The sequence below is a fragment of the Urtica dioica genome, chromosome 5 (genome assembly GCF_054948205.1).
Source record: "Urtica dioica subsp. dioica isolate 48M chromosome 5, U.dioica_male_clone48M_v1_H2, whole genome shotgun sequence".
Classification (NCBI taxonomy): Eukaryota; Viridiplantae; Streptophyta; class Magnoliopsida; order Rosales; family Urticaceae; genus Urtica; species Urtica dioica.
The window spans coordinates 6998076-7070164 of record NC_142760.1 but is presented as its reverse complement, the minus strand read 5'-3'; the positions used below and the strand labels follow the sequence as shown (position 1 = coordinate 7070164).

Genomic DNA, 72089 nt, shown 5'->3' with positions numbered 1-72089 from the left:
TTCGGGTCGATCAACCCCGAATCACAATTCACACAATCATATATTGAATTGCATGAAAAACATAATCTAAACACTTTTTGTTAGATCCGAATATCACGGGTGAAATCCATCACCTAATTCCATGACCGAATCATGTTGAATAAATAAGAAAGCATAGAACCAATAGCGGAAGCGTACCTGATGAATCCATGACGGTTGGTCTTCCAGATCAACACGTATTTCTCTGAGAGTCCGTTTAGTTCTCTCTGGCTCACTCTGACGACGGGATATCAGGAATGACAAGAATGTTACGTGTGACCTGGGGACCAGCCGTATTTATAGAGAAACCCTAGGTTACCCTAGTGGGCTTCCTATTTCAACCCATCACTGAAATAGAAGCCCATAATGAGTCTACACATTAAAGGCCCACAACCTGTTAGATACATTAAAGCCCAATAATCGTACACCAAATTAGATCACTTTTAACGGGCCATCTTTATTGACAGTTCACAACACATAATTATTTAACATATAAGCCCAACGTTGGATTAAGGATCCAACATATTGGATTAAAGATCCAACAATCTCCCACTTGGGCTATATGTTTAACCTTATAATTATGTATCGCAAAAATAACCGAAAGAGCTCAACTTTACTGTCATTACCAAAATGTATCTCATAACCAATCCGGTCCATCAACAATATCAACATAGGATCAAAGCGGCATTCGCCACATCTATCGTAGTTATACCCATCAATGGTCACGTATATCGATACAACTGAACGACATGGATCATGAAATGGATGTGCAGTATGGAAATTTCATGTTATGTGACCTCAACATACCTATTTTCATTTGGTCCTCCTTAAACCTTAGTGAGATCAAACCATATACTAGAAAAACAAAGTCTAAATAAACCAACATTTAATTTCTGCAGAAAACCTCAATAATCATAAATAAAACAAAAATTTCTATAACATAAAAGCACTAAAAATAGCAAAACAACAAACTCCCACTAGAATTGAATATCCTGAGCTGAAATAACACCCATATGAGCAGTGTGCTCGTGAAACACTTTGGGTGGTAGTCCCTTAGTAAGTGGATCCGCAATCATGGAGTTTGTTCCGATGTGCTCGATAGACAACTGTCTACTCTGAATTCTTTCTTTCACAACTAAGAACTTGATGTCGATGTGTTTCGACTTCGTGGAGCTCCGGATTTGTTGTCACAATATAACTTGAGTGGTCTATCAACACCATCTACTATGCGCAGCCCAGTGACAAAATTCCGCAACCATATCCCCTGATTGGACGCCTCATAACAAGCTACGAATTTCGCTGCCATATTGGAAGATGCTATAAGTGACTGTTTAGCACTCTTCCAGGAGATAGTGCCTCCAGCTAGCAAGTAAATGTAGTCCGATGTAGATTTCATACTGTCTTGGCATCCGGCAAAATCAAAGTCAGTATACCTGATGATCTCGATCTGATCTGACCTCCGATATGTGAGCATGTACTCTTTTGTTCTTTGTAAGTACCGCAAGACCTGTTTAGCTGCTTTCCAATGGTCCATCCCTGGGTTGCTTAAATATTTGCCTAACATCCCTGTAATGTACGCAATATCTAGACGCGTACAAACCTGAGCATTACCGCTGAACCATAGGGAATCGTCTATATTGGATATGAACACAACTGATAAGGCAAACTATAAATAACCAAGTAACGGAAATAGGTCAATAGAAGTTCTAAACAAACATGATTCAATAATTCACACTATGGTTAGTGGTGAAAGAGTAATACATGCTTAGGTGCAACTTGTTTTGGCACCAAAAGGGTCATACACCGAGAATAGGTAGACTTATGATCTTTAAAAGATATAAGGTCTGGTGTATGATACTCGAAGTGTTAACATATTCGAAAGTAAATTATTTACTATGAACAATTTGACTTTACCTTGATTTGGTAAGTCAAAAGATCACTTGCTAAAGAGCATGAACTAGAAGAAAACTAAATGAGACGTACGACGAAAGACATAATTGATAGAGATATAAATTAATGTGAGAATCCATAAGATGTGAGTCTCAACCCTGATCAGAAATCTGAGCCTTCTGTTGTACGATGGCGAAGCATTAATGACGTGAGGGAGTTGCCTTATCTTCTCTAGTCAAAGTGGGAGATTGTTAGGAATATTGCCCACTGAAGATAAATGATTATTGAATTCGATAAGAAGAACACTGTAGCATTTATGATTAGTGGGTTGAATTTTGATATTAATATATAGAATCAATAACTATCCCCATAGCCTATGCATTAAACTGAATTACATGCTGGGCATCTAAGATCGGCGGTATGCTAAAACATGGTCGATGATTGATACACGCCTGGGAAGTTGTATCTAAAATCATATATGTGGAACACTAAGTGAAGGCTGATCACTTAGTGGGAGCATTCTACACTTTTGGTAAGTGTACGACCTGGATAGACCTTGCCTGAGATGTGTAGTTTAAGCACCGTTACGACACACTAGCCGAGGTCACTATGATGGTCATAGTGAGACTTGATCTAAATCCTGAAGTGATCATGGACTTCTAGGTCATGTTGCCGGGTTCTTTGATTCGTCACGTTAAAGGCCAATGAAGGTTGAATAAATAGATGTTTTGGGAACTCGGGACATGATCGAAGAAGGGAAGTGTTTCATGGATACGGAATCCAGCCTTCCTGAAAGAAGGTAAATATTCTCTCACCTAAGGGTTGTTTCCAGAACCGATAGATTGCCGACACTCTTGAAGTAAGTAACGTTCGAGAGAATCTTTCGCTGGGGAAGCAACAATGCTTAGGGCTTATATGTAAGAAAGGTATAACGGAATAATTGACATTTTCTCGATACGGGTTGAACCTGGAGGATATGGATCACGTACTATTCGGAGGATATCGAGACTTCTCTCACAAAGGACGGGGGACTCCCCGCCGTGTTTGAAGCCGGTCCTTCGAACCCTTTACCCAAGACAGGTGATGCGCCTACGGCTTCCCAAGAGGGGAACTCCCGACGTTCAGCCCTTGACCGACTTGGTCAAAGGGAGAATGTTGCGGAAAGTCTGGGCACGCGGAGAGCGCGCCGTCGTAGACAAAGTCTGCGCCTCCGTACGACAAGCCCTGATCTCAGGGACCATCTCACTGCTCAACGCATCGGACGTGGCAATGATCTGAGAGAGCGACTGAGCTCCAGACCCAACATTCCGCTGGCAGCCCCAACTAACGGGAACTGCCGCACGGGTCAAGGGTCTAATGAAAGGCGACAGGTGACTCCTCCCGAACAGGGAGTTACTCCGAAAACCGGTCTCGATGTGGTCACTATGATCCACAATCTTTGACATGAGGTACGAGATCTCTGGGAATACAGAATAGGCGGAAGCGCCCATGGAGTCGTTGAGGAGAATTCCTCGCCTTTCACGACTCAGATATTGGCTGAGGTTTGTACGGGGAATTTCAAACTCCCGAACCTCGCTCCATATGATGGAAAAGCAGATCCTGCTTACCACATCCAGCACTATGAAACCTGGATGATGATGCAGGGTGTCTCTCACGGTGCCATGTGCCAAGCCTTTAGTCTTACCCTCGCCAGACCCGGTTTCGAGTGGTTCAAGAACTTAAGGCCGGGAAGCATCCACTCGTTCAAAGACCTGAAGGACATGTTCCTAGCACGGTTCGTCACATCTATGGTCCAAAAGAAGACCAAGATGTACCTGTGGTCAATCAGGCAAGAGAGTGGCGAGTCTCTTAGGCGATATCTCGCCCGATTCACCGAAGGGTCGAACAAGGTCGACCGCTTTGATGACGGTGACGCAATTGCTGCTATCATTGAATGCTTGCGCACAAGTGACTTCCTCAAGTCAGTCGTTGGCCGTGTCCCTTCTACCATGGCCGAGTTGATGACTCGAGCTAAGATCTTCATGGGAGTCGAAGATTACCTCGATGGATGCAAGAGCAACAATCAAAGCTCTCGTCGTTGAGAAGAACCTAGCCACGAGCAAGGCGAATCTCGTAAAAGACGAAATAAGGAAAATCAGGTTTCCAATAACCAGACCCCTGCACCCCAGAAGCCGCGACTTGCGGAAGACTTTAAAGGGTATTCGTCGTTCACACCGTTGAACACGACGCCAAAACTGATCCTGGCCTTGGCACGTGACAAGTTCACTCCTCCGGCTCCAATGAAAAAAGATCCCGCGACTCGCGATCGATCTAGATATTGTGAGTTCCATCAAGAATACGGCCACTTGACCTCCAAATGCTACAATCTTAAAAGGCAAATCGAGGCTTTGATCCAACGGGGTGAGCTGAAAGAGTTCGTGTTACGTATGATCAGCGCTGCGGGCCCCACCACAGACAAGCCACAGTCTAGCAAGGGATGAGGAATAGCCTCTTCTGCCGACCGAACCGCGGTTACTGCCAACGCCAATCCCCAACTCCACATTGTGACCACCATACTGGGAGGTCCGCAAGATGGAGATTCGGCCCGACAAGGGAAGAAATTCCTTAGGGCCGTGGCTTAGGAAGACGCTGCTATGCACGTCAACTTTACGTATGAAGAACCTCCGTCCATACCGCACGAGATGATGTATTTCACCGACGAAGAGGCCAAGCGAGTTGTGCATCCGCACAATGACGCGATTGTGCTCAAAGCCCAAGTGGCCAATAACTTGGTGAAAAGGGTTCTCCTCCACAATGGCAGTGCTGCCGACATAATTTTCAAGTCCACCCTAAAGCGCATGAAGCTCGGGGGGCTACTCCCGACTCCGACCCAAACGCCATTGTTTGGGTTCACCGGGGAGAGGGTCATGACCGAAGGCATCATCGATCTACCGGAGGCATTGAAGTCGTTCACATGGTCCCATTCCTAGTGGTTGATCAGGAGTCACCCTACTGTTGGAATTGATCTAGGGTTTAAGAAAAAGTTTAACGCTTCGTTAAGCGGCGGAATTTAAAAATTTTCTTTTTCAAGTAAAACAGTTTTTACTAACCTAGACAAAGTGCAAGCACATGTAAATAAAACTAATATGAGCATAATAAATTTACTAACCTCTTTAGAAGCTTAAACGTTGATGAGCCTTCGGAAGGTTGAAAACGTTCGTCTCCCTCGCAGCACGTCTCTCTTTCTTTCCTCGGAAACTCGAGCAACCACGAAAGTTTCTATCACTAAATCACTCGAAATAAAAGGAATTAGTGTGTGGGCACTTTTAAACACTACGACTTAAGAACGAGTCTTGAAGTCGCAGAGCTAAACTCTAGGTCAAATGAGGACCTAGGTGCCAAAACAATAAAACGAAATTGACTAGAGAGAGAGAGGAGAGGGGCGGCCAAGTCTAGAGAGAGAAGCTCTCAATCTCTAAAACTTTGGATGAATGAAATGTGAAGAATGAGGCTCCTATTTATAGGAGAGGTCTCACCTTCAATAAGGTAGTTTCCTCTTCTATAGAATATCACATATTCATGAGCAAATATTGTCCATTTCCCCTTTGATTCACTCGGCCAAGGCTGCCTTCTAGAAGGCTTGGATTTGTTTCCTTTTTTGTTCAATGCCTTGCCTTGACTCTACTTGGCCGACTACCCTCTTTCCTCTTTGAGGAAATTTGTTTCCTCTTTTTCTTTTGGCAAGTATCTTGATACATTCATGCACAAAATATTCTCTCTTTCTTTGGGTATGTTAGGCGCCTATGGCCTTCTAGAAAGGGCTTCTAGAAGCTTTTCCATTTGTTCATGATAACATGAAAAAGGCCCATTAAGAATTTTCAATAAAATTCTTATGAAATGAAATTAATCCACAAGGCCCAATAAATCTAATTTTGGCCGAGTGTTACTTGTCATCAAATGACCATGTCAAAAAATTTATTGACATTCATTTCATCCTATGTCTCAAAAGACAAAAATACCCTTTTGACAATTTTCGTTCTTGTTTTGACTTAGTTTCCAGTTTAACTATTCCTACTCGATGTGATTCGTGACAGTGACCTCATGGATCCAAATGAACAAAGCTTGAGCTAAATACTTGGACTCAAAAGTTCACAAACCTTTTCCAAGTTTAGCTTAATGTCAACTGACTCCACTAAAGAGTTGACACTGAAAATCTCTCGGTTCAAATGAATTTATTTTCTACTCAAGAATTCAACCTAATTGTAATGAGTTGATCCACAGAATATTATCAGTGTTTACCCTTCATGAATGTCATCAGCTAGTCGAGATTTACAAAATTACCATTTTACCCTTCTAGCTGTTATTTCCTCAACTCCTTTGTCGCTTGTGAATAAGTTAGAAACAATGTATTGACGAGGAGCTAAAAAGTCACATTGTTTCATCCAAAAGAGTCAGTACTCAATTTGGACACTGGCCAGTTCATTTATTCACACTCCAAGGAACAAAGCATGAGGTGACATACATTGCATTTCGGTAATCTTGTACATGAATTCCATATCTATGAGAACTTCACAAAGTTACTCATGACATTCTCACAACTTAGTACTTCACCAATAGGCCCTGTTCGGAATCACATAGTGAGTCCGAACTCTGACTTTCTCAAATGAGAATACGTAAGGTGTGAAATGGCATGTCTCATTTCAGGATTAAGGTAAGGACGATGCAATTCATACGTAGTGACTTCGAGACATAAGAGGTTAAATGGTTTGTTCTTATTTTGTCTCTAGAAGTGCACTGGTCAATTCAGTACCTTCGGAAGATATGTAGAAGAACTATAGAGTCTCCAACTCTCAATGCCCCATAACCAGACATCATAGATTCTTCTAACAATCATACTGAGGTCAATAGTCCTTTGACCCTTAGATTGCGAATATATCGTTTTAAGCAAACTACGAAGAGTTTGTTCATGCAAATCTACATTTGTCTCTTCGTAAGTTGTTTAGTTTGTTTATGGACTAAAGACTAAGGTTTTATAATAAAGCTTCAAACAGACAAGGAAGAATGAATGAACGTTTCAATTTTTTTATTAATGAATAAGCAATTACAAGCAAGAGTCTTCGTGAGACTTTATTACATCAAATGTACAAAATAAAGACTACAACTCTTCTTGTGGGCACCATTGACAACACCGCGTCCCAAGAAGAGGCCGTTGTGCACATCAACCTTACCTATAAGGAACTTCCATCCGTGCCCCACGAGACGATGTACTTCACCAACAAACTACGAAGAGTTTGTTCATGCAAATCTACATTTGTCTCTTCGTAAGTTGTTTAGTTTGTTTATGGACTAAAAGACTAAGGTTTTATCATAAAGCTTCAAACAAAGAAAGAATGAATGAACGTTTCAACTTTATTATTAAATGAATAGGCAATTACAAGCAAGAGTCTTCATGAGACTTTATTACATCAAATGTACAATATAAAGATTACAACTCTTCTTGTGGGCACCATTGACAACACCTACAACTTAATCATCGGGCGACCCACGTTGAACCGGCTAAGAGCTATTACTTCTATGTATCACCTACTGGTGAAATTCCCCACTGAAGAGGGAATTGGCATCATGGCCGGAGACCAATCCCAGGCCAAGATATGCTACGTGCAAGGAGTCGATGGTAAGTCCGCGGGAAAAATGGTCAACACAATCTTCCAACTGGAAGACGATTACCCATGCGACCTAAGGGACGCAAGGAAGTTCGGAGAACTTGATCCTCGGGACGAAGTCGAGAGACTCAAAGTGGAAACTTCCGATGATCTTGTCCCGGTCGTGCTAGACGAATCTATGCCCGACCAGGTTGTAAAGATCGGTACTCAACTTCCACTCGCCATCAGGACTCAGCTCATTGCCTTCCTTTGGGAATTCAAGGATGTGTTTTCATGGACACATACGGACATGCCCGGAATTGATCCCGAGATAATAGTGCATCATTTAAACGAAGAACGTTCAATCCCGAGCGATACCTGGCTATAAATGAAGAGGTCGAGAAACTTCTCACCGCAAACTTCATCCGAGAGGCTAAGTACCCCAAGTGGTTCGCCAACGTGGTAATGGTGAAAAAGCCTAATGGGAAGTGGCGTATTTGCATAGATTACAAAGATCTTAACAAAGCTTGCCCTAAGGATTGCTTCCCACTCCCGCGCATCGAACAACTGGTCGATGCCACGGCTGGCCATGAACTCCTCAGCTTCATGAACGCCTATTCGGGTTATAACCAGATTCGAATGCATGAGCCCGATCAAATTAAGACAACCTTTGTCACCGATCGAGATCTCTACTGTTATAAGGTCATGCCTTTCGGCCTTAAAAACGCGGTAGCAACTTACCAGCGTTTGGTTAATCGGATCTTCGCCAATAAAATCGGCAAGACCATGGAAGTGTACGTGGATGACATGCTCGTCAAAAGCCTACTGGCAACTAATCACGTATACGACCTGAAGGAGATGTTCACGATCCTCCGCCGATATAAAATGAAACTCAACCCCAACAAGTGCGTGTTCGGGGTTGAATCCGGAAAATTCCTTGGGTACATCGTCAGCCGACGAAGGATAGAGGCGAATATTGAAAAAATCAAGGCACTCCTTGAGATGAAGTCTCCAAGACGAGTCAAAGAGGTGCAGAGCCTGACCGATCGGATTGCTGCTCTGACACGCTTCGTGTCAAAAACCACTGACAAGTGTCAACCGTTCTTCAAAGCTCTGAAGAAGACGGACGGCTTTGAATGCACCAACGAATGCGAAGAAGCCTTTCAATAAATGAAGGCTTACTTCAGGTCCCCTCCATTCCTCTCCAAACCAAAAGAGGGCGAGATGCTATACGTATATCTCGCCGTCTCTGAAAGAGCCATAAGCGCTGTTCTTGTCCGCGAAGAAGATAGGGTCCAATGGCCGGTCTACTACGTGAGCAAAGCCTTACTTGACGCGGAAACGCGCTACAACGAGATAGAGAAACATTCTCTGGCTCTCGTAACAACAGCCAAAAAGCTGCGCCCATATTTCCAAGCTCACCCAATCGCGATGTGAACTGAGCATCCGATTGGTAAGGCTCTTCAAAAGGGAACATTGACTCGCATGGCGATCTGGTCCCAAGAATTGAGCGAGTACGGGATTGAGTTCCACCCAAGAGCGGCTATAAAAGGTCAGGCCTTAGCCGTCTTTGTGGCAGAATTCTCCTATACTCCCGATATGGGAAGAGCAGAAAATGACTTAACCGATAACGCAATGACTCGAAAAAGAAAGGTTGACCCAACGGGTCCCATCTGGGAGTTATACGTAGACGGAGCATCTAATGCCCGGGGGGCTGGAGCCGGAGTAATTTTGACTAACCCCGACGGGGAAAAATTGCGATACGCCCTCCACTACGGCTTCCAAGCCTCCAATAATGAGGGCGAGTATGAAGCTCTCATTGTAGGGATAGAGCTAGCGCAAAAGAGATGCTTGTGAGTGGGCGAGGCGCTGCGACAAGTGCCAACGCTTCTCCGAGATCCCGTGGCAGCCGCCGACCCCACTAAGCAGTATCATTACCCTGCGGCCCTTTGCTAAATGGGGCGTGGACATTATTGGCAAGCTCCCTAGAGCGCCAAGGCAATATTAGTACGCCATAGTGCCCATAGACTACTTCACCAAGTGGGTAGAGGCCGAGCCGCTCGCCAGAATAACTGAAGCGAATACAACGAACTTCATCTGGAAAAACATCATATGTAGGCACGGTATCCCCGTCTCAATTGTGACCGACAATGGAACACAATTCGATAACGCATGAGTAAGAGATATCTGCGATCAACTAAAAATCAGCAAGACATTCTCCTCGCCGCGTCATCCTCAGGCCAACGGCCAGGTCGAAGCAGTCAACAAAACTATCAAGAGCAATCTTAAAAAGAAGCTCGAAGACAAAAAAAGGCGCTTAGGCCGAAGAGCTACCATTCATCCTGTGGACTTACCGCACGACCGAGCGAAACGCCACTGGTGAGACACCATTTTCCCTCGCATACGGGATCGAAGCCGTGGTGCCAATCGAAACCGAGATCCCCACATTCCGAGTTAAGACATTCAACGAAGAAAACAACGACAAGGCCATACGCCTGGAGTTGGACTTAATCGACGAAAAGAGGTCACAAGCGCTCAACCGCCTCGCTGTATAGAAGCGGAAGGTCGAAACATTTGCTGTTGGAAGCCTCGTACTCAGACGGGTGTTTCAGAATACACAAGTGCAAGGCGCCGGCGTCCTAGGCCCAAACTGGGAAGGCCCCTACATAGTCCGCAAGGTCATTCACGACGGGACATGCTACATCGAACACATGGACAGAACTCCGATCCGCCACCCGTGGAATGCGGAACACTTGAGGCAGTACTACCAGTAGCTAGCGTTTCCCACATTTTATTGCTTTAATTTCCCATTTTCAATAAGGCCTACGCGCTAATGTTTTAGGATTTTAAATTTTTTGCAATCGTAATAAAGTTCGATATTTCCCTTTCAAAATCGCTTTATACAAGTTTTCCGATTATCATAAGTAAAACTTATAACCCAAAAACTCGGGGGGCTAACAACAGTAAGGAAACCCTCAAGAAAACACGCTCCACCAAAAAATTTTAAGACGCCTACATGGCGCAACCAAGCCGTCCCTTGGGACGCACCTAAGACGCCTACATGGCGCAATTAAGACGCCTACATGGTGCACGTAAGACGCCTACATGGCACAACCAAGCCGTCCCTCGGTACGCAACTAAGACGCTTACATGGCGCACGTGAGACGCCTACATGGTGCAACCAAGCCGTCCCTCGGGACGCACCTAAGACGCCTACATGGCGCACTTAAGACGCCTACATGGCGCAACTAAGACGCCTACATGGCGCAACAAAGACGCCTACATGGCGCACTTAAGACGCCTACATGGCGCACCTAAGATGCCTATATGGTGCACTTAAGACGCCTACATGGCGAAACTAAGATGCCTACATGGCGCAACAAAGACGCCTACATGGCGCAATTAAGACGCCGACATGGCGCACCTAAGATGCCTACATGGCGCGCATAAGATACCTACATAGCATGACAAATTCGCAGTTGAAACGCTTATATAACGCAAACCGTTCAAACGGTCGGTGTATCTGAGGCAAAACCCTGCTAAGACAAAAGAACTGCCGAGACCATTGGTAGAAGATGCATGACCATCAAAGCACGCCATAACAAAAAATGAGCAAACACGTTCATAAAAGAAAATATGTTTTATAAAAAAGAGGGCAACTGCCCCGAAAATCCTAGAAAGCAAGTGCTAAAGCAAGTGCGCTGAAAGGAAATTCCTAAAAGAAAGCATGCGCTAAACACTTTCGCGAAAAAAGAAAAGAATAAAAAATATTTTCACTCGGCAGGATTGTCACCAAAGGGTTCGACCCCGTCGAACGGTGGGAACAGCGAGTCGAAGAAGTGGAAGCTGACACTCCGAGAAACATTCTCGATAGCAGTAGCGTCCCGACACTCTACCGCCGCCGCATGCCTCGCCTCTTCGATCCCGACATCGAAGTCGTCTTGTAGGTCAGACGCGAGCTGTTCCGCCGCAGCCTTCTCCGCGGTGACCCGAGCCACTTCCTCCGCCAAGGAGTCACGCTCGCGCTCTGCTCGGACACGGGCAGCCTCGCTCGATTAAAGCTGACCCTGAAGAATGCCCACTTCTTCTGTACGCGACTCCAACTGGTGTCGAAGGTCCCGCACCTCGCTCCGGATAACTTCCGTCGATCGAGTCGCAACTTCCCGAGCTTGACGTTCCGTCGCTAACTCCTCGGCCATTTTCGCCACTGCTGACTGAGCGCAGTCGCACTTGCCTCGGGTGACTCCCAGTTCCACGCGAGCCTCTTGGAGCTGCTCGCGGAGACTCGCAAACTCTGCCTTTGAGTGAGAACCTCGCTCGGCACGGGTTAGCTGAGATTCGCTTACGTCGAATGAGATCGTGAAGAATCTTCTCGCCCCGGGTCGCACGCGCAAGTACCTGAGAGGGAAAACAGACAAGTCAGCAAAAGACAAGATCCTAGCAAAGCGAAAGGATAAAACAGAGGGAACTTACTCTATGTGCGTCGGAGACGCCATGACGGAAGAACTCCACATCACTGCTGGCCACGATGCCCTTCCACATCTTCATCGAAGATTACGCAAGCCCTTGGGAACATTCCCCTCTGACCTCCACAGCCTCCAGCTCGATCATCGAGTTCGTGCGCTTCGAATTCGAAGACATGTCCGGAAGAGCTGAGGACGAGGGTCGCTTCAAGGAAGCGCGGGGACCGCTTTCCGTCGAATGACCGGCGTCAGACTTCTCCCGGACGTTCCACGCCGTGATCCGAGAATGGATTGCCGCCAACGACTTTGGGTCTCGAGAAGGCTTCGCCAGGCGCGCCCGAGCCCTCGCCCTAGCCGAGGAAGCTACAAAAACAACAAAGTCAAAACTCTAAACTAAAACAAAAACAGAGAGAGCAAACGCCAAAAGTACCTGGAAGACCGCCGCTCAAGGGAGATGACACGGCGCTAGGGGCACTCTCCGCCCACTGATTATCATCACGGTCTAGAGGAAAAGGCGGGAACAACCCAGTAGACGCCATCAGCTCAGGCAAGCGGAATCGTTCACCAGCTTTCTGAGCCTCCGACATTCCCCGGATCTCCTTCACAAAGTCGAGATCGTCAGCTCCTGCAAAGGCCCAAACCGAAGCGGCGCATCCCCAAAGGCCTCTGCTGAGACCCACACCCACGCTCTCCAGTTATGCTTCTCTGAGTCATGATCATCTTAGTGTTCCGGCGATCGCGGGCCATGAAGAAACTGGGTCGCCTGGGCGCAGGGAAGACCGCGACAAGGTTGCGAAAGTCACTTACGGTCATCGATCGCTCAGTCTGGCAATGCCACTCCATGTGACACATCGCCACCATGCGGTAAAACGCCGGGCTCATCTGACAAGCATGCACCCCCAATCGCGCGAGGAGCTGCTGGACGATGGGCTGAAACGGAAACCGCAACCCGCAGTTGAGACTTACAACTGACACTGCGGCAAACCCACGATGTGGACGAAAAGGGCGATCATCCGACAAGGGACGGAGAAGCGCCACGGACGACGGAATGGTGTATGCCTCCCTGAGATTGATGAATGTTCGGTAAGCATCGACCCCAGAACAATCGAAGCCCTCGGGAGCAGCAAAGCCTTCCTCGGGATACCACTCCGTCCTGGCAAGTGACCTCGCCGACACTATCATCTCCGCGTCAGGGGTCTCGGGCTGAGCACCTCCTAGCCCCAAAGGAGGGCCCCCATCCTCCAAAACGGCTGCGGCAGTCGCCAGCGGCCCTTCGGGACACTCCGGTGCAGGGCCTTCGGCTCCCGGGCATGTCTCTGAGTCGCCTCCGGAATCTTCTGACTCTGGCCCAAAGTCGTCCACGCAGTCAATCTCGTCGAGGACCAATTCTAGCAGGGTCATCCTGGCCGCTCTAACAACCCCTCCCGGCACGTAGCGAGCGTCCAAGTTGGACTTTGCCGCGTCAGGCCGGGGTATGTCGCGCGCCCTCTCACCAACCAGGTTGATCACAAGGCGAGGCACGGCTTCCCCGGACTCGGGATGACCAACACCCCCGTTCGCGCCATGCTCGTTTGGCGCGCCCTCCTCCCGATGCTAAGGAGCGGGCGCAGTCGCACCCAGCTCGCCTTCTTCAAACCACTGCTCCACTCCACTTGGATTCTCCTCCACGTGCAAAGGAATCTCCCTTAATCTTGCGAAGAGGTCATCCTCTACATGCACAGAGTCCCGAAACAAGAGAGAGAAATCAATCTCGGGATCCTCAGCTGAGAAGGGGGAGGGAATATCCATAATGCAAAAGTGTAGAGAAAGACAAAAAAGTGTAGAGAAAGAGAGAAAAAATAAAGTGGGAGAATGAGAAAGGGAAACCACTATTTATAGACTCCTGGGGGGTAGGAGTCCAAATCCTACTCCCACAAGGAGAGAAAAAGGGGAAAACCTAAAAAACGTCAGGTTTTCCCCGTGCAAACGCGTCAGCCCCGCGCACGGGGTGCGCGCCGCGGAACCTCTCTGCGCGCCCCGCCGTCCGGGGCGCGCGCCGCGCGGTCCCGCCAAAAAAAAGAGAGAAAAAAGAGAAGAAAAAAATATGGGCGGCAACGAGGACTTTAAAATGATGTTTCCTCAAACACCCTACCGAAAGAACTTAAAGTTCATCGCCAGGATCCTCCCGAGCGACGAACTTGGGGGGCTAATATTGTCGGTCGTTTTTGGAAAACCTGGAACGCCGAAAAGACGCGCCACTCAAATGGCCAATGGTCAAGCCGGAGGTCTTGAAAAGCGGCAAGCCTTCCCTCACAAGTCGCCGGCAAGCCTTTGAGTCGAGCTTCGCTCCTCGAGTCGAGCCTTGTTCCTCAGACAAAACCGAGGGATATTCTCTTCGAGTCGAGCCTCGGGTCATTCTCCTCAAGTCGAGCCTCGAGTCACATTCCTCGAATCAAATCCCACTCGTCGAATAGATACTTTCATATTTCGCGCGACAAACGCAATATCCGAAGCCCAAAACTGGCTGAGGTCGCGTTGTGCCTGGCTGAGGGGGAAGCAACCTAATTTAATTCCAATCGATACGCTCGAATTCTCACTCTCCTTTGCTTCTTTTGATGCCATCTCTGGCCTGAAGCGCACTCCACAAGTCTCTCTCTCGTTCTCAGAGGTTCCGAAGCACTCTCGAGGACTCTCGGAAGTCGCTCCCTCTGATTGAACATCGAGATTAGTGCCAAGGCACGCTCCCAGGGTTTTCTATCGAAAATCCCCTACGCGTCTAACACACTAGACGCGTCCGCGATTTTTAAAGTTCTGAGACGTCTCTTAGGACTCCTCCGCGCCCCGTCTCCTTCGTTGAGAACGCCCACTCCCAGGCTCCGCGCCTCATTCCGCGGTACATACACCATGAACTACGTTCAAACCTGATCCCACACACGGGTACGTAGGCAGCCTATACACAAAAGGCACAGTCACTCGTCCTCTTCACCCCTTCCCTCCTATGAGAGGTAGGTAGATCGGAGAAAACCTAGCTCGAGACTTTCGAGTTCACACTTTTGGCCCGAGTGCGATCACTTGGTCCGGCCTTGGATCAAACCGCCCGAGGTAGATAATCGTTGTTCATTTTCGTGCAACAATAACAACAAACTCCCACTTGACTCAAAGAAGATGTGAGTAGTCCTTCACGCCTAATCCCTCCCAATGTTGGTCGAAGACCTTGTTGGATAGGGCCTTGGTGAATGGATCTGCCAGGTTGTCCACCGTTGAGATCTTCCTCACCACGTCTCCGCGTTGCATGATCTCTCGGATCAAATGGTATTTCCTCTCAATATGTTTAGAGCGCTTATGGCTTCGAGGTTTCTTTGAGTTAGCGACAGCCCCACTGTTATCACAATAGAGGGTTATGAGCTCGTCAACGTTTGGAACGACTTCCAAATACTTAAGGAATTTTCTAAGCCATACAGCCTCCTTGGATGCTTCATAAGCAACCACATATTCTGCTTCCATTGTGGAGTCAGCAATGCAAGATTGCTTAATACTCCTACACACAACAGCTCCACCATTAAGGATGAACACAGATCCTAAAGTGGATTTCCTGGAATCCTTATCCACTTGAAAATCGGAGTCGGTATATCCCGTCATAGTCAGATTAGTACCTGAATATGTAAGCATCAAGTTCCTAGTTCTCCGACGATACTTAAGAACATGCTTAGCAATAATCCAGTGTTCGGGTCCAGGGTTGGATTGAAAACGGCTAACTACGCCAATTGCAAAGCAGATATCTGGCCTAGTGCAAAGCATAGCATACATGAGACTTCCTACGACTGAGGTGTAAGGAATTTTTTTCATGTCCTCAATCTCTTATGCAGTCTTGGGAGACTGGTCCTTAGAGAGTGAGACTTCATGCCTAAAGGATGTTTGGCCCTTCATGGAATCTTGCACCAAGAAGCGATCAAAAACCTTATCAATATAAGATCATTGAGAGAGCGACAAAGTCCGGTTCTTATGATCTCAAAAGATTTGGATCCCAAAATGTACGCGGCCTCTCCCAAATCTTTTATATTGAATTGCTTTGCTAGCCAGATCTTAACCCACATCATTGCCTATGAGTAATATATCATCGACATACATTACCAGAAACACAACTTAGCCTTCGTGTATTAACTTGTAAACACATGGCTCAACTATTGACTGCTTGAAACCGAAGCTCTTCACAGTTTCATCGAATCTAATATTCCATGACCTAGATGCTTGCTTTAGTCCATAAATGGACTTAAGCAACTCATGAACCTTGGTCTCTTGACTTTCTTCCCCGAAACCGTCTGGTTGGGCCATATAAATGCACTCGTCAAGATTGCCATTCAGGAAGGCAGTCTTGACATCCGTTTGTCAGATCTCATAGTCGAGAGCTGCAGCTGTGGATAGAAGTATGCAGATGGATTTAAGCATCGCGATTGGCAAGTCAATCCCTTCCTTTTGGGTATAAACCTTAGCCACTAGTCGTGCTTTGAACGTCTCGACGTTCTCATCCAGACCTCTTTTCTTCTTGTATATCCACTTACACCCTACGGGTTTAATCCATTCGGGAAGGTCTACAAGTTTCCAGACTTTGTTGACATACATCGAGTGCATTTCAACTTTCATGGCGTCAAGCCAAAGGTTTAATTCAGAACCAGCCATTACATGGCTGTAGGAAACAGGGTCATCCATGTCAGAGACGGCTACGAGAGTATCTCTATAAGACATATACTTGTCAGGTTTTTGAGAAACCCTCCCACTATGTTGAAGTACTACTTGACGAGATTCTGATGAGTTTGTTTGTGTTTTAGTTAGGGTAAGAACAGTTCTTACATATGAGGTATAAGAATCCTCACCCAAATTTTCTTCAAGCACAATTTTGCTTCTAGGTTTTACATCTTTCATAAAGTCCTCCTCAAGGAAAAGAGCATTCGTGCTAACGAAACTCTTGTCATCCTCGGGACTATAGAATGTGAAACCTTTTGTTTCCTTCGGATATCCAACAAACAGACACAATTCTGACTTACTAGCCAACTTGCTAGTCTTTTGCCTTAACACATATGCAGGGCAACCCCAAATTTGGATGTGGCCTAGATTTACTTTACGGCCAGTCCATCGTTCATAAGGAGTACTAGGAACCGTTTTAGATAGAACTTGGTTCAGAATGTAAGCTGCTGTTTCGATGGCGTATCTCCAAAAGGAAAGAGGGAGTGATGAGTAACTCATCATTGATCTAACCATCTCCATTAGAGTTCGGTTCTTTCTCTCTGACAGTCCGTTTTGTTGAGATGTGCCAGGTGCTGTTAGCTGAGAAGCGATACCTTCTTCTTTAAGAAAGTCATCAAACTCTCTATACATATACTCACCACCTCGGTCGGATCGAAGGGTTTTGATATGTTTTGCAGTCTGCTTTTCCACTAAAGCCCGAAAGACCTTAAATACGTCAAAGGTCTCAGATTTGTGTTTGAGCAAATAGATAAAAACGTATCTAGTGTAATCATCGGTGAAGGTAAAAAATTATTCGTATCCTACCCGTGCCTGGTACTGAGCGGACGACATACATCAGAATGTATGAGTTCCAACAACTCGGGGCTCTTCGACCCTTAGCAGAGAAAGGTCGCTTAGTCATTTTTCCTTCTATACAAGATTCACAAGTAGGTAATAAACCTATCGCAGAGGCTTGGAGTGAACCGTCCCTCACAAGTCTCTTACTCTTGTGTAGACTGATATGACCAAGTCTTAAGTGCCAGAGATATGTTGATTTTATTAGATCAGAGGAATCAGAAAGTTTGATCCTCTTTGGCTCCCTAATTAGATCGTTATCTATTTCAGTGTCTAAAAGCGAAGGTTGCGTGGCATAAATGTAAAAGAGAGCATTCTTCATACATGCATTAGTGACGAAAGAATTATTGGAAAGAGAAATTCTAATTACATTCTTAATAAACTTTAAACAATAATCTTGCTCATAAAGACGAGCAACGGATATCAATTTCTTCCCGAAGGCAGGAACAAAATAAACATTACTCAAATTTAAAGTTCGATCTTCAAAAGATAGGGTAACTGATCCCACAGTCTTTGCTGACAACGAGCTCCCATCACTCCATCTGAAGGATAAGTCACCTTCCTCTAAGATTTTGGTTTACTTGAAACCAGTTAAGGAACAACAAATATGGTTAGTAGCAGCGGAGTCAAAAATCCATGTTGATACATTATCAGCTACTAAGCATGCTTCTGTAATAAGTAAATTATCGATTTTCCTTTGCTTTGAGGTAGGCAGGATAGTTCTTCTTCTCGGCCTTGTGAGATCTCTTCTTAAATCCAGATGCGGAGGCTTTGTGCTCAATAGCATGTACCTCTCCTTGATTCCTCTTTCTCTTAGTGAGACCATTAGCAGTGTGAAGCTCCTTCATAAGCTCGGTAACAGTGTACTCTAGCTTATTCGTGGAGTAGTTCAGCTTGAAGGTATCGAAAGATTCATGGAGAGTTTCCAAGATCATATCTATTTTAGTCTCCCCATCAATCTCGGATCCTAGGATTTCCTTCTCATTCAAGTAACTAATGATCAGCATCATATGGTCCCTGAAAGGAGTCCCAGCCTTTATGCGACAGTTCATAAACTGTCTGACTGCTTGCTCTCTGGCCTGACGCCCTTACCCTCCAAACATCTCATGGAGATTGTCAAGCATGTCGGCGGCCGTCTCTATGTCACGATGTTGCTATTGCAGCACATTGTTCATCGATGCTAAGATATAGCACCTCGCAATCTCATCGGAGCGGAGCCAGGCTGCCAAGGCGTCTTTGTCCTCTTGAGTTGAATCTTCATTCATTTGAGGACACGGGGTGGTGAGCACCCATTTATGCTTGTTAACGGTAAGGACTATGTCGAGGTTACGTTTCTAGTCAACGTAGTTTTCGGTTTCGAGTTTGTTTGAGGAAAGGATGGTTGTGAGAGGGTTGAGAGACATTATGCTGAAAAGTGGAAACAAGTTTATGATTAGTCTTTTGGTTTAGGATTTAAGTTTGTTTAAGTTTTTAGGATGAACAAGATAGGAAAAATCCAAAGGTGTTATGAACGAAATGACATTTTACTCCTTCGAGTGAAGGCCGCAAAGAGTCTCATTTCATAAGTAAATAACTCATCATTAATGCATATCCAAGATGTCAATACATCATATTTGACTAGCCACCTTATAAAAAAGTTTGATCACTCACATCCTTTTGCAGGGCCTCGAGGGAGGATTACTAGGGATTGATTCTAAGTGTGTAACCAACCACTTAGTCCAAAAGATCGACTTTCGAAAAACAATCCACCGAGGGGAGATCTTATCTCATTGTCTCACTCTCGGACGTAGCTCATTAAGCAATGATCAGAGCAAAGCACCGTTGAGTACTCTCATTTAAGAGAGGGCCACGAGGGTAACTCTTAGTCTGGTGACAATTACACTTTTCATTAGTGTTGGGGATCATGGGTTGCAAACAACAAGTATAACCCTTCCACTTAGTGTTTAGAGTTGGCACATCGTCTCTTATAAGTTCGGAAACACATTTCCTAGTTATAGAGCGATAGAGTGGAATTTTAGAAATTTAACCTTAGATCGTCATGTTTCTAGGAAGAGCAGTATTAGTGCATAAAGGCACAAGCTATATACTAGGAGGCGCCTGACTTGTCGGCCTTTTATAGGCCATAGGGGTCTTCATTTATCCGGCCCGTTGGGCCTTCGGGACTTGAGATTTCATGAGTTGCGTGAAACATAAAAGTCCTTACTCGAGGAATCAAGGTCGACATGATGATTTGTTAATCGACTCGTGGACACGTGACTTAACTTGAGGAGTTATCTCGACTCGAGGAGTTATTTCGACACGAGGAGGAAAACGGCTCGACTCGAGGAGTACGACTTGACTCAAGGAGCAAGGCTCGACTCGAGGAGAGTGACTCAACTTGAGGAGTTGAAAGTTTGGCATGAGGACTTGCCAGTCGACTCGTGGCGGAAGGCTTTTTGCTCTTTAGGACCTCCGACCGGACCATCGACCCTTTGAACGGCGTGTCTTCTCGATGTCTCGGGTTTTCCAAAAACGACCGACAACATTAGCCCCCCAAGTTCGTCGCTCGGGAGGCTCCGGGCGGTGAACTTTTAGTTGTTTCAGTCGGGTGTTTGAGGAAAATTTATTTCCCAAAGCTTCGCCGCCGCGAAGCCTTTGTGATTACAAAGAATGTTCTCACAATTGCATGCGCTCTCTCCCATTTTTCCGTCTCTCTCAACACCAGTGTGTGATCAACAAGTGGAGGAGGATCAAAGCGGATAGGAGGCGTAGCTCGACGTGGGCGAGGCGGACGCGATTGCATTCGTCACTCTAGCCTCGGAGCAAGGTAATGTGTGCGCGCAAGCATGCGGGTGCGTGTGCATTGGCGGACAGGTTTGTCGCGGCTTGTTGATCTTTGGGCAAAGTCCCGCCCAAGTCTTTCTTTGATGGCGTTTTGTTTGATGATATCTTCAAGCTGGACATGTTAGGGGAAGATCATGGCGTCCGTCTCGGCCAGCTTGGAAGGTGACTGCACTTTTGCATTTCGCAAAGGCGTTCTCATTCCGAGGTCTCGGAGATGGAGGTTGATGTTGCGGGCCGATGCTTTGAGAAGACGGAGTGGTATCTGGTGGAAGGCTCTGTCGCTCCTAAGGGCTTTGACTGCAGGGGGATCGACGCTAGAAGTTCCATCACACATCGGGCATAAGTCGGTCTCACGGAGGCATTTGCCATTCTGACTTTGGTGGTGCTTCTCTATCTGCGTTCGAAAGATCGACCCTTATTTCCCAGATGTGAGTGCGGGTCTCAGTTGAGGCCTTTGAAGTAGTGTCACTCTGATTCTGGCTGACTTTTCTGCCGATGCGGGGGCAGATAGTCTCCGTTGAAGACATGAAAGGACATTGTAATGAGTAGCGATGTGGACTTCTTCTGTCATGGTGTTTTTGTTTGTCTTTTCACTTTGTTTTGCAAAAATCTTGCTTTGGCTAACCTGCTATTCAAATTGCTTCAGGTGCTTGCTCGTGCAATTCGAGGCAAGAAGATTCTGCACGACCTCATTCGTTGCATGGGACTCTTCTAGGAGGAGCTTGCTCGAGCGAAGTCTCAGCTAGCTCAGGCCGAGCGAGGTTCTTGCTCAAAGGCGGAGTTCGTGAGTCTTCGAGTGCAGCTTCAATTAGCTCGCGTAGAATGGGGAGTTTCCCAAGGCGAGTGTGACCGTGCCCAGTCGGCGGTGGCGAAGATGGCTGGAGAGTTGACTATGGAGCGTCAAGCTCTATACGTAGCGACTTAGTCGTCGAAAGTTTACTGGAGCGAGGTGCGTGACCTTTGTCGCCAGTTGGACACGCGGACGGATGAGGCGTCCTCCTGCAGGGCCAACTTTTGCCAAGCGAGGTAGCTTGCTTCCGAGCGGAGCACGATCGTGACTCTTTGGCGGAGGAAGTAGCTCGGCTTATTGTGGAGAAGGCAGCGGCGGAACAACTTGGATGTGACTTGCATGACCACTTCAATGTCGTGGTCGAGGGGGCGAGGTATGCCGCGGCGGTGGAGTGTCGGGAAGCTACCGCTACCGAGAATGTTTCTCGAGGGATCACTTTCGCGTTCTTCGATTCTCTGTTCTCGCCGCTTAACGGGGTTCAGCTTCTTAGTGATGAACACATTGTGTTCGAGTAATTGTTTCACGCAAGTGTTTAGCGCATTGCTTTCTTTAGGAGTTTCCTTTCAGCGCACTTGTCTCTGCGCTAGCTTTTTAGGATTTTTGAGGCAGTTGCCCTCTTTTTATGAAATATGATCTTTTTTCTTTTATGAACATGTCTGATCATTTTGATCGTGCGTTCTTATTCTGATTAGCTATAGCATGTCTCGGTAGATACGCTTGTTTGTCGATAGTTTCGATAAGTCTTCTGCCTTAGCAAGATTTGGCCTTAGACACGCGAACTGCTATATGGTTCGCGTCCCTGTTCCCGAGCAAATGTGTCGCTTCTTGATATTTGGAAAACTTTGTCGTACTGGGTGCATCGTGTGAAGTGGCCTCGTGCGTCTTATAGAAGTCTTTAGTGCACCACGTAGGTGCCTTTCGTGCGCCACGTATGCGGCTTTGGTGCTTCGCGAGTAACGACTTAGATGCGCCATGTAGGCACCTTAGGTGCGTCATGAGGGATGACTTGGTTGCGCCATGTCAGCGTCTTACGTGCGCCATGTAGGCATCTTAGGTGCATCACGAGGGACGACTTAGTTGCGCCATGTAGGCGTCTTACGTGTGCCATGTAGGCGTCTTAAGTGCGCCATGTAGGTGTCTTAGGTGCATCGCGAGGGACGACTTGGTTGCGCCATGTAGGCGTCTTAAGTGCATCTCGGGGGACGACTTGGCTGCGCATGTAGGCATCTTACGCCCGCATCTCTTAGATGTCTTATGGCGCGCCGTGAAGGTGTCTTTAGCCTGCATCTCTTAGATGTGTTATGGCACACTGCGGAGGCGTCTTAAGCCTGCATCTCTTGGATGTCTTATGGCGCGCCGCGGAGGCGTCTTTAGCCTGCATCTCTTGTTTGTCTTATGGCACACCGTTGAGGCGTCTTTAGCCTACATCTCTTGGATGTCTTATGGCGTGCCAAGGAGGCGTCTTTAGCCTGCATCTCTTGGATGTCTTATGGCGCGCCGTGTAGCCGTCTTTAGCCTACATCTCTTAGATGTCTTATGGCGCGCCGTTGAGGCGTCTTTAGCCTGCATCTCTTGGATGTCTTATGGCGCGCCGCGTAGGCGTCTTTAGCCTGCATCTCTTTGATGTCTTATGGCACACTGCTGAGGCATCTTTAGCCAGCATCTCTTGGATGTCTTATGGTGCGCCGCTAAGGCGTCTTTAGCCTGCATCTCTTGGATGTCTTATGGCGCGCCGCGGAGGCGTCTTTGGCCTGCATCTCTTGGATGTCTTATGGCGGGCCGCGTAGGCGTCTTTAGCCTGCATCTCTTGGATGTCTTTTGGCACGCCACTGAGGCATCTTTAGCCTCTTATGTGCGCGCCGCGTAGGTGTCTTTAGCCTGTATCTCTTGGATGTCTTATGGCGCGCAGCGAAGGCGACTTTAGCCTGCATCTCTTGGATGTCTTATGGCATGCCGCTGAGGTGTCTTTAGCTTGCATCTCTTGGATGTGTTATGGCGTGCCGCTGAGGCGTCTTTAGCCTTCATCTCTTGGATGTCTTATGGCATGCCGCTGAGGCGTCTTTAGCCCGCATCTCTTGGATGTTTTATGGCGCGCCGCGAAGGCGTCTTTGGCCTGCATCTCTTGGATGTCTTATGGCGCGCCGCGAAGGCGTCTTTAGCCTGCATCTCTTGGATGTCTTATGGTTTAGAAGCGTTATCTTGATGGCCGAAAATCTTTGATAAAGCAGATTTTGAAAGAAAAATCTCGAACTTTATTAATATTGCAAAAAATTTGAAATCTTAAAACATTGGCTCGTAGGCCTTATTGAATGTTGGAAAGCAAAGCAATAAAATGGGGGAAGCTCTGGCTACCGGTAGTACTGCCTCAAGTGTTCCGTATTTCATGGGTGACAGATCGGGGTCCCCTCCGTGTATTCGATGTAGTAGGTCCCGTCATGTATGACTTGGCGGACTTTGTAGGGTCCCTCCATATTTGGGATGAGGACGTCGGCACCTTGTACTTGGGTGTCATGCAGATGTCTTCGTGAATTTCGCGGAGGACCTTGGTCGACTCGACGCTATCTAAGTTGGGAGATTGTGTTAACCGTTTTTCTAGCGAGTTTTCCATAAATTCCTTGGATGTAGCATATTTTGGCTTGGGATTGATCTCGAACCATGACGCCGATTCCCTCCTCGGTAGGGAACTTCACTAGTAGGTGGTACGTAGAAGTAATAGCCCTTAGTCGGTTTAGCGTGGATCGCCCAATGATTACATTGTAGGGCGACTCTTGATCAACCACTAGGAATGGGACCATGTGAACTACTTCAATGCCTTCGGGAGTTCCGAAGGTGACCGACAGATCGATGATGCCTTCGGTCATGACTCTCTCCCCAGCGAACCCAAATAAGGGCATTTGGGTCGGAGTTGGGCATAGCCTCCCGAGGTTCATGCGCTCTAGGGTGGTCTTGATAATTATATCGGCAGCACTGCCGTTGTCGATGAGAACCCTTTTCACTAGGTTATTAACCAATTGGGCTTTGAGCACTATCGCGTCATTGTGCGGATGCACAACTGGCTTGGCCTCTTTGTTGGTGAAGTACATCGTCTCGTGGGGCACGGATGGAAGTTCCTTATAGGTAAGGTTGATGTGCACAGCCGCCTCTTCTTGGGACGCGGTGTTGTCAATGGTGCCCACAAGAAGAGTTGTAGTCTTTATTTTGTACATTTGATGTAATAAAGTCTCACGAAGACTCTTGCTTGTAATTGCTTATTCATTAATAAAAAAATTGAAACGTTCATTCATTCTTCCTTGTCTGTTTGAAGCTTTATTATAAAACCTTAGTCTTTAGTCCATAAACAAACTTAACAACTTACGAAGAGACAAATGTAGATTTGCATGAACAAACTCTTCGTAGTTTGCTTAAAACGATATATTCGCAATCTAAGGGTCAAAGGACTATTGACCTCAGTAAGATTGTTAGGAGAATCTATGATGTCTGATTATGGGACATTGAGAGTTGGAGACTCTATAGTTCTTCTAGGTATCTTCCGAAGGTACTGAATTGACCAGTGCACTTCTAGAGACAAGATAAGAACAAACCATTTAACCTCTTATGTCTCGAAGTCACTACGTATGAATTGCATCGTGCTTACCTTAATCTTGAAATGAGACATGCCATTTCACAGCTTACGTATTCTCATTTGAGAAAGTCAGAGTTCGGACTCACTATGTGATTCTGAACATGACCTATTGGTGAAGTACTAAGTTGTGAAGATGTCATGAGTAACTTTGTGAAGTTCTCATAGATATGGAATTCATGTACAAGATTGCTGAAATGAAATATATATCACCTCATGCTTTGTTCCTTGGAACGTGAATAAATGTACTGGCCAGTGTCCAAATTGAGTCTTGACTCTTTTGGATGAAACAATGTGACTTGTTAGCTCCTCGTCAATACATTGTTTCTAACTTATTCACAAGCGACAAATGAGTTTAGGAAATAACAGCTAGAAGGGTAAAATGGTAATTTTGTAAATCCCGACTAGCTGATGATATTCATGAAGGGTAAACATAGATAATATTCAATGGATCCACTCATTACAATTAGGTTGAATTCTTGAGTAGAAAATAAATTCATTTGAGCCGAGAGATTTTCAGTGTCAACTCTTTAGTGGAGTCAGTTGACATTAAGCTAAAATTGGAAAAAGGTTAGTGAAATTTTGAGTCCAAGTATTTAGCTCAAGCTTTGTTCATTTGGATCCATGAGGTCACTGTCACTAATCATATCGAGTAGGAATAGTTAAACTAGAAGATAAGTCAAAACAAGAACGAGACAAGTTTTACGAAAATTGTCAAAAGGGTAATTTTGTCTTTTTGGACATAGCATGAAATGAATGTCAATAAATTTTTTGACATGGCCATATGATGACCTAAGTCACTCGGCCATGATGTGTTCATTGGGCCTTATGGATCAATTTCATTTCAAAGATTTCACATGAAAATTCTTAATGGGCTTTTCCTATGTTGTCATGAACAAGTGCAGAAAATCTAGAAATGCCTTCTAGAAAGCCTTCTTGGCCGCCCAACCCAAAGGAGAAAAAAAGATATTATTTTGTGCATAAATGCATAAAGATACTTGCCAAAAGAAAAAGAGGAAACAAATTTCCTCTATGAGGAAAGTGAATTTCGGCCAAGGTGAGTCAAGGGAGAAGCTAAACAAAAGAGGAAACAAATCCAAGGCTTCTAGAAGCCCCTTCTTGGCCGTGTGGAATAAAGGGAAATAGAGAAAATTTTGCTCATGAATATGTGATATTCTATAGAAGAGGAAACTTCCTTATAGAAGGTAAAACCTCTCCTATATATAGAGCCCTCATTCTTCACATTTCATTCATCCCAAGTTTTAGAGATTGAGAGCTTCTCTCTCTAGCTTGGCCGCCCCTTCCCTCTCTCTCTCTAAGTTTTCTTTCGTTTTTATTTTGGCACCTAGGTCCTCATTTGACCTAGTAATTTTAGGTCTTCGACTTTGAGACTTGTTCTCGAGTCGTCGTGTTTAAAAGTGCCCACTCACTAATTCATTTTCTCTCGAGTGATTATAGTGATAGAAACTTTCGTGGTTGCTCGAGTTGCCGAGGAAAGAAGAGAGACGTGCTGCGATGGGAGACGAACGTTTTCAACCTTCCGAAGGCTCATCAACGTTCAAGCTTCTAAAAAGGTTAGTAAATTTTTAATGTTCATAATAGTTTTTATTTACACGTACTTGCGCTTTGTCTAGGTTATTAAAATCGTTTTACTCGTTTAAAAGAAAATTTTTAAATTCCGCCGCTTGCTCGAAGCGTTAAACTTTTTCTTAACCCTAGATCAATTTCAACAGTGGCCGCACCCGAGCCAAAGGTGTGAACTCGAAAGTCTCGAGCTAGGTTCTCTCCAATCAACGCGCTTCCCTGAGGAGAAAAGGGGTGAATAGGAGGAGTGACCGTGCCTTTTTACTGTAGGCTGCCTATGTACCCGCGTATGGGATCATCAGAACGTAGTTCAAGGCGTATGTAACGCAGTATGAGGCGCGGAGCCTGGAGGGTGTGCTCGACAAAGGAGACGGAGCGCGGAGGAGTCCTTGGTGACGCCTCAGAACTCTGGGATCTAGTGACCCGAGAGAGAATGTGTGTTTTCTCTCTTTTGGAGGCATGAGAGACTCTAAGTCAAGAGTTTCTTGTCGTGGCGGAGCTTCTGGACGCGTAGGCGATTTCCAGTCGGAAATGCAGGACGCGTAGGCGATTTCTTGTCAGAAATGGTGGACGCGTCTAGTGTGCTAGACGCGTAGGTGATTTTCAGTCGAAAACCGCAGGAGCACTCGTGGGCTCGGGATTAGTCGTTCGATCGAGAGAGACGGCGCCCGAGAGTCCCCAAGAGCGCTTCGGAATCTCTGAGAACGAGAAATCGAGGAGAATCCACTTCACGTCAAAGATGGCATTCAGAGAAGCAGAGAGAAGTCTCAAGTTTCTTGAGAAGGAATCAGATGGCTTTCCCCTCAATGAGAGGGGGTATTTATAGTAGTTGGAGGGGCCTATGAGGCTTGTAGCTCGTCCATGAGGGACTAGAGAGCGCGCTCCACCAAGAAGAGGAGCGCAGTCTGCGCGCGGCGTGCAGAGTGCCCCGCACGCGCTCTCTCTCCTTGAGGGGCGCGCGGCACGCGGCATTCTTGGCGCGGCTTGCTGCGCTCGAGTGCTTTCCTTGAGGGGCGCGTACCTGACTTGTCGGCCTTTTGTGGGCCTTAGTGGTTTTCGTTTATCCGGCCCATTGGGCCTTCGGGACTTGAGATTTCATGAGTTGCGTGAAACATAAAAGTCCATACTCGAGGAATCAAGGTCGACACGAGGATTTGTTAATCGACTCGTGGACACGTGACTCAACTTGAGGAGTTATCTCGACTCGAGGAGTTATTTCGACTCGAGGACGAAGACGGCTCGACTCAAGGAGTGAGGCTCGACTCGAGGAGTACCACTTGACTTGAGGAGCAAGGCTCGACTCGAGGAGAGTGACTCAACTTGAGGAGTTGAAAGTTTGGCACGAGGACTTGCCAGTCGACTCGTGACGGAAGGCTTACTGCTCTTTAGGACCTCCGGCCTGACCATCGACCCTTTGAACAACGTGTCTTCTCGATGTCTCGGGTTTTCCGAAAACAACCGACAACACGAAGCATCATTCGGGAATAAAAATAAACAGCGAACCCAGAAAGCAGAAGAAAGAAAGAAACCATACCCGTGAATTTCAAGAGAAGCGGAATCTGAAACAAAATCAACCCAGAAGTCATAAACCCTAGGTTTTCATGTCTGTGACTCGAAGAAGAAGAGGAATATAGTTGTGATTTTTAGCTTGAGCACGAACTTCGAACGAATTATTCTTCTTCTCCTTCTTCTTTTATGGGGCTGTGACGTTGACGGCGTTGACGGCGAGCAGAGGGCTGTGGCGGCGACGGTGAAGAGGACTGCGACGGCAAGAAGAGGCCAACACAAGCGAGAAGAGGGCGGCGACGGGAAGAGAGATGAGAGATATTTTGAGAAGATTTAGATTATCGTGATAGAAAGAAATCTGAAGAATAAAAATTGACATTACACCGCGGTGAAGATTGGGTACACCACGGTGTAACTGACATGGCAGTTACTAAAACCCTAAATCTAAGACATTACACCGCGGTAAATAATGTTAAACCACGGTGTAATGTCCTGGTAAATATATAACAAAATAAAATAAATAAATATATATAATATAAAAATAAAAAAATACAATAAAATTAAATGGATAAATAAAAAATATTTAATTAGATTAAAATAAAATATTAGGTTACACCGTGGTGAAATACAATGTCACCGTGGTGTACTTTCAAAATGATGTACGACAAGTTGATATTAAATGTCGTATATTGTTACCGGTCGTTTTCGGGACACCGGAAATTCAAAAACGATTCAAGACCGGTCGGGCTTTGCCGGCCGGAAGCCCAGCGGGCCCCGGCCCACCAGGCCCGAGCGCCCCGACGCACCCACGGCCCGGCACGGCCGGCGCGCGCGCACCTGCGCCCCCGGCCCTGAGGCCCCCGGCCCAATGGGCCTCAGCGCGCCCTATCGTGTCTGGCTCGCGCGCACCCTGCGCCCCGGCCTCCCGGCCCGCGCGCACATTCCCGCGCACCCCGGCCTCTCGGCCTGCGCGCGCCTCGGCGCCCAGGCCGAGCGCCCCTGCTGCCTCAGCCGGGCATCCCTGCCACCTCGGCCGCCTCGGTCGAGCGCCTCCGCCATCTCGGCCGCCTCGGCCGAGCGTCTTCGCCAGCTCGGCCGCCTCGGCCGAGCGTCTTCGCCAGCTCGGCCACCTCGGTCGAGCGCCTCCGCCAGCTCGGCCACCTCGGCCGAGCGTCTTCGCCAGCTCGGTCACTTCGGCCTAGCGTCTTCGCCAGCTCAGCCACCTCGGTCGAGCGCCTCCGCCACCTCGGCCACCTCGGCCGAGCGTCCTTTCCACCTCGGCCAAGCGTTCTTGCCACCTCAGCCGGGCTCGCACGCTGCCGGGCACGCCGCGCCCGGCCAAGTCCTGCGCCTGACACGCCCCGCGCCCATCCAGGCGACATGTCCCGCGCGCCCTGCGCCCTCTTGGGCGTGAGGCCTCGCGCGCCTCGCTCCCGGCTACCCGGTGGGCCTCAAGGGGCCGGCCCAAGGCTTCCCCTCAAACACTATAAATACCCCCCCCCCCTAGGGGAGGAAAAAGGACACGCTGATTCAGCCCTGAGAATTGATACATTTTCGAAGAATACATACTTCTTCGAGAACAGTACCTCTCTCGTGCTCTTGTGACATTCCAAGAACACGCACTCCTCCTCTCTCGGCTCAGAAACAAGGACCCCCCTCCACGAGAGGGAGCGCGCTCCTCTTCTGCGACCCGAGCTTCTGCAGTACACGCTGCCCTCCAGCTTCTCGGTCCTTGAGCTAGAACTCTTAGCTATGAGGCAAGCGACCCCTCTAAAGTCTTCACTAGAAGCTACGAGCCCGGTCCCCCTCTAAAGTCTCGGATTCACAAAGCCTCCGAGCCCAAGATAACCACCAATACACAAATTGAACTACGTTCTGACCTGATCCCGACTAAAGGGTACGTAGGCAGCCAACCTTTGGCACGGTCACACCCCCCAAAACACACCTCAGGGTTTAGAGGGTGCAGCTCGGTCTACGAGCTCCCGTTTTTGGCCTGGGCGCGATCACTTGGTCCGGCCTTGGATCGAACCGCCCGAGGTATCTAATCGTTGTTCATTTTCATGCGACAACATTTTGGCGCTAGAAGGAGGGGACTTCCCGACTTACACAGCCCGAAATCCCTTCTACAGCTCGACCCCTTTCTTCTCGACTCGAGAAAGACATGAGTGGTCAACCACCCGTTCGTTCGCAACCACGGTGAAGAAATACTTCATGCGCTCCCGAGCGCAAGGCGACGAGGAGTCTCTCAACGACGAGAGCCACACTCCCTCGCCCCCTCCTCTTCAGGACAGTCGGGACGATCGCATCCTTGAAATGGAGGAGAAAATCTGCCAACTAAAGATAGCCAATGCAAGGTACCACCGCCAACTGGCGGGCAAGGCTCCTGCACACGGCGCCCCCCACGGGGAATCTGAGGACCTCATGGACGAGGGACATGATTATGACCCCGACTATGAAGGCTTGGAAATTTCGGCGGACGTCGAGACTTCTCTCACCAAGGACGGGGAACTCCCTGTTGAGATCGAAGCCGGTCCGTCGAAGACGAAAGCAAAACCGGTCTCCTCTCAAGAAGAGACCTCACGACGTTCGGCCCATGACCGACTCGGTCAAAGACGCAATGTCAGGGAAGGTACAACGACTCGGCGAGTAAGGCGCGTGGCTCGAAGCTCACACCCCCATACCGCCGGGCCGGATCTTAGAGATCGACTTACCGCCCAACGGAACAACCGTGGCGAAGACCTCCGAGAGAGGCTGAGCGCTCGTAAGGGTCATAACCCTACGGCCCCAATCAATGGGGACCCTCGCACGGCTCAAGGGTCGAACGAAAGGCGACAGGTGACTCCTCCTGAACAAGGAGCGACCCCCAACACTGGCCTTGACGTCGTCACCATGATTCACAATCTTCGTAACGAGGTGCGTGACCTGCGTGAAGGCGGCTTGGCCGGTGATACATACGGGGTCGTGGAAGAACATTCCTCTCCCTTCACCGCCCAAATCCTTGCTAAGGTGTGCACGGGAAACTTCAAACTCTCGAATCTCCCTCCATACAATGGGAAATCTGATCCCACGTATCACATCCAACATTATGAAACTTGGATGACGATGCAGGGCGTCTCACCTGGGGCTCTATGCCAAGCTTTTAGTCTTACCCTCACCGGACCCGGTTTCGAGTGGTTTAAGAATTTAAGACCGGGGAACGTCCAATCGTTCAAAGACCTGAAGGACATGTTCCTGGCACGATTTGCTACATCCATGGTCCAAAAGAAGACCAAGATGTACTTATGGTCAATCAGGCAAGAGAATAACGAGTCCTTGAGACAGTATCTCACTCGATTCACCACAGAATCGAACAAGGTCGACCGCTTTGACGACTGTGACGCAATTACAGCCATCATCGAGGGCTTGCGCACTGGAGACTTCCTAAAGTCCGTCGTCGGCAGAGTCCCTTCTACGATGGCCGAGTTGATGAACCGAGCCAAAACCTTTATGGGGGTAGAAGATTACCTCGACGGCCGTAGGAGCGGCCACCAAAGTTCCCGCCGTCGAGATGAGTCCGGCAGCGAGCCAAGTAACCCCCGCAAAAGGATGAACAAGGGCGGTCACACTACCGATAGCCGACCCCCCACGTCTCAAAAGCCGCGTCTTGCGAGCAATTTCAGAGACTACTCGGGTTACACTCCCTTGAACGCCCCGGTAGAGCAAATCTACGCTGTGGCGCGTGACAAGTTCGTCGCTCCGGCTCCAATAAGGGGCAACCCCGCGTCTCGCGACCGGTCCCGCTATTGCGAGTTCCACCGGGATTACGGTCGCACGACCGCTCAGTGCTTCAATCTTAGGAAACAAATTGAGACGTTAATCCAGAAGGGAGAGCTCAAAGAGTTTGTCCTTCGCTTGGTAGGAGCGGCAGCCCCCACCGACAACAGGCCGCAGCCTGAAAAAGGGGGAGGGACTAACCCAAACGCCGACCGCACGGCGGTCGCAGCTACGGCTGATGCACAACTCCACGTCGTCACCACCATACTAGGTGGCTTACAAGACGGGGACTCGGCCCGGCAAAGGAAAAAGCTCCTCAGAGCTGCTTCCCATGAAGGCCTTGCCGGGCAGGTTAACCTCACCTACGAGGAACCTCCGTCCGTACCTTACGAGACGATATAATTCACCAATGAAGAGGCCAAGCGAGTTGTGCACCCGCACAATGACGCTATAGTCCTTAAGGCCCAGGTGGCCAACAACTTGGTAAAAAGAGTTCTTATTGATAACGGTAGCGCAGCCGATATAATCTTTAAGACCACCCTCGAGCGCATGAAGCTCGGGGGGCTCCGCCCTGTCCCAACTCAGACACCCCTGTTTGGGTTCACGGGAGAAAAGGTCATGACTGAAGGAATCATTGATTTACCAGTCACCTTCGGAACTACCGGAGGCATCGAAGTCGTTCACATGGTCCCCTTTCTTGTGGTCGACCAGGAGTCGCCCTACAATGTTATCATTAGGCGACCCACGTTGAACAGACTAAGGGCTATCACATCCACTTATCACCTACTAGTGAAATTCCCCACCGAAGAGGGAATTGGCGTCATGGCCGGTGATCAGACCCAGGCGAGGATATGCTACGTCCAAGGCGTGGACGGCAAGCCCGCTGAAAAAAGGGTTAACACGATCTACCAACTGGAAGACGACTACCCGTGTGATCAAAAAGACGCACGGCAACTCGGGGAATTAGACCCCCGCGATGATGTCGAGAGGTTGAAAGTTGACACCCCTGATGATCTCACTTCGATCGTTCTCGACGAAGCTAAACCTGACCAGGTAGTGAAGATCGGTGCACAACTCCCTCTCGCCATCAAAACTCAACTCGCGTCCTTCCTTCGGGAGTTTAAGGATGCCTTTGCATGGACACATGCAGACATGCCCGGCATAGACCCCGATGTGATTGTGCACCGATTGAATGACGATAAAACCATCGCCGAAAAGGTACAAGCTAGACGTGCGTTCAACCCAGAACGGTACCTAGCAATAAACGAGGAAGTCGAAAAACTTCTCTCCGCTGGTTTCATCCGAGAAGCCAAGTACCCAAAGTGGGTGGCCAATGTGGTCATGGTCAAAAAGCCCAACGGGAAGTGGCGCATTTGCATAGATTACAAAGATCTTAACAAAGCCTGCCCGAAAGATTGCTTTCCACTCCCACGCATCGAACAACTGGTCGACGCCACGGCAGGACATGAACTCCTAAGTTTCATGGACGCCTACTCGGGCTATAACCAGATACGAATGCACGAGCCCGATCAGATCAAGACAACCTTTGTCACTGATCGCGGCCTCTACTGCTACAAGGTCATGCCTTTCGGCCTTAAGAATGCAAGAGCTACTTACCAACGATTGGTGAACCGGATCTTTGCCGCCCTAATCGGCAAGACCATGGAAGTGTACGTGGACGACATGCTCGTTAAAAGCCTACTGGCTACCAACCACATAGACAACCTGAGGGAGATGTTCTTAATCCTCCGCCGGTACAAAATGAAGCTCAACCCCAACAAATGTGTGTTCGGGGTCGAGTCCGGGAAGTTCCTAGGCTACATAGTTAGCCGTCGAGGTATCGAAGCGAACCCAGAGAAAATCAAGGCACTCCTTGACATGAAGTCCCCGCGACGTGTCAAGGAAGTCCAAAGTTTGACCAGTCGGATTGCCGCCCTATCGCGTTTTGTGGCCAAAGCAACCGACAAGTGTCAACCGTTCTTCAAAGCAATTAAGAAGACGGACGGCTTTGAATGGACGGACGAGTGCGAAAAGGCCTTCCAAGAAATGAAGGCCTACTTCGGGAAACCTCCGTTCCTTTCCAAGCCAAAAGAAGGCGAGACGCTTTACATCTACCTCGCCGTCTCCGAACGAGCTGTGAGCGCTGTGCTGATCCGTGAAGAAGATAGGGCTCAATGGCCCATCTTCTACATAAGCAAAGCCCTACTTGATGCCGAAACGCGTTATACAGAGATAGAGAAGCTCTCTCTTGCTCTCCTCGTAGCTGCTGAAAAGCTACGCCCATACTTCCAGGCTCACCCAATCGTTGTCCGAACCAGACACCCAATCGGTAAGGCTCTTCAAAAGGGAACATCGGCTTGCATGGCGATCTGGTCCCAAGAATTGAGCGAGTACGGGATTGAGTTTCATCCGAGGCCGGCAATAAAGGCTCAAGCCTTAGCTGATTTCGTGGCAGAATTCTCCTACACTCCCGACATGGGAAGAGCAGAAGACGGCTCGACCGACGACTTGTCGGCTCGACAGAGAAAGGTCGACCCTACGGGTCCCATCTGGGAACTACACGTAGACGGAGCATCTAATGCCCAAGGAGCAAGCGCCGGCGTGATTTTGACAAATCCCGACCGGGAAAAGTTACGCTACGCCCTCCACTACGGCTTCCAGGCCTCAAACAATGAGGCCGAGTACGAAGCCCTCATCGTAGGGCTGGAGCTCGCTCAAAAGCTCAACGTACAGAATTTACGAATACACTGTGACTCGCAGTTAATCGTAAATCAGGTTAAAGGCGACTACGTTGCCAAAGAACCTAACATGATCGCCTACTTGGCAAAGACAAATGCCAAGCTAGATGCCTTCTCCTGGTTCGAGATCATCCAGATCCCACGAGAAGAGAACTCCGAGGCTGATGCCTTAGCTCGCCTCGGATCCGGTATCACCGAAGACGGGTTGGGAACCATCCCAATCGAGTCTCTCTCGCGACCATCCGTCTCACGTGACGAGGTGGGAACGATTGACAGCGCCGCTTATCCGACTTGGATGACCCCGCTTACGGACTTCTTGCGAAGAGGGGTACTTCCCGAAGACCGCAAAGAAGTCGAAAGGCTAAAAGCCCTCGCATCCAAATACGTGTTAAGAGGCGAAGCCTTATACAAGCGCGAGTATTCAACCCCGCTGCTCCGATGTCTCAACAGCGTCGAGTCGACCAAGGTCCTCCGCGAAATCCACGAAGGCCTCTGCGGAAACCACACCGCTGGGAGGTCCCTCGCGTTCAAAGCGCTTCGACAAGGCTATTTCTGGCCAACAATGAAAAAAGACGCCTACGACTGGGCGAGAAAGTGCGACAAGTGTCAACGTTTCTCCAACGTTCCACGGCAGCCGCCATCTCCCCTAAATAGCATCGTTGTTCCATGCCCCTTCGCAAAATGGGGCATAGACATTATCGGCAAGCTTCCCAAAGCTCCGAGGCAATACGAATACGCCATCGTCGCTATCGACTACTTCACCAAGTGGGTCGAAGCCGAGCCTCTGGCCAGGATCACCGAGGCCAACACTACGAACTTCATCTGGAAGTCCATAATCTGCCGCCACGGCATCCCCGCGTCAATCGTGACCGATAACGGCGCCCAGTTCGACAACGCGAGGGTTAGAGAGATCTGCGCCCAACTAGGGATAAGCAAGACATTCTCATCCCCACGACATCCACAGGCTAATGGCCAAGTGGAAGCCGTCAACAAGACGATTAAGAGCAACCTCAAGAAAAAGCTCGAAGCCAAAAAAGGCGCCTGGGCTGAAGAACTGCCTTTCATCCTATAGGCCTATCGAACGACCGTTCGAAACGCCACCGGAGCGACCCCCTTCTCCCTAGCTTTTGGGGTGGAGGCGGTGGTCCCCGTGGAAATGGAAGTCCCCACCTATCGGGTTGACACTTTCGACGAAAAAGAAAATGATGAAGCCATGCGCCTCGAACTCGATCTAATCGACGAGAAAAGATCCGAGGCTCTCACCAGACTCGCTGCACAAAATCGAAAGGTCGAGAGATACTACAACGCCAAGGTCAAAAGGCGGATCTTCGCCGTCGGCAGCCTTGTACTCAGACGCGTATTCCAGAACACCCAAGTGCAAGGCGCCGGAGTCCTAGGCCCAAATTGGGAAGGACCGTATAGAGTCCGACAAGTCGTACACGACGGGACCTACTACATCGAACACACGGACGGAACTCCAATCCGGCACCCGTAGAACGCCGAACACTTGAGGCAGTACCACCAGTGATCAAGTCCCCTCATTATTGCTCTGATTTCCCTTATTCAATAAAGGCCTATGTGCCACTGTTCAAGGATGTTCCCTGTTAGCAAAAATCAATAAAAAATAAAGTTTGCGGTCTTTTTCACCCACTTTACAAAAAAAAGTTTTTAGTCATCACGGCACGGCCTGTAAACTAAAAACTTGGGGGGCTAATGGGTCCTGCGACATACACTCAAGAATTCACGGCCAAAAAAAAAAGAGAAAAGGTCCTCAAGTCGAGCTCGCTCCTTGAGTCCAATTCGCTCCTCGAGTCGAGTTTGCTCCTCGAGTCGAGCTCGCTCCTCAAGTCGAGCTCGCTCCTTGAGTCCAATTCGCTCCTTGAGTCGAGCTCGCTCCTAAAGTCGAGCTCGCTCCTGGAGTCCAATTCGCTCCTCGAGTCGAGTTCGCTCCTCGAGTCGAGCTCACTCCTCAAGTCGAGCTCGCTCCTTGAGTCCAATTCGCTCCTCGAGTCGAGTTCGCTCCTCGGGTCGAGCTCGCTCCACAAGTCGAGCTCGCTCCTCGAGTCGAGCTCGCTCCTCGAGTCGAGCTCGCTCCTCGAGTCGAGCTCGCTCCTCGAGTCGAGCTCGCTCCTCGAGTCGAGTTCGCTCCTCGAGTCGAGTTCGCTCCTCGAGTCGAGCTCGCTCCTCAAGTCGAGCTCGCTCCTTGAGTCCAATTCGCTCCTCGAGTCGAGTTCGCTCCTCGAGTCGAGTTCGCTCCTCAAGTCGAGCTCGCTCCTCAAGCCCAGTCCGCTCCTCAAGTCGAGCTCGCTCCTTGAGTCGAGCTCGCTCCACAAGTCGAGCTCGCTCCTCAAGTCGAGCTCGCTCCTTGAGTCCAATTCGCTCCTCGAGTCGAGTTCGCTCCTCGAGTCGAGCTCGCTCCTCAAGTCGAGCTCGCTCCTCGAGCCCAGTCCGTTCCTCAAGTCGAGCTCGCTCCTTGAGTCGAGCTCGCTCCACAAGTCAAGCTCGCTCCTCAAGTCGAGCTCGCTCCTTGAGTCCAATTCGCTCCTCGAGTCGAGTTCGCTCCTCGAGTCGAGCTCGCTCCTCAAGTCGAGCTCGCTCCTTGAGTCGAGCTCGCTCCTTGAGTCCAATTCGCTCCTCGAGTCGAGTTCGCTCCTCGAGTCGAGCTCGCTCCTCAAGTCGAGCTCGCTCCTTGAGTCGAGCTCGCTCCTTGAGTCCAATTCGCTCCTCGAGTCGAGTTCGCTCCTCGAGTCGAGCCCGCTCCTCAAGTCGAGCTCGCTCCTCAAGTCGAGTTCGCTCCTCAAGTCGAGCTCGCTCCTTGAGTCCAGTTCACTCCTCGAGTCGAGTTCGCTTCTTGAGTCGAGCTCGCTCCTCAAGTCGAGCACGCTCCTCAAGGCGAGCTCGCTCCTTAAGTCCAGTTCTCTCCTTGAGTCGAGCTCGCTCCTCGAGATGAGCTCCGAGTCCGTCAAGCCGACTGATACTCCCCACATCGAATCTACGCCTCCTCGAGACGAGCTCGCTCTTCGAGTCGAGCTCCGAGTCTACGAATAGATTGATACTCCTCGTGCCGACTCTTCAAAAAAAAGAAAAAACCTTAAGCCCCCCATTCATGGGAGATAAAGGCTTAGGAAGCTCGGGCCCCCGATGGCCCATCAGACTTACGGGTCCGAGAAAAGACGTCGGCCTAACCCGACGCACCCGCGTTCGCTCACTCCAGGGTGAGCGGGCCCAAAAGACGTCGGCCTAACCCGACGCACCCGCGTTCGCTCACTCCAGGGTGAGCGGGCCCAAAAGACGTCGGCCTAACCCGACGCACAAGGCCTAAGACCCCCACGGGGGCACAAACTTAGGAAGCTCGGATCCCGACGGCCCTTCGTGCATACGGGTTCGAGTAAAACGTCGGCCTTCCCGGCGTGCCGTAAGACGCGTAAAGGCGCAGGTGAAAGACGTCTTCCGAGACGCATGTAAGTCGCGTAAAGGCGCTGCCTCAAACCCGAAAAAAGGCCAAATTTGAGCCAAATTAAGGTTCGCTAGCCTCAGGGCACGAACACCAAAAGACGCCGGCCTAACCCGGCGCATGTGGTTTGAGTAAAAGACGCCGGCCTAACCCGGCGCAACCGCGTTCGCTCACCCTAGGGTGAGCGAGCCCAAAAGACGTCGGCCTAACCCGACGCACCCGCATTCGCTCACCCCAGGGTGAGCGAGCCCAAAAGACGTCGGCCTAACCCGACGCACCCGCGTTCGCTCACTCCAGGGTGAGCGAGCCCAAAAGACGTCGGCCTAACCCGACGCACCCGCGTTCGCTCACTCCAGGGTGAGCGAGCTCAAAAAGACGTCGGCCTAACCCGACGCACCCGCGTTCGCTCACTCCAAGGTGAGCGGGCCCAAAAAAGACGCCGGCCTAACCCGGCGCACCTATGTTCCGACGCCCAATGGCGCGAACACAAAAAAGACACCGGCCTAACCCGGCGCACCTATGTTCCGACGCCCAATGGCGCGAACACAAAAAAGACGCCGGCCTAACCCGGCGCACCTATGTTCCGACGCCCAATGGCGCGAACACCAAAAAAGACGCCGGCCTAACCCGGCGCACCGATGTTCCGACACGCAATGGCGCGAACACTAAAAAGACGTCGGCCTAGACCTGACGCAAAGCGCGTTCGCTCGCTTCAGGGCACGAACCCAAAGACGCCGGCCTAACCCGGCGAGCTCGGTCGCTCAAGCAGCGCGAGCTCGAAGACGCCGGCCTAACCCGGCGAGCTCGATCGCTCAAGCAGCGCGAGCTCGAAGACGCCGGCCTAACCCGGCGAGCTCGGTCGCTCAAACAGCGCGAGCTCGAAGACACCGGCCTTACCCGGCGAGCTCGGTCGCTCAAGCAGCGCGAGCTCGCAGACGCCGTCCTAACCCGGCGAGCTCGGTCGCTCAAACGGCGCGAGCTCGAAGACGCTGGCCTAACCCGGCGAGCTCGGTCGCTTAAAAAGCACGGGCTCCAAAAGACGCCGGCCCAACCCGGCGTGACTTACACGTCCAGTCGCCAATGGCGCGAATGCAAAGCCCCCGGGGACTACCCGGTACGACCTCTTCGATCGCCGAAAGGCACGAAGCGAAGTCACTGGGCCACGATAGCCCACAAAAAAGGCAATGCGAGTAAAAATTGCTCGGAAAAAGAGGTAGCCTTCAACATGAAAGCAACAAAAATATCTCATAAATAAAAAGAGCCAACGCTCTGATAAACACGTGCTGAACAAAAAGTGCGTGAAAAATAAATAAAATCCTAGAAATAGGAAGAGAAAGCAAAGCGCTAAACATGCGCGCTGTAAAAGAAAGCCACTCGGCTCAAGGAGCACCCTCGTCCAACAGAGGGAACAAGGTGTCGAAGAAGTCAAAAGTGACCCCCCGGGCCTCGTTCTCGGCCGCGGTCGCGTCTCGACATTCCACCGCTCCGGCACGACGGGCTTCCTCGGTCCCTATGTCGTAGTCATCCTGCAAGTCGGACGCTCTCCGCTCCGCTTCAGCAATCTGGGACGAGAGTCGAGCGTTTTCCTCCGCCAGAGAGTCGCGCTCGCGCTCCGCCCTAACTCGCGCCGCCTCGCTCGAAGTAAGCTGGCGGTGCGACGTCTCCAAGGCGTCGGATCGAGAGTCCAGCTGCCTTTGAAGGTCGGTAACCTCAGTGCGAAAAATCTCTGCTGATCGGGTCGCCACCTCGCAAGCTCGCCGCTATTCGGTGAGCTCGCCCGCCATCTTGGCCACTGACAGTTGGGCTCCGTCGCGCTGGCCTTGTGCGATCTGGAGTTCCACCCTGGCCTCACGGAGCTGGTCTCGAAGCGTCTCGGTCTCCGCCCCCGGGTGCGAACCTCGCTCGACCTGAGCCAACCTAGCCTTCGTCCGGGCGAGCTCCTCCTGGGATGCCCCTAAGCGCCGGATGAAGTCATGCAAAATCATGTCGCTTCGCACGGCCCTCGCATACGCCTGCGATGACAAAGAAGCAAAGGTTAAAACTAAAAACCTACGCTTACAATAAAAACAGAAGTACTGACCCTCTGAGCGTCGGTAACACCCGCCTGGAAGAAAGCAATGTCGCCCTTCGACACCACGCCCTTCCACCAGGATAGTGGGGATCCCTCGAGGTGGCGAAAACAATCCCCTCGGGCCTCTATCGCCTCCAGCTCCACCGCCGAGTTCGCCCTCTTGGGTTCGGAACGCTCATCGGGAGGTGCCGATGTCGAAGCCCTCTTCAAAGAAGCCCGAGACTCCGGTTCGACTAGACCGGCAGTCTCGACGTGCTCTCCCTTCGCCTTGCGTTCAGTGACCCTAGAGCGAATCTCCGCCATTGACTCAGGGTCCCGAGAAGCGAGGGCCTGCCTCCTAGCTCGCCAGCCTTGCGGGCTTCCGACATCCCCGATATTTCTCTCACAAAGGGGAGCTCCGCTGCCCCCTCGTCCGTTGGAAAGTCGGCCATACGACCGAAGCGAAGGGGCGCCTCGCCGAAAGCGTCCGAGGTGACCCACACCCACGCCCGGCGACTAGGCGGGTCACAATCTTCGACCAGCCTCACATTGCCCCGAGCACGGGCCATATGAAATCCCGGCTGCCCCGGCGCCGGGAAGACGGCGACTAGGTTACGGAAGTCGTCCACGGTCATGGCACGCTGCGTCTGGCAGTGCCACTCCATGAAACATGTAGCCAACAGGCGATAGAACGCCGGGCTCATCTGACATGCATGGACCCCTAGCTGGGTCAGGATCTGCTGGACGATCGCGGGAAACGGGAGACGCAAGCCGCAGACAAGACTCCCGATCGTCACGGCCGCATACCCGTCCCTAGGGCGGGAGGGCCTGTCCTCGGGAGCAGGTCTAAGCAACCCCACCAAGGGAGGGATGTTATACGCCTCCCGAAGCATGCTGAAGACTCGGGAAGTGAGCGTGCTCGCAGCATCGATTCCCTGGCAGTCTAAGCCGACGGGGGCGACAGAGTCGCCTACTCTGTACATCCGAGTCCTCTCCAGCGATCGGGCATAAGTGTAGCCCGAAGCCTCCGCAGACTCGAGGGCCGGCCATGCCGTCGCCAACACCTCGCCATCATGTTTCTCCTTCCCCCTCGCGGGAGGAGCCTCCGAGTCCTCCTCAGGAGCCTCCGAGCCCGACCCTTAGGGATCATCGGAGTAAATCTCGTCCAAGAAAGATTCGGACGGCACAATCGCAAGCTCGACACCCGAGGCGTCCAAGTTAGACGCCCAGGGGAGCTCGGCACTCACCGCCGCTTCACCCCGCTGCTTGAGCAGGGGGGCGTCAAAGGACGCCTCGCGGGAAACCAGGTTCATCACCAACCTTGACGAACGCGGGTCCTCGGACCTCTCGTCCTCCCCTTCGGGGCCGCACCTAGTAGGTGGGCCGCTCCCGGGCCCCGCAAGCTCGGCGATCGCCGCGGCATCGGTCTCCAACTCCGCGAGCCATTGGTCGGCCGCGCCAGAGTCTTCCTCGACAAAGATGGGAATCCCGTCGAGTTCCTCAAAGGGACCCTTGGCCGCGCCCCCAAAATTTGGGAGAGGGCAGGTAGGGTCAACCTCGGGATCATCAACGTGGGAAACAAGCTCACTCTCCATCAAGAAAAAGGAAAAAAGTCAACCGCCCGGGGGAAATTTCAAATTCAAAAGAATTTTCCGATTACCCGCGGGCCGCCAATGTGAACAGAAAAAGCGGGGACCCTCCTATTTATAGAGAGAGAGGAGCGAACCCTGCTCCTTCCCCATGCGCGCGCGACGCAAGGCCCGGCCCACGGGCCGGGCTCGCGCGCGCGCCAGTCCCCCTACGCCAGGCCGCGCGCGGGTCTCGCTGCCCGACCGGCCCGGTCCGGCCCCCAGGGGTTCGGCCACAAAAGATATGTGTGCGTGCGGTCACGCGTGATCGAAGATGAATTTACCTCAACGCCCTTTTCTTTTCTGAAGTTCACGACTTACGTCCCGTAAGCCATAAACTTGGGGGGCTAATGTTACCGGTCGTTTTCGGGACACCGGAAATTCAAAAACGATTCAAGGCCGGCCGGGCTTTGCCGGCCGGAAGCCCAGCGGGCCCCGGCCCACCAGGCTCGAGCGCCCCGACGCACCTACGGCCCGGCACGGCCGACGCGCGCGCACCTGCGCCCCCGGCCCAATGGGCCTCAGCGCGCCCTATCGTGTCTGGCTCGCGCACACCCTGCGCCCCGGCCTCCCTGCCCGCGTGCGCGCTCCTGCGCCCCGACCTCCCGGCCCGCGCGCACACTCCCGCGCACCCCGGCCTCTCGGCCTGCGCGCGCCTCGGCGCCCAGGCCGAGCGCCCCTGCTGCCTCTGCCGGGTATCCCTGCCACCTCGGCCGCCTCGGTCGAGCGCCTCCGCCATCTCGGCCGCCTCGGCCGAGCATCTTCGCCAGCTCGGCCACCTCGGTCGAGCGCCTCCGCCAGCTCGGCCACCTCGGCCGAGCGTCTTCGCCAGCTCGGTCACTTCGGCCTAGCGTCTTCGCCAGCTCGGCCACCTCGGTCGAGCGCCTCCGCCACCTCGGCCACCTTGGCCGAGCGTCCTTTTCACCTCGTCCAAGCGTTCTTGCCACCTCGGCCAGGCTCGCACGCTGCCGGGCACGCCGCGCCCGGCCAAGTCCCGCGCCTGACACGCCCCGCGCCCATCCAGGCGACATGTCCCGCGCGCCCTGCGCCCTCTTGGGCGTGAGGCCTCGCGCTCCTCGCTCTCGGCTACCCGGTGGGCCTCAAGGGGCCGGCCCAAGGCTTCCCCTCAAACACTATAAATACCCCCCCCCCTAGGGGAGGAAAAAGGACACGCTGATTCAGCCTTGAGAATTGATACATTTTCGAAGAATACATACTTCTTCAAGAACAGTACCTCTCTCGTGCTCTTGTGACATTCCAAGAACACGCACTCATCCTCCCTCGGCTCAGAAACAAGGACCCCCCTCCACGAGAGGGAGCGCGCTCCTCTTCTGCGACCCGAGCTTCTGCAGTACACGCTGCCCTCCAGCTTCTCGGCCCTTGAGCTAGAACTCTGAGCTACGAGGCAAGCGACCCCTCTAAAGTCTTCACTAGAAGCTACGAGCCCGGTCCCCCTCTAAAGTCTCGGATTCACAAAGCATCCGAGCCCAAGATAGCCACCAATACACAAATTGAACTACGTTCTGACCTGATCCCGACTAAAGGGTACGTAGGCAGCCAACCTTTGGCACGGTCACACCCCCCAAAACACACCTCAGGGTTTGGAGGGTGCAGCTCGGTCTACGAGCTCCCGTTTTTGGCCCGGGCGCGATCACTTGGTCCGGCCTTGGATCGAACCGCCTGAGGTATCTAATCGTTGTTCATTTTCGTGCGACAACATATATCATATATATGTACGTCAGTTTTTTATGTATCGTATAATTTGGGTTACACCGCGGTGAGGTTGAGTTACAAAGTGTGTGATGGTACCTAAACAACTCAATCTCAACAACAATATACCTTAAAAGACAAATAAAACAAACCAAAACAAGAAAAGAGGTCGAAATCGTACCTTCTTCGATGTTCTCTTCATGTCGGGAGGAGAGGTGGCGGTGGGAGAGTCCTTGGCTCATGGCGGCGGTGTTTTCTTGCTTGTGGCGGCCGGAGTAGCGAGGGAGGGCGATGGAGTGGGAAAGAGAAGAGATGAGAGTGTGTGAGAGAGAGAGGGGGAGCAATATGTAGCGCGAGAGAGAGAGTTTGAGGGATAGAGAGTAGAGACGAGAGAGAAAATGAGAGTTTTGAGTTGAGTGAGTTAGGTTTTATTTGGTATGAGGGGTATTTTTGTCCATTTATGAGTCAAAGGTCCATTTTTTGTGAGGTGTGTAAAGAGGGGTCTAAATGTAGAGTTTTATACACTATGGGGTCTAGAATGTGGAATTTATCTTGTTTAATTACCTCCACTTACTGTGTAGTTCTACTATAACTGCAAGTTATTCTCAATCACTATAAGTATAAGCTAGAGTTCCTACTATTTGCTTGAAGAGTTATTATTATGGAAATATGAGATGTCTCTATAATATTTTGGTTTCGATTTTGCTAGATGAAATCTGTGGTTTGATTTCTCTTTAAGTTTTTTTGTTGAAAATTAGTGAGATGAAAACATTGTTATAATTGCGAAGCTTGTTCTAAAGAAGATATATTTAATCTTTGTGGGTGTTCGGGTGTCTTGTGAGGATGTTTGAAACTTTGGACTTCCGATCTCAGAGGTGATTAGCTATAATGGATTGTCACCATAAATTGAAACTATGGAATCTTTTTTTTTTTTTTTTATCGAATTTAGATTAATATTTTATCTCCAAAGAGTTGCATCAATTTAGAGTCCGAGTACGGCAACACCTACGCGATACCCCGAGATCTTCATGGGTCGGTCGATGATCAAGTCCCTATCCTGCACCTCCCTCACGTGGTTCTCCTCCTCCGCCAACTCCGTCGCCGACACCACCAGCTCCGCGTCCTACTGCGTCAGCTCCAAGGGGGGCCCGTGCTGGGTCGTCACCACCCGGAAATACTCTGTTTAGGCCAAGTCTTCTAGTCTAGAGTTCCTAACAATATATTGTATATGAAATATCATAGAGTATTAATTGACTTTGCTTGAATCTGCCAATTGGATTAGAATTGATGACATTATAATCAATTAATTAATACATTAATCAATCACTCTATACTTTTTGCTTACAGTTTGTCTATTCATTGCTTACCGTTTTAAACATGTAAACAAATAGTAACACTACTACACAAAAGGGCATTGGTGACGTTTCATTGTTTTCATTCATATCTGAAAAATGGACACTAAATTAACTTTTTATATTTGAAAATTAGAGGTAATATAGAAACAGCCAATTAAAACCTGCCATGTCATATAAATTCGACATTTCTAAATTTTTTATTTTAATATAAACATTTGACATCTCATACTCTAACTTTGAGCGCGAGATGGACAGGAACGTCGTTTTTTCTTGAAGCGTGGCTTAAATAAAAGCGACGCAATTATTTTTATCAAATGACACATTGACGCGTGTAATTGTGTCAACATAACATAAAAATTTGCATCGGCGAAATGTCAAAATATTGAATTCTAAAAAAAAAAGAGAAACGTGGCACAAATAACTTCTTTTTTCTTCCGTTAATGTCCCTATTCAGTTTTCATTTTTTTTTTCATTACCAGAAATTACCAGATATTATTATATATATAAAGCAAAACCCCAATTTTACTGCTACAGTAACTCTAGATTTTTTCTTAAAATTTCCAAAAATACCTATTTAAGTTTTAAAATTACATTAGTAACCGTATAACAAAATTCTAGAAACAACTTTAAAAAACGAATAATTCTAGAAACAACTCTAAAACGAAAATTCAAAAAATAACTCTAAAAATGAAAATTTCCTAAACTAACTTTAAAACGATAACAATTATTAGCAAAATTCAAAAAATAGCTCTAAAAATGAAAATTTTCTAAACTAACTTTAAAACGATAACAATTATTAGCCGATTTATAGTTTTATAATTTAAATTACTTATGATCAGTACAATTATTGAAAACTAATGAACATATAAGTAATGATGTTGGTTAATTATAATTTTTGTGTTGCTAAAAAAAATTGTGTTCATAATTACAACTTACTATTTATAATTTATTTTTTATATCTGAGTTATTATTTAATTAAAATGGTTTAAATATATATTAAAATGGTAAAAAAATGCTAACTTTTACATATGACAAGTGATAACCAACAATTGCAAACCGTTCACATTATTATCTAAATTAAAATTTATCAAGCCTCCCGGGCAACGCCTGGGCCTGTTTCTTGTTATCATATATTACCAAATATTATTGAGCAGTTACTATGTTTATTTTTGAATTTTTTTTTAACTATTTCGAATAATATTTTAAAAAAAGATAAAATCGGAACAATCTTTTTGTTTAAACACTACTGCAAATAAGGCTTTCTGGTGCGGAAGGGTATTATGTGCGACTTGTCTCGCACCTGATGCCCATATTTGTAGTAGTGAAATAGCCACGTCATTAAAATGGGTTATTACCAAATATTACCCAAACGTTGGGTATTTATTAAAATAAAACGTTAAACTTTGGGTATTTATCCAATGGACTATTCTATAAATATTAATTTTGTAACAGTGACATAATATTTAATATTATTATAAAATAATTTGATATTATTCACATAAAAAAATAATATAATGTTTAATAAGATTATTATTGACATAACAAATTAATAGAGGGGTTAATATGCAATTGATATGAAGTAATATTAAAAATAAAAATATAATATTCTTTTTGGTGTGGGATTTGGTGTTGTGGGTTGGAGATGAGATATTGTTTGATGAGACATTTGCATCAATTTGGTGTAAAAGTTATACCAAATTGATGCTATGGTTTGGAGATGATCTAAGTTAAAAAAATTATGACGCACCATAAAAGAATGTGACTAAGCTAATATTCGGCGCGAAAGACCACATGGCATCCAGGTGACAGTTTTTTGTGACGTTTTTTTGTAAAAGGACTCCAAATAGCAATGGCCTACCGGCTTTGGTGACGCACAAAAAATGCCACAAAACTACATTGGTGACATTTATTGAGTGTCACTAAAAACCTTTTTTTTGTAGTAGTGTAATTTATAAAAAGTTACTATTGCTTATTAAAATTAAAAAGTTTTTTAAACTTTTTGCTTACAGTTTAAAACTGTAAACAAGCTGAAATACACACAGCAACATTTATAAAAAAAAAATTACTTTTTGCTTACAGTATTTATTCATTGCTTACAGTTTAAAACTGCAAACAAATTGAATACACACAGTGACATTCATCAAAAGTTTGTTTACTTTTTGCTTACAATTTTTATTCATTGCTTACAGTTTAAAACTGTAAAGAAACTGAAATACACACAGTGACATTTGTAAAAAGTTTGTTTACTTTTTGCTTACAGTTTTTATTCATTGTTTACTGTTTAAAACTGTAAACAAACTCAAATACACACAGTGAGATTTATAAAAAATTTGTTTACTTTTTGCTTACAGTTTTTATTCATTACTTACAGTTTAAAACTGTAAACAAACTGAAATACAAACGGTGACATTTTTAAAAAAATTTGTTTACTTTTGCTATTTTGTTGGGTTTTTTTTTTTTTTTTTTGGAGAAGCCAAAGTTGTATTTGATGAGGCAGTTTTAAGGGATGTCTCGTAGGCAAAACGTCTCAAGGTCGCCTAAGGTAAAAAAAAAATGGTTAAAAGCCACCAAATTGTAATCCGCTAGCAGTATTGTTTTAGCGAGTGACTAAGTTGAAATAAATAAATTATTTTATCAATTTGGAGATAGACACATAATATATGTGGTATTAATTCTCTTCCTTTATTAATAAAATAGTTTCAAATTTCATGTACAGCTTGAGTCCCCCTTCCTCCTGGGTGAATCTGCTACTTGCCACATCACTCTTAATAATATAATACCTGACGAGCTCTCTCTTCAATGAAACTAACGGTCCTGATCTCAAACTCTCCTCTGCTCGTCGTCAACTCATCAAGAATCTCATCGTCGCACCCTTCTTCCTCGTCATCAATCCCCTAAAATAACGACAACAAAATCCAAATCAACCGAGTTTGTTTTCCTCTCTCAAATACTGGTGTCGTTTCTTACGTGGAAAGAATGGCCAGGTCGTGGTGGTTTCCTCGTACTCGGCAGCGTTGAGCTCGCGGAGATGGTGAGGGCTGAAGAGCCTGGGAAGCACGTGTTGCCTCATGCTGATCAACATAAAGAACGGTAACGGAAACAAAATTCCGGCCACCGGAATCCACGTCACTCTGAAGCACACCAACAGGTACACTAGTTGATAAGCCGTGAATACCTCCATTATCTTGAACGACTCTACTTCCACAAACTACACGTGAAGCCCTTCCAACAGTGTGCCCCCAAATTAAAATATGCCGTTGGTTAAGATTAAACCAATAAACCATAGTTTCCAGTGAAGAAGTGGACGTTTATCTTCTTCGATTTTGACCGGTCTTCATCTCCGTTGACGCGAATAATTAAGTGGATCACTTTCTTCCATTCTTTCTCACTCTATATTCGAAATTATTTTTCAGAGCGTATATATGGATCTCTTTCTTCAATTCTTTCTTGCTCTCAAACTCATGTCCAAGATATGTTTCTTCTAAGCTACCTGTTACTTTCAATGGTTAAACTTTTGTCATGATAACATATTCCATTCTCTTTGTAAAATACAAGTGCACGTAATTATTACCTGTAGAATAAGATGGATATTGAATGGGTTCTTCCTTCACAAGATAATCGCGTGTGAACTCAGGCGCTTTCTATGAAAAGGGCACACACTCCATTTGTGATAGGACTTTTTGTGATCCGGGAATCCAAGGCTCATATGACGGTTGACAGTGTCCTGAGGGTGCTGTCAAATTTTCCACATATTTAACATATTCTCTAGTGTCCGCGAATTCCTCAAATGGTTCACCTCTACCACTGAAGTTTTCATTATGTATGTCACTCTCGTTCTCGTACACTTCCTCTTCGTCACCCTCGTACACTTCCTCTTCGTCACCCTTATACACTTCCTCGTTGTCCTTGTACACTTCCTCTTTTTTTATAATTGATTGTCTCAAGATAAATCCTTCTCTTGTTTGATGGTTCAAAGCGAGACGATTCTCCGACCATCACATTTTTTCCATTTAGCTCCTTTTACATATCTCTTTGATGCTATGATCTCTTTCGTCAGTAAGGTTACACATAATGGAAATTTCGTACGATTTTTGTGCTTCATGTAATAAGCTATTTCATGATTGTACTGTAACATGGTAGGAGATATCAGAATAGTGCCAATGTTGTACATGACTTCGATTTTCAAGTCGAATGCCATTCTATCTACCTCGTAATTCTTGTAAATAGTATCTACTAAATCTGAGTAACTTATGTCTTTTGGAACATCAAAAGAACATTTACGCACCTTTGTGAACCTCCATGAGTGTTATTCTCTCTCCCAAGTACCGTCAAACAATATCAAAATTGCAAAGTAACAACCAAGTACTCATTATATTCAAAACATATAAAAAAAAAACTATCGCTTACTCTCGTAAAACATCGCATACTATCGTATATAAATGTAAATTTTCATAATCTAACTAAAACTATTGTAAACTATCGTACACATTCGTAAACTATCATAATATAACTAATACTATTGCATACCATCGTATTCTATCGCAATCAATCGTAATATTTTAAGATTTTCTATTTTTTTTTAAACCATCGTATTCTATCATAAATTTCCATAAAATTTTGAATTTTTTTTTTCAATTTCATCGTATATTGTTGCTGAATTTCATCATAAGCTATCGTAAATCATCGTAAAAACATAAAAAAAAAAAAAAAAAAAAAAAAAAAAAAAAAAAAAAATCTAAATTTTTTTCGATCCGAAACATATATATTCCAAGTTTTAGTGAACATATCCATTATTGCATGGAATTCGTTGACTTAGAGAGAGTTAAATAGTCAGCATGGGTATTTTGTCAATTTTATGATCAAAAGTCTATATTTGATTTCAAGTTAACCAAGGGATCTAACTGTCAAGTTTTCTATACTATGAGGTCTAGAAAGTGAATTTTCTCATTGATAAACACGAGAGAAGATACTAAGAAGCTATTAACTAGCTATCCCCTCTGAATTAGGAACTATCCATGTATATATTATTTACTTCCAAAAATAAACTCTCATAATATTGCAAATCACGTATTGTCGTAATACTTTTTCCCACTAGTATAAAAACCGTATTACCTTAGGAAAACTCCGCACACCTAAAATCCATATAAATCCCCTCTCAACCAAAATCCATATAGCTCCCCTCTAAACCAAAATCCAACACAATCTCGCCGATGTGGTCTCTGTTAGAGGTCAGGACTTCAGCCAAGTCTCGTCGTGACATGGGGTAGGGGGGACATTTCCAGACCGAGTCTTGTCATGGCGCGAGGGAGAGGCAGCAAAGGGCATCACCAAGCCGAGCCTTACCGCGGATTGAGGGAGAGGCAGCGAGATGGAATTTCATCATGCCGAGTCTCGTTGCGGTGTGAGAGAGAGAGAGGCAATGAGGGGCGCCGGGAATTATTTTACTTAATGAATTAATATATTTAGGCGCTACGTATATAGTTGAGGACGACAACAAAATGTAGGACAATCGTGCGAAAATAACACTTTTATTTCCAGATAAATTAGACAAACCTTGGAAGAAAATAAAATAAATAAAACTAAAAACAAGTTACTGAATTATTTATTGGAAATAATCAGAACAAGTTGGATGTACTCATATAATGAACAACAACATATAAAAAAATTTAGATTAATAGTTATTGAAAACTACAAACAAAAAATAAATAAAAATAAACAGTTTCTGAATATTAGTTATTGTAAAACTAATTTAAGAGACTATAATACTAAAGAAATGAAGAACATAAGTAAACAACTCAGAGAAGAAGAAGAAAAATAAATAAACGCTGAGGACCGTTCGACAGTTTTCTTTAAGCAATATTGCTCTCACACAGCTGCTGGAAAAATATGAGCAATTAATCTTCCATGATACAACTTTGGAAACACCAAATAGCACTTCCGTTCGAGCTAACTGAAAAGTAACGGAACCAATCACAAAGCAAACGAAAAACAAGAGCAATTCGGATGAGAGAAAGTAGAGAGAAGAGAGAGTTTTCAAGGTGTGGTTTCGAATGAGAAAAATATCCTCCTTTTATAGCCTGAGGCTCAGAGGAGTTACGTGTTATGAATAGTCAAAACCGTTCAGCTTATTGGCCATTAACTCGCGAGTTATGCTATTTAATTTGCTGTTACAACCAGCAAATCCGTTTAGTTTTTTAATAGGAAAACGTTAAGACAAAAATACAAGAAAATCAGCCCAGGTCCAAGTCTTAATCCACACGCCCAGCCTCAATCCACGAGTCTGGCCCGAACCGACCGACCGCTCGCGTAAGAGACGGAGTTAGCCTTGATTGCGACTTCCCTCAACCACAAAACTGGGTATCCCTTGGGGCCACAAACCCTTTTTCCCAAAATTACTTTTATAAGCACTACCACATTGCTCATTCCCCAGCAATGTGAGACTTTTTCCCTTCACATCCTCCACATAACTATTACAATTAATGTGTTTTAATTAGCATATTTTGAGCATCAATTTCTCATTCATTATAAATCAGATTTTGGCAAAGTAATACTTGAATTCATACTCATTTCCGCAAGGAATAAGAATCCGCAAGAATTATTAAATTCTGTTGAGTGGACCCCACTCAAATTTTTGCCAAAAAAAACACTCCCTCACATTGATATTTATCAATAATTTTCCAACACAAAAGTCACACATAATAGGAAAATCTCATGGCTATAAATGAATGACATCAAAACGACACCGACGAGTCACATAAGGTCACCCAAGTCATTGTCGTCATCTAAATGACAAGTCATTAAATACTCTTTTCGATGATGGGCCAGGAATACAATTGGACCTCCCTCACAACTTAACACTAGGAAAATATATTGTTACTATTGATAAACACGAGAGAAAAATTTCTCTGAATTAGGAACTATCCCCGTAATATATTATTTACTTCCAAAAATAAATTTTCATAATATATTACTGTAATACTTTTTTTCACCAGCATAAAAACCATGTTACCTTTGGAAACCCTCTGAATTAAAAAAAAAAAAAGCAAACCCTACTCTCTTATTTATACCGCACAAACCAAAATCCATATCTCCCCTCTCAAGAGAAACGCACGAAATTCTAGAGCATCTCTTTTTTACACTGCACAAACCAAAATCCATAATCTTGTGACATGGAGGACAAAGAAGCAGCATGTGGTCTCTAGAAGCAGTGCTGAATCGGAATTTAGAGCTATGGCTCAAGGATTATGCGAAGTGATGTGGTTGAGAGGTATCCTGGAAGAATTGAAGATTGGGTTCGAAGCTCATATGCAACTGTTTTGTGACAACAAATCAGCAATCAGCATTAAGGAGAAGTTAGAGAGAGGAGAAATCTGCATACCATTTATTCCAACAACGGAACAACTCGCATATGTTCTTACCAAATGACTTTATCGTCAAAAGTTTGAAGAACTCATTAGCAAGTTGGGCATGATAGATATATTTGCACCAAAGTTGAGGAGGAGTGTTAGTCGGTAGAGAATTAATTGTTATTCAGTAGATAATTAGCTGTGTCTAATTTAGGAATTAGTTTTAATTATTTGATTTTATTCTATTTTAAATGTAGCAGATTTATTGCTTTATTTTAGGAAGCATTTAACCTAATTGTATTCTATATATTGACGATTAATTTTTTTTTTTTTTTTTTTTTTTTTTTTTTGAAGAAATATATTGACGATTAATGAAAGTAGGGAATTCATTCCGCTCAATACTTGGTTTTAATTTTTAATCCCCAGTTATACCTTCAGCCTCAGTTTTCACTTTTCTCAGTTTTCTCTTATTTTCTTCTTCCTCTCGCACGCCACACTCGGACCACCGTGTCTCTCCTTCTCCGTCGCCGCCGTCGTTCGTGTGCCTCCGATTCATCTCCTTCGCCACGCCGGACGACGCCGCCGCCGAGCGCCAGCTTCGGATCGAGCCGCCTCTCTCCTCTCTCCACCGCACTCAACAGCAAGCCCTCAAAAGCCTCAAAACCCCAACGCCCGAACACGTCTCGGCTCTCACTGGTAAAGTCAATTTTTTTATTTTAATCTCAAAGCTCATAACTTGACCTAGTTTTGCCCGACTCCACTATCACCGCCCTCCACCCTCATCTTCCCCGACTCCACCATCACCGCCCTCAACATCACCGTCCCAATCTGTTTTTATGATTGTGGTTTAAATTAATCTGATCAATTAGATATAGATGTCTCTCTTTTGATTTATCATTCGTTGATTTGTTGTAGCTCTGTCTGTATCTAATTATACATTTATCTGAAGTAGTAGCATGTGCGATGTCTAGATATGTTGAGATGAATTTGAGGGTGTTTAGTTTATGGCGTGTTGGATCATGAATTTGTGTCGAATCTCAACCTTGGGTATCTATTTTGATTAGAGTTTCTGCTGTGAAATAGGATTTGAATGTAAAAGAATGAGGTTGATTGTGGAACCTTGTAGTTTGTAAAGATGTAAGAAATTAGAACACTGTGTTCGTGTATTTTTATAATGTGTTAGGGGTTAAAGTTGAAGATAATTTGAAATTTCCTTTGGAAGATTTTGTCTGAGTTAAGTTTCGAACCAACAGCCACGACAAATTGTTGTCGCGGCTGGCTGAGCAACAGCCACGACTTTTGTCGCGGCTGTTGCCAGTTTTCGTTGTAGTGTTTGTGCTATGTGAAAAATTAATGGGTTCTTTTTTTGTTTCTGTTCTGTACTTTACTGGTTAATTATATTATGATTCTGATTGTGATTTACGATTTAGGGCAATTGCGATTTCAGTAACGTGATTTCGGTAAAAATAAGACTTAGTTTGTGGCTTTTGAGTCAGTATGTGTCTTTTTTTACGAGAAAAACCTTAAGCCTTCCTTGCTCCTGATTTTTTTCGTTAAATATTTGTTCAGATGGCAGCTAAAATGTGTGATGATGAATATGATAATCTCCAACCACGCGTGGGTGTAAAGGTTCGGTGGCACTTCATATTTTTTGTTGTTCTCTTTTTCATGAATCATATTTGGATATTTACTTTATTTTACTTGCAGGATGGTCAGACAATTATGTGTCTCGGAAAAGATAATGATAAGAATTCCATGGTGGCTAATCATCAAGGATGTAAAAGTAAATTGGTCCTTAACCTGGACAACTTTTGGAGATTATTTGATGAATTAAGTTTTTTAGAGAATGAAGTTGGAATGAGAAGAGGTACCTCAAATGTCAGAGTAATTAAAGTAAAATCTCTTTCCCTCTTAAATACGTATAAATTTTTTTCTTCAAAACAAAAAAAATATGTATTAAAAACAATATGAAGTTAATATATTTTATGATTTTTTTTTCAGGAAAATGTAGATAAATATATTTTAATTTTTAAACACGCGAGGGAAGACGTGTTCAATAAATCAGTTAATGCACAATCTTGCGTAGGTAGATCTGTGGCAAATTATGAGTTAGAACTACTGCTCAGATTTGAAGATGTTGGCAACCGCCTTCAACAGCTCTCAAGCTTATTGGATGTTAGGTAAGTTAATGTAGGTTTTGTTTATACGATAAGTCTTAATAATTTCTTTTATTAAAATTTCTTTCTATATAAATGGTGATATTTATCGTTTCTTTTCTTATTTTACACTAGTGAAAGCAAACTTGCCAACAACATTTCAAGTATTAAGGAAGTTTCAAGGCCGCTTAAAAGAGTAGTAGCAATACTCGAGCATAAATTGTGCAAGTTTCTTTGTGAGTATGCTATTTCTGCTACGAAAACTGCTGATTATTTCAATAAAGAGAGAAATACGTGCTCAATCCCAGTCTCAGCCAACTCAGAGGACTCCGAAGATGATTGGAAGGTTGTGTTGCCGAGTTCGTCTTCGACTAACCGTGATATCAATAACAAGCCTAGGAAAAATAAGAAAACGAATAGAAAAAAGGGAAGAAAAAAATAAATATGATCGTTATCTATGATTACACTCGTAGTTTTCTTTTTCGAAAAAAATGTGTTTTGTTTATTTTTATGTGTGCTAAAATTTGGTTTTAGTTAATTGCACTATTTTATCCTTGCTCTTTTATTGTCAACTTGATTTGATCGGATAAGACATTATTATTTTCGAAAATAGCAACTAAGACCTAGTAAAAAGGTAAGAACATACTAAAAAGAGCTGTCTATTTTCAAGCCTAGAAATATTTTTATACCGAACTAAGTTTTTGTATTCAATCAAGAAACATGCTAGAAATATTGCAAACAATATTTCCGATAAAAAAACGCAAATAGAGAAAATAATAAATAACTTGGACATATGGAATATAACGACTGAGGCAACGAAAATTCAGAAAATATATGTTCATAGAAGATTGTACTAAATGTTAAATAAATAGCCTCTGGTAAAGTGGGTCTCCACTTCTGGACATGGTTTAAAACGCCGGCGAATTTCTCTGACAATCGGCGGCGCGGCCGTTTTCGGTCATCAAACGGCCGAAGAAACTTAAGATGTCGTTTTTCCTCGTTTTGCCATTCGAAAATCGACGACAATGACGTGTCGTTTCCATCCTATGTAACCGGTCGTTTTCGTCTGCGACAAAGAGCAAAATCAAATTATTTTCGGCGACAAACACGGACTTTCGGACAAAACGAGGCTTCGGTGGAGATTTTCGGAGCTGTGGTTGAACACGACTGTAATCGGAGATATTCGGCGACTTTCTTCCTCGGTTGATCGAGAAGAAAATATTTCAGATACATTACAGGGCTTTGAAGCTAGAGTTTCACTGTGATAGGTTCGTTGGGGCTTCGTTGCTGTTGCTCTGATGGAAATGTGGCCGGGTTGGACTTGCGCACCAAGTGTTTGATGAAATGCCTCGGAGGAAAAAAAAATTGTTTTGTTTTGCTAATTTTTTTTTTATTTTTTTATTTTTTTTTTATTTTTTTATTATTGAGAAGAAAAGGGATCAAGGGGAAGCAAATTGATGACGAGGACGGCCGAGAGGACTTTCGATTCTCTATGTTTTTTTCGAACGACGTGACTGACTTTAAAATCCAATCGCTGATTTTTCCGTTTTTCAGTATGCCATAAGAGCATTTGCCGATGCTCTTGACATGGCCCTTGCAGAGAACAGCAGTCTTCAGCCAATTGAAACTCTGTCCGTCGTTAAATCTCAGCAAATCAAGGTGAAATTTGAATGCAATCAATTACATAATTAGAAATCGAAAGTTTGATCTTCTAGTTGGTCGTTTTAGTATATACTAGCTACTGTGCTGGTTTTGAAGCACTAAAACACAATTTTTTTGGCCTTTGTTTTTGTCCAAACGTAGTCGTTTTCCGTCAGTCTTTGATCAAAATGATAAACTTAGCGCTGTCAGGTTCTTCGTATTTCTTTAAGAGAAAAAAAAAGCTCTACGTGTGTGATTGGACGCTGAATTTTTCATTCTATTATATATGGTTACAAATTCTTACCGCAAATTTTGTCATTATAGTCTAATGACATATAATGACATACAATTCATTGTTTTTAGTTTTATTAATTGTTTTCTTAGTTTTTAGTTTTCGAAATTGTATTCAATATAAAAAAAAATATTTATTTGGCATCTTAGGTCGTGACACGTGACATTCCGTTTTAACTTAAACGATGCAAGTAGTAATGATTTCAAGTGTTTTGAATTTGGACTATATTTACAAATTTATATGTATTAGTTTATTTTGCCACATTATTTCCGTTCGGTTTTCCGTCGACACATTGGTTTTCCATCGAAAACGGCATTTCATTTGCCCTTTTCCACATTTTTTCCGTTCGTTTTTCCGTCGGCATGACGGTTTTCCGTAAATCAGGAGGCTCGAAACGGCAACGAAAACGACATTTAAATCTTTGCTTCTAGATGCCTAGTGCTTCATAGAAGACAATATTAAAAAATATTAAAACTAAAGACCCTTCTCCCTTGTTATCAAACCAGATAATTGATAGAAGGAAACAAATCAAGTAAAGCCAACCATATAGTTTAGGGTTCCGAATCCCCCTTTGCCCTGAGCCGCCGTCACCCTCCTGACACCGGCAGGGCCGACCCGAACTCATCCGGGACCCTAGGCGAATAAACATTTTGGGGCCTTTTGATAACAATAAAAAATTAAATATAAAACAAAATTAGTGAAAATTAAATACATAAATTTTTTTTATACCAATAACATTAAATACAGAAATTTTTTTGGGGCCCATCCAAATATGGGCCCAAGGCCGGCCCTGGACACCGGAAACAGCTTTGGATTACCAGTGGTGCGTTTCGTCCGGGGGAGCACACGAGTTTCGGTTTTAGTTTCATTTTTTCTATTCTGAGCCATTTTTTAGCCTTTTTCCTCCTCGTTTCTTCTTTCTGGCCCCAGATTCGGCTACGATGGAGTGCAGCCTCCGATCGAGAGATTTCTCTCGGCGTCGCGTTCCCCCCGACGGCACTGGCGTGGCGCTCTGTTTCACTCACTTTCTGCGGCTAGGCTACTCTGACTCCGATAGCGAGCTCATTTCTCCTGGCGTCGCTTTCTCCATGCGTCAACGGATGGTAAGATTTGACTTCTCTATTGTGGTTTCGAGTTCTGTTGCTAGCTGCACCTGCTATGCTTCGAGTCCTTCGATTTCGCTCCGGTAGCGAGTGGAGGAGAGGGCTCGGTGCCACTCCGGGGTTCTGTGAGGAAATGAATGGCTGACGGAGGAATTTGGAATTATAGGCTATTAGGAAGCGCTCGTTTTCATTGATCATATCCGATCATATCCGATATATGGAGATTAATTTTTGGGGTTTATCCAGTTTAGGTTTCTGGATTTATCCAATGCAGTTAGTAGTGTTTAGTCATTGTTTTAAGAGTGCATAGCAAGTTAGGAGGTGTTAGTTCTAGAAAAAGAAAAGAAAAAAAAAGCGTTTGGTAATCCTATATTGCGCTAAGCAGTTTGGAGTTCCTCAAAGGATTTGAGGTTGGCAAGGTTGTTTGGTCGCCATGAATTCGCAGAAGATATCTGTTGAAAGGGTTACAAGGGAGTTCGTTATCGAGATTGACTTTTCGATTCGCAATAAACCCTTACCCCCTTGGTTAGCTTTGTCGGGTTCTATTTCTCATTTTTAGTGTAGAATCGATATGTATTGTTTGAGGATTAGTCCGAGATTATTGTAAGGCTGAAGCCGATTATCCTATCTATAATGAGAATTCCTCTTAAAAAAACCCAAATAATTGATGTAGGTGAATCTAGACGAATGTGAGCTAGAACAATTTGGTGGAGGCTTGGGAAAGAGCACGATACTCGGATTATGTGCTTGATCGAGAGACCAATTTCTATTTGCAAGCATGCCACATGACTATATTTTCTCCAAGGAAATAGGCATAGCATGTTGTAGAGTGTTGATCATTAGAGCAACTAGTCTATACGGTGTCAGAGAAAGCCTTAACTGTCATATGTTGAGAAGGCTTGAAGCTAAGACCATGGTAGAGAGTGACTTTGACATATCAAAGGACTCTCTTACGATTGGTATCATTTGAGGATTAAGAGTTTTGACCTAGATTGTCTACCGCGCATGCCAAATCAAGTTTGGTCAAGGTGAGGGGATGGAGACCTCCTACAGGACTTCGATAAATCATAGGTGAGTCCAAACGAGCACTTACACTATCAAAAGTGAAGATTTTGGAATTAGACTTGCAATCAATAAGAGCATTGGAGTGGAACTAGGATTGCAATCAATCATATCATTTTTTACAAGTAAGCCATTAACATGCTCAAATTGATTTAGAAGAATTCCATTTGCATTCTGGACTAGTCAAAGCCAATGAAGTGACTCAAGGAGCCGAGTGAGCCAAGAGACTTTAGGAAATATTGTTTGGTTAGGTCTGTGGTCACTTGGTTAATTTGGCTTGCAGGACTGCTCATGATGTCGATGTAAACGAGCAAAACGAGAGTCGCATCACCATTGTTGATGTAGAAAAAGGAGGTGTCGTATTTTCAGTTTTGAAAACCCTAAGAATCAAGATATTCCTTGAGTTTATCATACTAAGTGAGGGCTTTTTTTAATCCATATAGAGCCTTGAATAACCGATAGACATGCGTGAGTTTACGATCCTCAACGAACTCCCCTTATTGTTTCATGTACACCCTGTTCATGGAGATCACCATTTAAGAAAGTGTTGTGGATGTCAAATTGTAGAATGTCCCGACCCCAAGATATAGCAAGAGTGATGATATAATAAATCATTGGTTTCTTTATGACTTGACTAGACCTTTCAAAATAGTCTATGGTAGGGATTTATGGAAATATATGGCTTGAACTCTACACGAAACGTTAACAATAGGCACGTTTATAGTGTAAGAGATAAGTGATTAGTTATCATTTTTTTCTAGCGTTTTAATTCCTTCAACCATAGTCTTTTTCCACTTCAACCGTGGTGTGAGTTGTAACTTGAATCATAAGTGACTTCTGAAGTCTCATGTGTAAGGGAAATAACATCAAAACTCTATGACAGTTGATCAACTTCATTGCTAGAACACATAGACACTGCATCAAAGTTACCTCAAAGATGATATATGGTTAAACAACATCAATATCAAAAAATTCAGTATTAAAGTTCATCTCATGAATAATTCAAATCAATAATCAATATTTAATAATTCAAAATTTCATCTTCATCAATGATCAATCTTCAATTCATTAACATTATCAACATATTATGTATATTACATCAAATCTTAGATTAAATTCTAATAATGTATTACAAAACCTGTCATAATCAGTTACAATAAGAGAATATATCTAATCCAATTGAAAAAACTTGCAAATAACCCTAAAATTTGGTAAAAATTCCAATTTTCACCTACGACTTCCGAGATTTGAGCGAAAGCCATGGTATTCAGAGAAGAAACTACGTCCGACAGCCGGATATCGGCCCATTTCATGATAAATTTGCGAGATTTCATGCAAAACGCAGTTAGTTTACATACCCTTCCGTGGAGTCTTCATCTTGTGGAAACCACGCGATTTTTGCGAGGTTTTAAACCTTGCTTTAGTGACAATTGATTGTTCTTCTATGTTAACATGGTTCACGAGACCCAAGATTGTAGGTATAGCTTTTAGCTTGAAGATAGAAAACCGGGCTCTAGTTAGAGTTTTGTAGCTTTAAACATTAGAGGTAGTATTATTTTATTTTGTGCAACTCTTGGTACAAATTAGTGTTCACTCAGGAAGTGATTAGTGTATTTCTGGTATAATGGCTAATTGGTTTTCCTCTTACATATTTGAAGATTTTGGGTATTTAGGTGTGTAAGAGGGCGGGGTGTGATTTGGAGGGAGAGACCACTTTCCACGCCATGTGGGGTTGCCCGTGGGTTAAGAGGGTCTGGAAGTTGGGGGGCTTTAAATTGCTCGTGAAGAAGTTCGTAGACGGAGACACCATAGGGATGCTGCTTCTTGCCTCGACGGAACTCAAGGTTAGTGATCTCGAATTTTTCATAGTTATTATGTGGGAACTTTGGAATCACATGAATAATGTTTGTTCGGGGAAGAAGGCCTGGAGGGCCGAGGATCTTCTGGAGTGGTCGGCTGGCATTTTGCGTGAATACCGGGGTGCGTGCTTTGGACTCGTCCAGGATCGGGCAAAGGCTGGGCCAAGTAGGTGGAGCCCTCCCCCGATTGATGTCGTGGCAATCTCGGTGGACGCTGCCGTTCGAAAGGAAGACAGACGCATTGGGTTGGGGATCGTCGCTCGGGACTCTAAGGGGGTGGTGCTAGGGGCGGAGACAATTGTGATCCACCTTAGTCTCTCACCTCAAATAGGGGAAGCCTCGGTGGTTCTTCATGATATGCTTTTTGCTTTGGATAAGGGGTGGTCCCGGGTTATCATCCAATCTGACTGTCTTGAGGTGATCTCGGCTATTCGGAAACACGATGCGACGGTGACGGAACTAGGTATGGTTTTAAATGATGTTTTTATGCTTTTGCCTAGGTTTGAGGATGTTTCTTTTAAGTTTCACCCGTGCGGTTGTAATAAGGTTGCCCATGTGCTTGCCAATTTTGCTTGTAATTTTATTTCGGGTGCCCGTTGGTTGGGATCGGCTCCTCCGTGTGTGTTACACGAAGCCGAGACCGACCTCCGTGGTTTTGACTCTTGATGTAACCACGGTTTTCCTCCGCCATTTAAGTGGGGGGTTTTAATGAAATTTCTCGTGGTGCCGTCCACGTTTAAAAAAAAAAAAAAAAAAAAGAGTGCGGGGTGTTGTTTTAGATAAAGGAAATGAGTTTTATGTGGATAATGGTATGGTCTAGTGGTCACTGGTGATTGCTTTGAGTTTAGTGTCAGTTTTGATATTTGGGAAACCACATTTGAGAGGAAAGGTACTATCTCTCTCTCTCCATCCATCTCTAGAGAGCAAACTTTAAATATGCTAAATTACTTTAAAGATAGTAATAATATTCATGCAGACTATAGAAACAAATATAGAAATTGGAAATTAATTAAACATTAAAACCGTACTAACTGATAAAGTGAGATATTTCTTTGAAGTGTGGAATATAAAAGCTTAATTTAGAAAATTTAAAAAGTAAGACGTAATAAATTTTGTAATTTCACGAGCGGCAACCACAACCTTACCATTTGACTATCGACGCCGATGTCCCGCACTGTTCTTTTATTTGTAGATTGATTACCTACACCACATACACATTTTATTTACAAAAAGTGAGCTAACGCTCAATGAAAATAAAATTTTACTCACAAAAGGATGAGTAATGCATGATTCTTTTATTATTGTTTTCATATTATGCGAAATTTTTTTTTTTTATCCTAATCCTATCATCTTTTAGGTCAGAGTTCCCCTAGAGTAGTCATACCAATTTCAGTGGACACTTTAGAAATAAATTGCGGGGTTGTAAATTCTCATAGTTCGCCCTATCTCATAAATTCATAAAGTTGAGATATTCTCCATTTTGGCTCATAAATCAGCTCGTTAAATTTCTCGTTAGGACCTCCTTAATTCAAGGTGGTACGACCCTTTTGATTATCTTATCTCTGGATTATATACGTTTCATATAATCATGCTATGTGAAAGAAAAACAATATGATCATACACTAACATGACTAAGTACTACGAGAATGTTATATAAAATCATTTGAACAATATGTGTTCGAATATATTAAAAATAAACAATCAAAATAAGCATAAGCCACATAACATATAACACTAAAGATAACATGAAGTACATACTCATCGTAATTTTCTTAAAATAAATATGCTGAGATTATTCTCACCTTAAGGTTGGAGATTACGATCTTTGATCGAAAACGGCTTGTACTCTCTACTAGACTCAAAATCTATTTTTCTCCGTGATGGTTGAAATTTATCCCCTACTAGCTTATTATTATTATTATTATTTCTACTCTCCAAGATTTAAAAGTAAAAGAAGAAGGAATAATACAAGTATGAAGAGTATTATGTGTCATGGAAGTTGAGAGAACAATGTTAAGTATCTATAGAGTTTACGGTTTGCTTTGTTTTACTTTTAAAAACGCATAGATGGTACACATTGATAAAAATGAAAGTATTGATATGATAAATACCACGATGGACGCTGGAAAAAGTCTTTTGCATCACATTACACTTCACTATTACATGTACACGTGTGTGCATTACTTATCTCTTTTCTTTGCATGACGGTTTGCAATCACTCAAGTGATTTTGTCAACATTTATTAATATAATATTGTATGTACTTATATATATAGTCACAAATCTGATAAATAACTAAATTATATATATATATATATATATATATATATATATATGAGAAATTGCCTAATTTACCACCAATTTCATAATATTTTCGCATTTTTCACCAAAACGCTAATTTTTCTCAAAATATCACATCTATGTCAACAATGTTGACATCTATGTCAAGAATGTTGACATCTAATAGTGAAATGCAAACATAGATATCAACATTGTTGACATAGATGGTGACATTTTGGAAAGAATTAGCATTTTGGTAGAAAGTGGAAAAATGTTATGAAATTGGTGACAAATTAGGCGATTTCTCTCTCTCTCTCTCTCTCTCTCTCTCTCTCTATATATATATATATATATATATATATATATATATATATATAGTATAGTTAATAAGAGACAATGCCTCTTCAACTTCAATTCTGGCGCCGCTAGGCGGCGACACGTGGCGGTCATTTTTTTTTTTTTTTGCATTTTGCTTTTCGATTTTGATTTTTTTTTTTTTTGCCACCCGATTTTGATTTTTTTTTCCCTTCCAATTTTGATTTTTTTTACCTTCCAAACATCAATATATTTTGTATTATTTTTTTTATATATATTATAATCATAATTACTAATACTATATTATACTATATCAATAACATATATTATCCTTTATTTTTTTCCGACCTTTAATTTTTTTTCCATCTCTCATCAATATATTTTGTATATCTTTTTATTTATATTATTTTCTTTTTTCTCCCTCTTTCATCAATATATTTTGTATAATTTTTTTATGTATATTATAATCATAATTACTAATATTATATTATACTTTACCAATAACATACATTATTTTGAGTATATGTTATTATATATCTATAACATAATTAATAAAGAGCAACTCCTCTCCCACATGCATCCTAGGACCGTCACGTGGCCCCGCCTGGCAGCGACACATGGCGGAGTTTTTTTTTTGGCCTTCTTTTTTTTTTTTTTTTTTCCAGCCTTTAATTTTTTTCATCTTTCATCATTATATTTTGTATAATATTTTTTTATGTATATTAATTTTTTTTCCTCTCTTATCAATATATTTTGTATAATTTTTTTATGTATATTATAATCATAATTGCTAATACTATATTATATTATACCAATAACATACATTATTCTGAGTATATGTTATTTTATATATATATATATATATATATATATTCTTGGAAAAATTATGTGGTATTAATATTACACGTAGATTTTATATGTTATTGTTTGATGTATAATACACTTTTGTAATTTCACATAACAATATTTATTATTAATATAAATATAAGAAATTTTTTATGCTTTCTATTTCTCTATATCTTTGTTTTTAATTTCTTTTATTAAAATTTAACTTCAACTTTTACTTACCTAAAATTTCTTTTTCTCATAGTACTTCTAAGAAATCTGACAGATAGGAAAACATACAATATTTTGAAAATCAATGAATCATAAAAGAATTTTTTTCTACTTTTTATTATTTTTTAAACATCCTTGGCAACGATTTTGCTAGATTTAATTTAATATAATTAAAAGTCTTCAACTTACTCTATTTTACTTATTCTTATTTTTCATTTTTTAAAAATAAATAAAAAAATTGCTGACTCGAGCATCGAGTGTATTTTAAAATAGTATATATATATAAGAAAATGAAGCAAATTGAAACATATATTCGCGCATTTTCTAAAATGCATAGACTAGAACGTGTCACGCCGTCTTACTTCATTTTCTGGCTTAAAATAATTAATTAACATCAGATGTCATTTTATCTGTTAGAATAATTAATTGCAAAACAAAAGTAAAGAACATGAATTCAATGAAGTTCAAAATGTTACTCTGCACCTAACATTCCTTCAAAAAAAGAAAAACCAATAAACATCAAATCTACTCTACTAAACCACCTAACATGCTAGCATTCAAAATCAACATCTGATTAGCTCTCTCAGAAACGAAGCACTTCTTAAACTGAGCCTGACTCGAATCTAACCGAGCCACAAAATTTAATTCGGTTCTAATTCAGTTCTTTATCACACCAGTTTATCTGATATTTAAGAGCCAGAAACTTCGAGTTTATCCGAGAATTTATGAACATCTCATGCGCTTAATCAAGACACTTAGTTACCTATTTCAAGAATGGCGGAGCAGACCTCAATTCTAGTTCTATAATGAATTTGCCTTTTAATCACTTGTAAATTCATTCAACCGAGTACATGACAAACACACAATTTAACTTTTGATATAATTCATAAAATAAGGTAAAAAATCATCGAGGTTACTCAGCACATAAGATTAAGTTTTACATTATCCAACATGAACGGTAAGTTAAAACTTATAAACTATTTGATGTTCTTTTATATTTCAGAATTCTTGCTAGGAAATTAAGAAATTCAGTCAGTAACCTAACATCCCTACGTAGGAATATGTATAAAAATCAAAACTAAGACTACTAAAGAGTCATACATGTTAGCATTTAAAATCACCAACAGCTTCTGATTCCTACCTAAATCATCAACACACAACAAAACATAAACACCTCTTATTTGGCACCCTCTTCAGCGGCGATCCGTTTACGTATCTCGTGGGCCGTATTGAAAATGCCGAGCGTCGGCGTATTGCAGACAAAGCACTTCTTGTTCTTCGTGTGATGCTGCCAGTAAAAACAAGAGCTCAAGATCAGAAACACGCACACAGAATAAGGGAACAATCAGAACTCGTTTGGAGCCTGGATTTTACTAAGAAACATAAGTAACTCTCAAGCGAAAAGAAATGGCGAAGAAAAGCAAGTGAAAATCGAAATTGTTTAGTGTTTGGAAGTCGAGGAAACCTTGAGGGAGTGAAAAATACATTCCTCGTTGTTCTTTTCCTGATATTTATAATGTGGTTATAATATTTATAAGAAAAATAAATCAACGTAAAATTGAAAATTAAGAAACTGAAAGATTGGCAAAATCAAATCTCGCAGACACGCTAATAAATTCCCTTGAGTTTTGAGTTTCTACCCAAAAAATTTTAATTTGGATGAAAATTAAATCCACGATTTAGTTTTCCATACTCCCTCAAATTTAAGTACGGGGAATTTCGTTTTCTCTCCATTGATTTTCTAGGTTCGAAACAAATTTATGTATTTTTATTTTGAAACAATAATTCCTTAATGTCAGGGGGCCGAAAAGCCAGATTACAAAACGGGTATGTACTGCTGCATTTCTTTTTACATTTTTTTATTAAAAAAAATAGTGATATGTAAATGTTTCTCTGGCTTTATTTAAAGAACATCATCTCTGTTTTTCCCTGTAGTATTTAGTCATTTCCTTGATGGCGGTCATCATGGTTTTAATTCATACTTCTTTTTATTATTTTATATATGTTCACGATAGTGGTTTGAGCCTTTGAGGATAGGACATGCTAAACCCAATTGTTGATTGAAGTCACAAATAGGACTTCTTCCATAAATCTGGTTTGAGGGGTTTTTTTTATTTGGAGGGAGATGAAAAAGTCAGGGTATTTTGGTAAAATCATCGTTCATTCCATTCTAATGTTTTGAGATAAAAAAAAAAAGTAAATAAAAAAAAAGATGAAATTATTTCACATTACATTCTTATTCTCTTTTTCACATTCTTTCCTACAAAACATGCGCTAAGAGTTACTAGTGTAAAAGCAGGCATTTGGTTTCTTTCTAGGTTCTAGCCTCTCTAAATGCCTACACCCACTTAGCAATTTCTAGTGTTCCAGTTCCCCAAATGCTTTAAAAAAAAAAAAAAAAAAAGTCGGTTAACTCGTGTACTACGTTTTACCTTAAGCGCGCAATGCTCGCAGAAATAGTGCTTGCATTTAGTCATGACGGGATCGACGAAGGGCTCTCGGCAAATGAAGCAAGCGAATGGAAGCTTCTCGTCGTCGTCGTCACTATCGTCAGCCGGTTCATCACCATCGTCACCGCCGCCCATTGCGAGCTTCCTCTTGCGGGCGTTCTCGGCCTCGTCCCAGTCCCTCTCCATCTGCCAGCCGGACTTGTAGTCCCCGCGATCGTGCATGAACTTGCACGAGTCTCCGTACCCGCAATAGCCCGTCTCCTTGTAGTCCTTGCATATGTCGGGCTGGTAGTCGAACCTCACCGAGGTCCTGATGTGGGCCGAGGCCCTGAGCGGGCCGTGGGACCCGCCCGCCTTCTCGCTCGCCACCGTCTGTTCTCGCCGGAACCCGGCCTTGTAGTCCGTGTACCCGTTGATTCCTTTGTACATCTTCTTCCCCTCCTCGCTGTTGCCCTTCTTTTTGAGGGCCTCCTCGGCTTGCCTCAGGACCCTCTCGCGGATCGCCCGCGAGTCCCGAGAGAAGTCGGTCTCGGTCTCCAGCGTGGCCGTGGCCCGGCTGTCGTTCTGGACTTGGATCTCCTTCGACGATTCGAAATGGAAGACGGTCGTTTCGGAGGTCTCGCTGGCGGTGGCAGAAGAAGAAGAGGCGTTGTTTTTCGGCGGCCCGGTGGAGAAAAACAGCTTGTTGTCGGGCTTCGAGGCCTTTCTCTGGCCCTGCAAGAACGTGCTCGAGGTCTTGGACTCTTCTTCATCGTCGTGTTCGTCGATCGTCCGCTTCCTTATGTTCTTTTTCTTCGTCGGCTTTCGGAAGAAGTTGCAGACTGCAAATGAAGATATGTGAATTCAATTACGTAATTATATCTCAGCAATGCGATAAACAGAGTGCATAAAGACAACAACAATCCAATAAATCAACAAAAACCAACCTTGTTCAGTCTGAGCCTTCTCATCTGAATCTGCCATATGTGATATGGAAGAAGCTTTTCACAGCTTGAACGACTCTATTAAGAGGGATTTGAACTCTTGATTCGTTTGCTTGTAAAACCAAAATTACTAAAAACACCTGAAAGTAATAGAAACAAACAATAAAATTAGAACCTTCAATTGATTATCAGAATGATAAATCGATGCCCTAATATCGTATATAAAGGAAACTGTATAAAATTCTGGTTCAAAACAAGTATTGTTGTATCTTTAAACTTATCCATACAAGTTAACGGCTTAAAAAAAACTTCTAATCAGGTCAAATACGATTCAAAATCAAGAACGAATCGTCTCACTCTCATGTACATATGAAACTTCAACACTATGAGTATAGCAGAAATAGCTTCAGATAGAATAAGAAAACACAACGAATAAACCCATATTTGGTTTCTCTAAGCGACTAAGAAGACAATCAGAACAAAGTTATCGAAAATCGCCAAACAATTAGGAGGCAGAAAAAATTTTGAGCATCAAACTTAGCTACGAATCCACTCGACTACGAATTAGAATCCTACAACAGATTGTTCCTATGCAAACCGCAAATGAACAGTAACCAAGATTCAAGACTTACCTAAATGGCGTCGTAATCGGCGATGGAAGCAGATTCACGGAGGAGCTCGGTCGCAGCTCGGCTGAGAGAAATTAAGATATAAAATACAATCTGTCCCGTTCGTTTTCGTTTTATTTTGGAGAAACAAAAAAAGTGTTAATTGGGTTTTTGCACAGTGCTGGGCCGGATCGGGTATTCGAACAATCAAGCTCCGTTTTGTTTAGGGAAATTCCATATTTACTTGGTTTGAATATGGTATTCCCTGAATGCCTAGATTTTTATAGCATTCCATGATTACATCATTGTTTTTATTTTCAAATAGGTTTGCCTAAAAACAGTAAACTAGCAATAAAAATGTAAATGAAACATTAAACAAAAAATTTATAAGTCTAATAAAATTGTCAACATCAAAATAAAACTAAAAAATTAAAAAAAAAAATGAGTTGTTTTCACAAAGTATTTTAAAAATAAAAATAACAAATATATATATTATATGTCTCCCTTTATTTTATAAAAAAGAAGCGTTTATTTTCTTGATTTCTAAAAATATCAGAATAGATGTGTGTCATACCGCGACAAAATAAAAGCAAAGAGAATCGGAGGTTTTTGAGATGATTAAAATTAAATGAGGAAATCAAATGGAAAAAGACATGATTAATGTTTCATTCGCTCCCGCAACAATCCTATCCAACTTTGGTTCGACAATGCTCATACAACTCTATTAAAATCAAGTCCACAGAAAATCGACACACGCAGCCTATAATCTCCGCAATCCTTTGATATTAGCTAATCGTGACGTTGCGCCGATAAAGAGCCCTAATTGTTAAACAACCTAATGAACACGCGCCTAGATTTAATCTAACAACAACAATGAATTTATAAAGCGAGACGAACGGAACAATATAAATTCAACACGCATGATTCAATTAATTCCGGTTACTCTTTTCACTACACGCACAAGATCCATAGGAAACTCATACTAGTAGTCGCACCACTAATTACTAGCAATCCTAACAATTACGGATTAAAATTGCAAGTATGACTTCGAATAATAATATTTCTATCTAGGCGATCAATCCAAACAGAAACACAACAATTCATGAACACTAAACAATTGGAAAAGAAATTACAACTTCAATATTATAAATAAAATCAAAGTCTACACTAAAATTTTCAATTCATATTCCGGGATTGAAATTCCTCTTAATCGTTTGGGAATTTAGCTACTCATAATGAAAGATGCGCAAAGACAAATAGAATTCATGATAGAAAATAGAGAGAAGAAAGAACGGGAGAAACGGAGAAGATCGATGGCTCTAATCTTCGCTTAAGTGAAATAATCCTCCGAGTCGAGTCCCGTGTCTTTAAAAGCGTCTCTCTGGTCTTCTAAAACTTTGAGAATCGTAGCCTAAGTGCGTTAGGTCGAAATCCCGAAGTCTCTTTTTAATTGGACTTTGAATGGGCTTTACTTGAGTCGTATTGAGCTTTTAACGGAGCTGTACAGCAGTACTCATGTACTGTATCGCGGTACATGCCACTGATCATTGGAATGTACCACGGTACAGTACACGAGTACCGCTGTACAGCTCCGTTAAAAGCTCAATACGCGGTACAGCTCCGCAAAATTAACAATTGAACTCCCGATCTAATACTTTTGTTGACAGACAAAATTAGTACAACAATTGTCTCACAAAGAGCACTACGTTCTGAGCACGTAATCCCGAGAACTCCGAGTGTCTAGGCAAGATTTTCTCTAAATACAAATGAATCTAGTAAAATAGAGCAAATAATAGAGAGTGTTGAATGATTGGTGAAACTTCTGGCATGTGCTTGTGTGCGAAAAATGTGAATGCCTCCTTACAGCCATCTCCTTTTATATTTATAGGCCTTGGGGTCTAGTATGTGGGGTGATCGGTCCAACGGCTTTAGCGGTTATCAAGTAACCACTCCCAAAATGTGTGTAGTGAGTGGTTATTTCTTTGCATGCTCGGCATAACCGTCGAGAAGAACGTTTTACTTAAGTTTGAATTTGTTTACACATGTTTATATTTGTTTGAGTAGTCTTTGACCAATCATCTTCTCTTCTCTCCGAAGTTCTGCATAATAGGGTTTATTCTTAACTTATGAACGGGTCGTTCCTTGGTCTTTTTTTTGGCTCACATCTGGATTTTCCTTCAACTTTTTCTCCAAGCTCTCGTGATAGTGCTTCAAGTTGACCGAGAGGTTGGAAAAAGTCTCCAACCAGCTGATATTTCTCCAAGGATTGGTGAAGAAGAACGGAAGGTCTTAAACGAAGAACCAAATAATTGTCTTCGATGACTTTGCTTTTGCCCAGATAATTACCTCATAACGAAGAACCGAAGACCAAGCCTAAAAGCATAATCCGAATTATGACAAGCATTGAACAAAGTTATCAAGACACTAAACTTGCACTCAGACACGCCGTCCAAGTGCTCTGTGATCAATCTATCGTTGTTGCACTCGTTGATCATCCTTAGACAAACCATCACCCAGAGTCAACCCATATATTAAAGAAAATTCGAGGCGTCAAAATCTCACTCTTTAACTGCCTAATCTGAAATGTGTCTCTCTCCGTGTCGTTGGCTCAATCTTACGTTAGAGAAGAGAGTTATGAGCACCGGAAAAAAATTGAGTTCGCTCCCCATAAAAAATTTCTCGAACGGAGTCCGGACAACTCGATCTGTGAGACTAAGAGCAGCAAATTTATGCTTCACATTCTTCAAGTTACTTGTTCCACAGTACGTGATTTGACCTGTGAAAGGCATATCATAAATATACTTCAATTCCTCCTAAAAAGACAATAAAAAACAACAAAAATAATGGTTGTATGGTACATCATCGTAGAGCGTCGTATATTATCGTAGAGCATCGTACGCATCGTATCCTATCATACAAAATCGTAAATCTCAAACTTTGATTTTAATCGTACAATATCTATACCATTGTATACTATCGTATCCTATCGTATGGATATATCAATTTCATCGTATCGTATTTACCCAGAATCCGAAACCCTAAATTTTTTTAATTCGACCCAAAATCAATTCAAATCAATCATAGTCACCTAATAACCTTTTAATGACTATTATAACTATCCTAAACACGAAATAACACAGGAAATTTTAACTCTTTTTTTTTTTCTTTTTTTTGCATTTTGAGTCGCCGAAGTCAAAATCTGCGTGAGAGAGAAGACCACCGTCGTACCCTCTTGTATTTTGCCGTACGTGGTCGGATTTTTTTTTAGCGTGGGAGAGCTTCAACCCAAGTTTGAGTGTGAGTGGGAGAGTGAAAGAGAGAAAAAATTGAAAAACATGGGTTTATTTGGTCAGAATGACATTTTTGTCCATTTTAGAACCAAAAACTTATTTTTAGATTTTTTTTTTCTAACTGAGAAATCTAATCTTGATATTTTCTTAATTTTGATTCCCGAAATTTCTTTTAGAGAATATAAGGAGTTTGAAATTTGATTATATTATTTTTAAGAGGCCCAATACGCTTTGCCACTTGCTGACTTTATGCCAATCTCATACAAGTATATTGAAATATATTATACACACGTGTAGGGATGACAATTTGACCCGTTACCCGCATTCCGGCCAGTTACCCGAGTTATTCGGGTCGGGTAATACCCGTTATTGTTGGGTAAACGGGTAATATCCGTTACGGTTTTAACGGGTCCGAGTACGGGTAACGGAATAGTCATCCCGTACCCGGTTACCCGGGACCCGACCTGTTAACTTTTAAATATTTAAAAAGATAATAAATTTTTATATGTTGCAATGAAGATGACCAAATTTACAATGAAGATGATCAATTTGTAGTAGCACTTAGATATTTTTCACCTAAATTTTATTATTTTTAAACTTTATATTGTTGATGGATTTTTATTTTATAAACGGGTAAGTGGGTCTACCCGACCCGCTACCCTTTTTTTAAACCGGGTAAACGAGTAACGGGTCTAATATTTTTAACCCGCTTACCCGGCGGGTATCCCCGTTACCCGGCCCGTCTTAAAATCCGGGTAAATGGGTCCGGGTAACGGGTAAAAAATTATAGCGGGTACGGGTAACGGAATAGGTGTACCCGGCTTTACCCGTACCCGTTGCCATCCCTACACGCGTGCTACTACCAATTGTAATATTGAATCCTCGTGCAAAATTTTAATACATTCTATAAGTGTAAATTAAATTTTGGAAATGTAAATTGTAATTTAAATTTTAGATTTGATTTAATATTTAATTAATAAAGGCTATACAAAAATTCTTGCAATAATTTGGTTTTATAATATAATTTTCACTGCATTTTTTTATCATGTAGGAATCATTCCATGGAATCATTCCATGGAATCATGTGATATTTTGTTCGCAAATCCGTACAGACTCGTATAGTCTATGTTAAATTTTTTTATCTCTACAAT

General features: G+C 44.3%; 2 protein-coding genes across 2 annotated transcripts; one reads left to right on the top strand and one right to left on the bottom strand.

Moving 5' to 3' along the window:
* Positions 1 to 52270: 52270 nt before the first annotated feature.
* On the top strand, positions 52271 to 54619 carry LOC149395045 (uncharacterized). The gene is made up of 5 exons (XM_089614100.1): positions 52271 to 52600; positions 53474 to 53533; positions 53612 to 53797; positions 53906 to 54084; positions 54196 to 54619. The coding sequence occupies exons 2-5, from the start codon at positions 53474 to 53476 to the stop codon at positions 54500 to 54502; spliced, it is 732 nt and encodes a 243-aa protein (XP_089470226.1). The 5' UTR covers positions 52271 to 52600; the 3' UTR covers positions 54503 to 54619.
* A 9945-nt stretch (positions 54620 to 64564) lies between these two features.
* LOC149395044 (Zinc finger (CCCH-type/C3HC4-type RING finger) family protein) lies at positions 64565 to 67763 on the bottom strand. The gene is made up of 4 exons (XM_089613979.1): positions 67673 to 67763; positions 67044 to 67180; positions 66100 to 66938; positions 64565 to 64955 (listed from the first exon to the last, which is right to left on the bottom strand). Exons 2-4 carry the CDS (start codon positions 67078 to 67080, stop codon positions 64845 to 64847), a joined length of 987 nt encoding a protein of 328 aa, XP_089470105.1. The 5' UTR covers positions 67081 to 67180; positions 67673 to 67763; the 3' UTR covers positions 64565 to 64844.
* Positions 67764 to 72089: the final 4326 nt, after the last annotated feature.

Coding starts and splice junctions, on each gene's coding strand:
- LOC149395045 (XM_089614100.1), top strand. CDS start 53,474: ATGGCAGCTAAAATGTGTGATGATGAATATGATAATCTCCAACCACGC. Junction 53,534..53,611: donor AACCACGCGTGGGTGTAAAG/GTTCGGTGGCAC, acceptor TTTTACTTGCAG/GATGGTCAGACAATTATGTG. Junction 54,085..54,195: donor TCAAGCTTATTGGATGTTAG/GTAAGTTAATGT, acceptor ATTTTACACTAG/TGAAAGCAAACTTGCCAACA.
- LOC149395044 (XM_089613979.1), bottom strand. CDS start 67,080: ATGGCAGATTCAGATGAGAAGGCTCAGACTGAACAAG. Junction 66,939..67,043: donor GAAGGCTCAGACTGAACAAG/GTTGGTTTTTGT, acceptor CTTCATTTGCAG/TCTGCAACTTCTTCCGAAAG. Junction 64,956..66,099: donor GCGAGCATTGCGCGCTTAAG/GTAAAACGTAGT, acceptor TTTTACTGGCAG/CATCACACGAAGAACAAGAA.